At 38.1% G+C, this 64,386-nt stretch overlaps 5 protein-coding genes across 11 annotated transcripts; 3 read left to right on the forward strand and 2 right to left on the reverse strand.

Annotated features, from left to right (window-relative positions):
- Nucleotides 1–628: 628 nt before the first annotated feature.
- LOC110806208 (uncharacterized) lies at nt 629–12,535 on the reverse strand. Its single transcript, XM_022011846.2, has 3 exons — nt 12,121–12,535; nt 11,815–12,075; nt 629–996 (listed from the first exon to the last, which is right to left on the reverse strand). Exons 1-3 carry the CDS (start codon nt 12,533–12,535, stop codon nt 629–631), a joined length of 1,044 nt encoding a protein of 347 aa, XP_021867538.2.
- Nucleotides 12,536–14,296: 1,761 nt separating this feature from the next.
- On the forward strand, nt 14,297–19,787 carry LOC110806217 (metacaspase-1). Its single transcript, XM_022011862.2, has 5 exons — nt 14,297–14,872; nt 18,383–18,713; nt 18,906–19,026; nt 19,110–19,340; nt 19,455–19,787. The coding sequence occupies exons 1-5, from the start codon at nt 14,494–14,496 to the stop codon at nt 19,512–19,514; spliced, it is 1,122 nt and encodes a 373-aa protein (XP_021867554.2). The 5' UTR covers nt 14,297–14,493; the 3' UTR covers nt 19,515–19,787.
- A 607-nt stretch (nt 19,788–20,394) lies between these two features.
- Nucleotides 20,395–28,819, forward strand: LOC110806211 (eukaryotic translation initiation factor 4G). 6 transcript variants are annotated; one of them, XM_022011853.2, is made up of 11 exons: nt 20,395–20,660; nt 20,851–21,040; nt 21,869–22,002; nt 22,110–22,256; nt 22,414–22,481; nt 22,665–22,721; nt 23,405–24,550; nt 24,635–24,902; nt 24,990–27,357; nt 27,952–28,149; nt 28,238–28,819. In XM_022011853.2, exons 2-11 carry the CDS (start codon nt 20,877–20,879, stop codon nt 28,569–28,571), a joined length of 4,884 nt encoding a protein of 1,627 aa, XP_021867545.1. In that variant the 5' UTR covers nt 20,395–20,660; nt 20,851–20,876; the 3' UTR covers nt 28,572–28,819. The 6 variants fall into 6 exon arrangements, with proteins under 6 accessions (XP_021867545.1, XP_021867546.1, XP_056693278.1 ...); XM_022011854.2 differs by having other exon boundaries at nt 23,405–24,359; nt 24,471–24,550; nt 24,635–27,357; XM_056837300.1 differs by having other exon boundaries at nt 23,405–24,359; nt 24,471–24,550; nt 24,668–27,357.
- A 4,737-nt stretch (nt 28,820–33,556) lies between these two features.
- LOC110806205 (probable serine/threonine-protein kinase PBL19) lies at nt 33,557–35,985 on the forward strand. The gene is made up of 4 exons (XM_022011841.2): nt 33,557–34,420; nt 34,862–35,122; nt 35,246–35,368; nt 35,452–35,985. Exons 1-4 carry the CDS (start codon nt 34,058–34,060, stop codon nt 35,983–35,985), a joined length of 1,281 nt encoding a protein of 426 aa, XP_021867533.1. The 5' UTR covers nt 33,557–34,057.
- Nucleotides 35,943–40,307, reverse strand: LOC110806206 (tyrosine--tRNA ligase 1, cytoplasmic). Of its 2 annotated transcripts, XM_056837301.1 has the most exons (11): nt 40,072–40,307; nt 39,829–39,976; nt 38,602–38,891; nt 38,410–38,506; nt 37,505–37,610; nt 37,322–37,404; nt 36,978–37,123; nt 36,777–36,882; nt 36,579–36,638; nt 36,371–36,430; nt 35,943–36,087 (listed from the first exon to the last, which is right to left on the reverse strand). In XM_056837301.1, the coding sequence occupies exons 1-10, from the start codon at nt 40,173–40,175 to the stop codon at nt 36,410–36,412; spliced, it is 1,161 nt and encodes a 386-aa protein (XP_056693279.1). In that variant the 5' UTR covers nt 40,176–40,307; the 3' UTR covers nt 35,943–36,087; nt 36,371–36,409. The 2 variants fall into 2 exon arrangements, with proteins under 2 accessions (XP_056693279.1, XP_021867535.1); XM_022011843.2 differs by lacking the exon at nt 35,943–36,087 and having other exon boundaries at nt 36,228–36,430.
- Nucleotides 40,308–64,386: the final 24,079 nt, after the last annotated feature.

A 64,386-nucleotide genomic window follows, 5' to 3' on the forward strand; every position in this document is an offset into this window, starting at 1 on the left:
TTAAAGCGTATTGCATACTCGTAGGTGTCACCCTCGGGTGACTGGCAGATGATGTCAGCACCGCATCCATTTTGCGTGGAGGAGCCATCCAAAAAGACTGTCCACATGGTCTTTCTTTCCTAGGAGAAAATGGGTCTTGTCATTTCCACAATGAAATCAGCAAGCGCTTGCCCCTTAATAGCCTTCCTATGCTCATAGGAGATATCAAATGCATACATTAAGCTCAATAGCCCGATTTAACATCCGGCTGGCTGCCTCTAGCTTTGTGAATGGTAGTTTCGACGGCCGATCACTATAGACCACCAGTCTGTGAGCTAAAAATATGGACGCAACTTCTTGCTTGCCAAAAATAAGGCCAAACCAAACTTCTCTACCGTGGTATATCTTAACTCAGCATCTGCAAGGCATGACTAACAAAGTAGACGGGCATCTGAACTCCCTCTCTTTCTGCGAGGAGGACGACACTCAACGAGTGTTCTGATACTATCAGGTATATGTACAAGACTTCTCCTTGTAGAGGGCTGACGAGTCGGGGTAAGGTATGAAGATAATCCTTCAATCTTAAAAAGGTTTCCTCTACTTTAGCCGTCCACTCAAACTTAGACATCTTCTTGATTGTGCTAAAAAATTAATGGCATTTATCTCCGGCCCTGGATAGGAATCTGCCTAATGCCGCCAGACAACCCGTTAGCCGCTGGACTTCTTTGACAGTTTTTGGCGAGCTCATGTTCATCACCGCCTGTATTTTATCTGGGTTTGTCTCTATCCCCTGTTCATCAATCAAGAAACCGAGAAACTTCCCTGAAGTTACTCCGAAAACGCATTTCTTAGGGTTCAGCCTCATTTTGCAAGAACGAAGTGTTTCAAATGTTTCTTTCAAGTCGGTCAGATGTGCCGCTCTCTCTTTACTTTTTACAATCATCTCGTCAATGTAAGCCTCAATGTTTCGACCAAGTTGCTTGCAGAAAACAGTGTTAATTAGCCGCTGAAATGTGGCTGGTGTTAGGTTATGATACATATGACAAAACATAAATCATGCAGAAAAACCTTAATGCCAGGAAACATATTATTTACACATAATCATTTAGCATAATTTAGGAGCATACACTTTGTAGCGTGCCTTCCCTAGCTGCGCCCGAACCGAACAAGAACAAGCCTTTAGGACTCCAAATGTCGTCCCTCCGTAGATAATCCACAGTACGTCTGGATCCGCCTCAAGTTAGACCAACTAGAATCGCCCTTAAGGTTACTAGGAAATTCGGTTAAGTGTTTGCAAGTGTTTGGCTTATTTTTCTTTCAAAACTTACCCTTAGAATACTTCAATCCCATGTACATAAATTATGACCCTAGGCCTTTATTTATAGAGGTTTGGAAAGGGAATTGGAATCCTAGTAGGATACGATTTAATTAAACTTAGAATCCTACAAGGACTCTAATTAATTAAATAATCCTTTTAGGAATAGGAATTTAATCATACACCAAATCCTAATAGATTTAGGAATTGTGCATGGACACAAACACACGCACGCACGGCAGCCACGAGGGCCAAACGCACGCAGCCCACGCTACGCAGCCACGCCTTGGCGCGCTGGGCTTGCCTTGCGGTGGGCCTGGCGCTGCCATGGGCTGTGCGTGTTGGCGTGCGTCTTGCTTGCTGGGCGATGGCCCGGCTTCGTGCTGGGCCTTCGTCCGGCAGGCCTCGTCCGACGCTAATTCGTACGATACGCTTCCGATTAAATTCTCGGTTCCGGAATTCATTTCCGATACGAACAATATTTAATATTTCCGATTCCGGAATTAATTTCCGTTTCGAACAAATATTTAATATTTCCGTTTCGGGAATTATTTTCCGATTCCGATAATATTTCCGATTCTGACAATATTTCCGTTTCCGGCAATATTTCCGATTCCGGCAATATTTCCATTTCCGATAATATTTTCCGATACGTACCATGTTTCCGTTTCCGGCAACATCTACGACTTGGATAATATTTATATTTCCGATACGATCCATATTTCCGTTTCCGGCAATATCATCGTTTCCGGAGTATTCACTTGCTTGTGACGATCTCAGCTCCCACTGAAACCAAGATCCGTCGATTCCGAATATCCATAGATAGAGTATTTAATGCCAATAAATACTTGATCCGTTTACGTACTATTTGTGTGACCCTACGGGTTCAGTCAAGAGTAAGCTGTGGATTAATATCATTAATTCCACTTGAACTGAAGCGGCCTCTAGCTAGGCATTCAGCTCACTTGATCTTACTGAATTATTAACTTGTTAATTAATACTGAACCGCATTTATTAGACTTAATATTATATGCATACTTGGATCAAGGGCACTATTTCCTTCAGTCTCCCACTTGTCCTTAGGGACAAGTGTGCATTTTCCTAATTCCTTTGTCGCTCGATGCTTGCTCTTGAACATAAGGTAAGAGTTGTCATCCTTATTATGTCCAGAGGTATTTCTCGGTTTCAGAGTTCAACTGATCAAATAAATAGATAATCATAGCCTATGATTCATCCGAGCACGGCCATGCATTTCACAGTTTCTAGCTCTCCGAGTGGCCTTGTACAACTTTTAAGCATCTCATCCCGATTTATGGGAGGACAATCCCAATCTTGCGATCTTGAGATTAGACTTCGTTTGATAGGTGATTACCTGAGCGTTGCCTTTATAGCCTCCTTTTACGGTGCGACGGTTGGTCAATGTCAAAGTAACCAGTTCTCAAACAAGTAATCTCAAATCACTCAGGTATTGAGGATTTAGTGTCTAATAATTTTAATGAAATTTACTTATGACATATTTTCATCTCTTACAGTAAAGTTTCATAGGTCTGTCCGATACTAGTCTTCCCAAAGTAAGTATCTATGCAAATGATTATGACATTGCCATGCCCACATAGTTCAAGAAACAGAACTACTAGTCATCTTGCATTCTAGTCGTCTAATGTTTTCTATGCGTCCATTTTTATAGAAAACTCCGACCAGGGACCATTTTCAACTTTTGACATTCAAGTTCACTTGATAGACATTTCTTAGTCACAGGACTGGTCCTGACAGTCTATCTTGAATATATCGTCAAATTGAAGGGACTCATCATTTAATACTAAACCAAGATTAAATGGAATATGAAAATACATTTCATATATGATAAATGTTCAACCCCAATGTTTTACAACCATGGGCCTCAAACCCATCTTTAAAACAGTTCATGGAATTTCAAAGCTATGCTTGATTTCCAGTGTTACAATGTGAGTTTTGTTTCTCACTTGTTGCATAGGTTTAGTTATCATGCTTTGCCAATCTTAATATCCTTTTCATCGAATAATATTCGAGATAGGATGATAAGATATTTTGAGTTTGTTTATTATGTGATCTAGTCTTTCTTACTTCGATAGTGGTTCTACGCATTTTGCAATGAAGAACCATCAAGTTAGCAGACATGTGATCCACCCAAGTTCAATGAAGAACTCATTAATATAAACAACTCTGTTTCATTGCTTCTTAGGCAATAAGTACTTTTACTTCAATTGTTTAGGTTGCTAGTGATGCTTTGTTTAGATTTACTTATCCAAGCAATTCACAGATATGTGGAAGACTTTCCAGCTGTATCTTAGAACATAAAAATTAATATTTTAATTTCCCACGCAACAACTCATGGTCTCCAATCCATGTTGCCATTTCAAACACGATGCATATAGCTCGTTCTTGCCAATGGTTAACTCAAAAGGGATCTTTCTTGATCCTTTGCCAGTGTTTATGCGTGTAGCATCAATATCTAGCATATCTTTATTTCCTTGAATCAAGAACTAATCCTATGTACCTTTTCAAGTACCATAAGTTTTTCTTGATCTCAATTTAGTTGATCTTTACTTAGACCAATAGAGATTGGTATGTGTTCGTCATGCCTAAAGCTTTACGATACGTTTTTGGCGATCCTCATATTATATCATACATGATAAATTCTTTTCCAGAATAATTCCCAATTGAATTCCATTCATGTAACTTTAGTTCATTCAATTTCAGTAGATACTGAATCCAACTAAATTCTTTGACATATAATATAGGTTAAGAATCTCATTTAGACTCTTTGATGTTTAACTTAGTAAATGCTTATACATAGTTCAAACATTCTTTACTTAGATTTATTCATATGGGTCGAATATCTCCAATGGAGTCTTTCGTGTTTGATTTTAGTAAATGCCATTACTTAATCCAAAACAATATCATAAGATCTTTGTAAATAGATCTTAATACCCAGTATGTACTAAGTTTCGCCTTGGTCCATCATTGATGAATAATTTCAAATCTAAGTCATTAGTATTTGAATGTTATTTCACAATAGAGAGATATTTGTGTGATACACATAGGACCAATTAAGTTTTACGTACTCCCACTAAACTTCTTATATATCTATAAGAATCATGTACATTTTATGAAACTAAAATACTTATTAGCTTCACTAAAATACAATTCCAATTCCCAATTTCTTGCTTAAATCTGTACTTAGATTTCATAAGCTAGCATTCATTTCAAGCATTATTTGGATCCACAAATCCTATGACATGTCATGTACATAGTTTCTTCCAACATTTTATTGAGGAATACGTTTTGTCATCCAATTGCCATATGTACCAATATGCAATCATTGCTTGAATTATAGACTTAAGCATTACGATTTTGCATGAGGTTTCAACACAATCCACACCGTGAATTTGCTTGTAACCTTTAGCAACTAATCTAGCTTTGTGTGTGAACACAATTTCATGTTTGATAGTTTTTATCCTTAAAACAAACTTGCAACCAATAGGTGTGAAACTATTCTTGCAAATCAACAAAATTTCAATTTTGTCATCAAAACATTGAGTATATTTTATGGCCTCTAACCATTTAAAACATTTGAGTCTATATATGGCCTCTAACCATTTTAGGGAATCTGGGTTTCGTCTTAGCTTTCTTACAGGTCACAAACTCATTAATAGTTTGACTGCAAGTTGTAGGTTTCTTCACTATCTAATAGAAGAATCGCATAGCTTCAGTGACTAGAACTCCATGTTTCTTCACTATCTAATAGAAGAATCTCATAGTTTCAGTGACTTGAACTCTATGCCTACTTGGGTATAGAACATCGAACAATAGAATATCAATAGCCACTTGAAAGTCCTTTGAATATTCTGTTCTCCTTGAAGCACTTGTAAAGTCTTCTAAGAGATGTCTATTCTTTAAAGTCACTTCTAAAGTCCTCAAAGAATAAGTGTTCGGATTTTCTAAAGAACTTCGAAAAGCTTCGGAATCTCCGTTTTATGTTTGTTGTTCGCCTCGAAGACTTTTGAGGTCTATTTTCTCCCACTTGTCATTTTGGAAACGAATCTCCAAAAGGACATTATTTCGAGCAAACAAACATTATGTTCTCAAAATTTTGTGGTAGAAACAATACCCTTGTGTCTCATTTGAATAAATCACAATGAAACATATATCTATATTTGGGCCTTAGTTTGTTGAATAACAAACACTAAGCTCCCACTGAGTTTAGCAACTCTCTAGATATATATTATCGAAAAGATATTCTGAAATTACTTTTCTATAGCTTTGACGAATTTGGTTTAGTTTGGTGGTAGTTGAGAATTTTGTTTTATAAATTATAGGAAAAGTCTTTATGATCCATCATTGATCGAATCAAGTACTAATCGACTTCGATCATTCCAACTTAGTTATGCCATATCTTTTTTTTGAAATAAAATTAATTCATTAATAAAAAGTCATACGACATCTACAAAAGAAATCTGAATCTATCAAATACATAACAAATCGAATCAAATAAAACTCGTATGGAGCTAGATTGTGAATTTTACTACACACAATCATTGATGATCATTCTTGGTATAAGTAATCAACAACATGATCTAACCTAGATCTTTATGATTTCTTGCCAAGTGGATTTTATACTTCTGAATCTTTGAACTAGCCAAACAGATTCAAATTTATATCACTTTGAGTAAATAAACCTATATTCACTCAAATCCATGTGAAATAATAAAGTCATAAAATCTTTCTTTAGCTTTGAACTCTATTGTCTAGGCGTTCTAACAATAGTTCATATCGTTTGTTACTTTCAACAAGTAAGACTAGCTTGTCTTAAATTGATCTAGAAATCAATCAACTTTCAAAAGTCCATCGAAATAGAGCTTATGAATGTTAACTTGTTGATATGGTCTAAGCAACAACGCCAAAGACTAGTGGAACTCAAATCAAGGGGTTGATTTGAACCTAGTAAAGTTCTTATTGTTAAAGAGTTGTTTGTTTTAATCAAGCATATTGACTCAAACCGTAAATGACCATTTCATTCAAATAAACAAACAAACAAGCATTGTTTTCGTTCTTCTGAATGTGAGTCTTTCTGTGTCTGAAGCAGAAATTTAGGTATGCTGATTATGGAACAAAATAGCCATTAAGTTCCAGCCTTTGAAAGGACTTAAAACAAACTAGATGACCCTACAACTAATGTAGCATTGCCATGCTTCATTTCCCACTTGTAGGCCATTAGTGTAGCCTAGCTTCCATTGTTTGAGTTATTACCGAAGTAAGAACCTCAAGCGGTATATGATACCAAGGAAGTTTGATTGCTAGGTCACTTCTCTTTAAACATAAACTTATAGGTAGAAACGGAATTGTAAGTTCCTTTCATTTGTTCCTTTGAATTCCTATTTCTTGTACCCTTTCTAATAGCCTTAAGAATTGAATTCTCTAGTGTTGACTTTTATACTTTGTTTAGACATGTCCAATGTCACTCCAACAAGGTTCTTACCATTTGATTTATGTTGAATATTAAGTTTCAACTAGATGATCTTACCAGAAGCTTCTAAAGTTCTCTAAGCATCGATCTATTCGAATGTGTAGGGACTAGACTCATTCGAGAATCAAATGGACAAAGATATTAGGTTGTTAACCATTGGTAAAGCTGAGCGTTTTAAACTCAATGCTTTATGATCTCAAAACTACAGTGCATTTTGAATTCACAAGCACCAATTGGTTTGCCATTTGATTTTGATATTCGAAAACAAATATAAAAGTCGATATAAGAAACGTACATTTTAAATTGCTCACTTTCTCTCATTTCCGTGAATCGTTCTTGGATTCACTACCAATCGAGGAAATTTACTGTTACCTTTCTAAAAGGATTTATTGCAGTGCAAGATATTTAATTATAAACAATAATTAAAACATACATTGAAGCATGCAAAGTCTAAACATTTATCATGAGTAATAACTTGAAAATTAAAGCAATCATGCAATTTGAACAAGTTATTGGCATTTTATTCGAATTTATTGTTCCGGCAGGTGTGAATAAAATGATTCCAAGACCCTAAAACCATTGAAGAATTAAGCACATTATGTATTTTGACTTAATTCTAAAACATTTTAGGTAAGCAAAAGCCTTTTGCTAATAGTCTAGAAACTACTCTTGGTTGATAGGTACGTCTAAGAACTTATTAGGTAAACCTATCGATTTTGCCACGACATAAAAGGACTCCTTACTTATATCGTTGATTTTCACCAAAACTAACATGTACTCACAATTATTTGTGTACCTTACCCCTTTAGTATCGACAAGTAACACCTCGCTATGGCGGAAAACTATTACTAAGATCGATGTAAAGGATATCCAAGTAAGTGTTATTTTGGCGTGGCACCTTTTAACTCAATTTTTACGTTTGGAACTTAAGGCTCTTACTATGTTGGTTAGATTTTAAGTGAACTAAAATCCTTAATCATGCAACATAATCAAGCTTTGATCTCATGCATATTTAAGACATATTTAAAAGCAATAAATAACTTAAAACATGCATAAGATAAATGTGATCTAGTATGGCCCGGCTTCATCTTGAAGCTTCAACTTCAAGGTCCGTCTTGAAAATCTCCGTGGGAGGCGCCATTTTCTTCAAATAGGATAAGCTATAATTGAACTAATTACAACTATTTGATGGTACGCATACCATATTTGAATTGAAAAACAATTTTGGTACTTTAGACCAATTACATTCAAATTAATGGTACGCAGACCATATTTTCTATCCTATTTGGGTCATACTAGTCACTTCATAACCTGCAAAACAGTACATATACAATATATACCATTCACCCATTCATTATCATGAATGGCCCACATAGCTGGTTAGTAAAACACGTTATGCATCACATAAATATTTGCAGCAATTAATTAAGGGCACCAATAATCTACCAATTATTCAGTCCTTATTAATTCTAATCAAGTTGTTTAACCTTAAGGGATTTGTAGACCTAATCAAGAGTTTATGACTAAAATTGCTCCCACTTAAACCAATAACTTTATATGCTTTACTAATTTTAAACATAAAAAATGTATTTCCAGTCTAACCGGAAACATACAAGTTTAATTAAAATTTAAAGCTCATATAAAATTATAATTGAATCCATTTATTTAATTTATTTTCAGTTGAATTAAATAAATTTAAATTAATTCAAGGATTTAATTTTAGAAAAATAATTAGTATAAATTAACATTTATAATAATTATAATATTCAAAATTAAACTCCAAGAAAACAATTTAAATTATCAATTTTAAAGTTAATTAAAATTATTTCCGAACTGAAAATTCAAAATTAAAATCAAAACGTACCAATCGTCGCAAGACGAGGCACTTGGGCTTGCGCCCAAGCCCCATCAAGCCACGAGGCAGCGCGCCACGCTCGATCGATCGTTGCACAAGGCACACACAGCCACACGCCACAGGCAGCCACACGCCACACGCACACGGAGCCATTGCTGGCCACGCTGCGCGCAGCCTTGTGCTGTGTCGCGTGTTGCTGCGCAGGCTAGCGCGCGCCGAGCGAGGGATCGCTCCCTGCTTGCGCGTTCTGCTTGCTTGCTGGGCGAGCCAGGCGCGCTGTGGCGCGGCAGCATCGCTGCCCACACGCGTCTTGCTCGTCGCTCGTGCCTTGCATCGTCGCCCTCGCCCATCGCATAGCACACACGGCACACACGCACAGGCTCCCTTGCCTCGTGCGCGCGCCATGCGCTATGTTGCTCGCTGCATTCGTATCGCACGGGCGACGAGCTCCCTTGCTCGTCGTCGCGTGCCCGCACTATACAACACCCTTTAAGGGTAACACGTAGCTTCCATTGCTTTGTGCGTGCAACATTCATGAGCGTTTTTTTATAAAAATTTAAAATTTTTAATTCAAAATTAATGACAAATTAATAAAACATATTAATTTCATAATTTTTAGGGCGAAAAATCGAAAATTTATTAATGAATTAATTTCCGATTAACATGGATTCAAATCTAGGTCATAAAAATTAAAAATTTAACATAAATTAACAATTTTTATGGTGGATTTTAATCATAGATACCTAATTAAACTATTAATTAATTATGAAAATCAAATTAATTCTAAATTATTCGAATTTCAACAAATTAATCATAATTACAAATTAGGTTGTATAATTAACAAGGCTAGGCATTCAAACTTGTTAAACATATACTGTAGGTCAATCAAAAATTCAAGATTTATCAACAAGAATCGCAAATATTTAATTTAACATCTTAAATTTATAAACTTTTGCGTTCGAAAAACTAAAACCTTCGAAAAGTCATAGTTAGGCTTCGAATTTGGGAATTCTGGGTTCGGCCGAAAAAAATTACTTTTGTCAAAAATTTAGAATGCCTTTTACATGCGGAATTGACACAAAATCACTCGATTTGGATGAGTAACGAAGAAACTGCCGAAAAACTGCGTACATATAATTAAATAAACGCAATTTGCAATTAATTAACAATTACGAATATTAATCACCCCTTTTAATTCCTTGAAAATTTGTGAAATTTAACCATGTTTATGCAATTTAGATTATGAAAATAATAAGAGGCTCGTGATACCACTGTTAGGTTATGATACATATCACAAAACATAAATCACCGGAAAAACCTTAATGCCAGGAAACATATTATTTACACATAATCATTTAGCATAATTTAGGAGCATACACTTTGTAGCGTGCCTTCCCTAGCTGCGCCCGAACCGAACAAGAACAAGCCTTTAGGACTCCAAATGTCGTCCCTCCGTAGATAGTCCACAGTACGTCCGGATCCGCCTCAAGTTAGACCAACTAGAATCGCCCTTAAGGTTACTAGGAAATTCGGTTAAGTGTTTGCAAGTGTTTGGCTTATTTTTCTTTCAAAACTTACCCTTAGAATACTTCAATCCCATGTACATAAATTAAGACCCTAGGCCTTTATTTATAGAGGTTTGGAAAGGGAATTGGAATCCTAGTAGGATACGATTTAATTAAACTTAGAATCCTACAAGGACTCTAATTAATTAAATAATCCTTTTAGGAATAGGAATTTAATCATACACCAAATCCTAATAGATTTAGGAATTGTGCATGGACACAAACACACACACGCACGGCAGCCACGAGGGCCGCCCATGCGCGTGCGTTTGGCCCACGCTACGCAGCCTACGCTACGCAGCCACGCCTTGGCGCGCTGGGCTTGCCTTGCGGTGGGCCTGGCGCTGCCATGGGCTGTGCGTGTTGGCGTGCGTCTTGCTTGCTGGGCGATGGCCCGACTTCGTGCAGGGCCTTCGTCCGGCAGGCCTCGTCCGACGCTAATTCGTACGATACGCTTCCGATTAAATTCCCGGTTCCGGAATTCATTTCCGATACGAACAATATTTAATATTTCCGATTCCGGAATTAATTTCCGTTTCGAATAAATATTTAATATTTCCGTTTCCGGAATTATTTTCCGATTCCGATAATATTTCCGATTCTGACAATATTTCCGTTTCCGGCAATATTTCCGATTCCGGCAATATTTCCATTTCCGATAATATTTTCCGATACGTATCATGTTTCCGTTTCCGGCAACATCTACGACTTGGATAATATTTATATTTCCGATACGATCCATATTTCCGTTTCCGGCAATATCATCGTTTCCGGAGTATTCACTTGCTTGTGACGATCTCAGCTCCCACTGAAACCAAGATCCGTCGATTCCGAATATCCATAGATAAAGTATTTAATGCCATTAAATACTTGATCCATTTACGTACTATTTGTGTGACCCTACGAGTTCAGTCAAGAGTAAGCTGTGGATTAATATCATTAATTCCACTTGAACTGAAGCGACCTCTAGCTAGGCATTCAGCTCACTTGATCTTACTGAATTATTAACTTGTTAATTAATACTGAACCGCATTTATTAGACTTAATATTATATGCATACTTGGACCAAGGGCACTATTTCCTCCAGCTGGTGCGTTGTTTAATTTGAACGGCACCACCTTGTAGCAATACAATCCTTGTTCAGTGACAAACGAAGTTTTCTCTTGATCCTCGGGCCAAAGCGGTATCTGATGAAAACCAAAGTATGCATCCATAAAACTCATCATAGCCTGCCCTGCCGTGGAGTCAACAAGACGATCAATTTTGGGGAGCGAAAAACTCTCCTTGGGACATGCCTTGTTCAAATCCGTGTAATCGACGTACAATTTCCAAGTGTCATTGGGTTTAGGGACGAGGACTATATTTGTTACCCAATCTTTTTGTAGAACTGCTTACCTGAACCTCCCACATTCTTGCTAGTCTAGTTCTTCAAAAAACCCTTTATGGCAAGACCATCTAAGGCTCGCTTCAAACTCTTACACTCTTTCGTATCATGGCCGATGTCACTGTGGAAATGGCAATATAATTTGGAATCCCGACTTTCGGACGACGATTTCATCCGAAAGGGACGATCTATTTCAAATTTCGAACCGACGTCCATCAGAATGGGATATTAAGTCAGTGTTATATTCAAAACGTTCTCGATCATAGGTCCTTCCCCTCTTTTTCCCTGCAGCCGTTGGAACCCTAGTAGGTTCCTTCGAAATGGCCCACGTTCCATTTGGCCGGGAACCCTTCTTTTCAAATTTATCTTTTTTCTCTTCTGGCTCGGCGTTATCACTTCCTCGGGGGTCTTTTGGGACGCTACAAATTTCAGTTGCATGAATGAACGCCTTATCCTCATCCAACACTTCATCTATAGTTCATACACTCTCATTCACTAAATCGAACTTGAAGGAACCCTTTTTCAGCCCACGAATGAAGTTGTCGAATGCTACACCATCAGGCAGGTCCGGGATTTGCCCTGATTCCAAATTAAATTGCTTCACGTAACTTCTTAATGACTCGTATTTCCATTGCTGAATCCGACTCAAGTGCATACTTGTCTTCTTCTCTTCTTTGTAAGCCATGAACCGAGTGGAAAACAACATCTCAAGCTCGAAAAAAGAACTAATCGTCCCTGCCGGAAGCCTCTCGAGCCATTTTGACGCTACCCCTTTTAGTGTTCCTGGAAAATACTTGCACCAGGTAGACTCATTTGTCCCCTGAACATACATGTGGTGCCAATAGGCTAGCAGATGCATGTCTCGATCAGTGGTTCCATGGTAAGCATCAATAGAAGGCGGCTTGATCTTAGGCTCCTTAGGTGCTCTCATGATACTGTCAGCGAAAGGCGTGGAATGGCCGAGGGCCATGTGGGGAAACCCCTTCCTGAATATGATGCACATGATCCTGATGTTGTGAATGTATCACCCAACGCCGAAATAAATCAGGACGCCAAGTCTGCAAACTTGGACCCTCAGTTCGCGGCCGAGCCTAGCTCTGATGGGTGTATTCCTGGTGACAAAAGGACTGATCTTGCATGACCGGGGTAGACCCGATGTCAGAGAGTTCAGATTCATTATCCAGCACCGGCTCTGGCTGGGACGGCTCCTGCGGCATTCCTTGTCGTGATGTTTCACCAAGTTGTCGAACGGGCAATCTGCGCGGCAGACGAACTGGGACCGGGACGACTCTATTCCAAGGTAATCGCCGCCTGGCCTCTTCTTCAGCCTGCCTGGAATTATCATCAGCTCTCCAGATATTCAGAGGGCGCAAAGAATATGACGGTATGGTATCTATCGCCTGCTCTCTAGTGTTGATACTTGTATTGAGAATTAGCATACTTTTCCGCACCTCGGCATTAACTGTCTTGCCTATCTCATCTTGGAAGCCCGCTTAGGTATGATGTAGGGTCCCTACCGAGACGAGTAGATCTGGATTCTCGTCTAGCACTATTTCCGCCCCGGGGTCTGAATGTCTGCCATGTGGTGGTTGGTTTGCTTGCTCGTCTTCGTCACTGGACACCTCCACGTCAGGGGGTTGCCGAGGAGTATGTCTTGCTGCAAATGTTCGAGCGGCCTCAGCCGTGACCCTCTGGATGGGCGTCTGCTGATTCTAAGACGACATCTCCCTTGTTGGGGGAGGACGTTCCTCTCGAACCGAATGCACAACTTCGTTCTCAGGTCATTGATCTTCCATGTTACCGTACCTCCCCACAAACGGCGCCAAATATTGTGGGATTTTTCCAATCTGCTGATGACACGGAGGTTTTCGGTCTGACATAACATGATCTCTGCTCCGACCTGCAAAACAAGAATATTTCTCCGATGCCTAAGTAAGTAAGATTATTTAGAGAGAGAAGGTAGAGCATAAAACATTTGGTCGTTGTTGTGTAATTGAATGTCCTTGTCCCTTGGATTTGGATCTTTATATAATACTAGGTTATTGAAGGAAAGTCCTAGAAACCCTTCAATATGATTGGTTGACCCCTGAGGTGGTGACATGTGTCACTTGCTTTGTGCAGCCATTCTGATTGAAGACATAAATGGGCCTTTACTCTTTTAGGTCTTTGTGCGAAATGGAAAAATTGGACAGACTTCTTTCACATATGCTGTCATTGATTGATTTATCCCAAGTTCAGTCGTATGGTCAGGATTTAGACACCTGACATTATCTTAAGCATATGAGACGTGTAACGTCGCATAGTAGACAGTGGTCTACGTAGGATAGGCCACTGGACACAAACCAGATCACGTGCCACCCTTCAATTAGTACAAATAACATGGTATTTTTACATATAATAATTTCGCTTTTTAAATACTAGATATAGGCAGGACGCTTGTTTTTTTTTTTTTTGGTTCTACTACGAGGAGTTCCCACTGCCTTTGGCGAGTGGACTAATCTCCCGCGGGAGTTTGCATGGGTACCTCGATGGGCAGCATCCCTCCCAGTTGAGATTTTTTCCATTCCCAAAGCTCGAACCCAAGACCTTGGTTAAGGAGCAAGAGGCCCTTAACCACTCATGCCAACCTCAATTGGTTATAGACAGGACGCTTGTCATATAACACTCGTACGAAGATCGTATAGGTTAGAATATCGTGTTGAAAGAAATTAGACGCGGCAAAGTTGCATCAAAACTCAAAAGTTAGCTCAATATCCTCCAACATTCGCCCTTCCTTGCTAACGTAGTCAACTACCTCTCTTGTCTCCTCCCAGATTAATTAATTCACACCCAAAAATTAAAGTTAAAATTTAACCATCATCAAATTCCAATACTATCCCTATACGCACCATGATGATGCTGGTCAACTGCTCCGGTTGCCGGACCCCACTCCAGCTACCACCCGGTGCCCGATCCATCCGTTGCGCTGTTTGCCAAGCCATAACCCACATCGCCGACCCACGCGCTGTCGTTCCTTCTCCATCTCATCACGCTGGGCCACCTGCTACTTCTCCACACTCCCACGCGCCTCCTCCTCCTTCGCCATATTCTCAGGCACCCCTTGTCTCTTCCCCGTCCGTTCACGGTCGTAAAAGGGCTGTTATTTGTGGGATTTCTTACAAATTCTCCAGGCACGAGCTTAAAGGTTGTATCAATGATGCTAAGTGTATGCGATATTTGCTCATTAATAAGTTTCAATTCCCCTCTGAATCCATCATCATGCTTACTGGTATTTTCTCAATCCCAATTTTATTTATTTATTTTCATTTATTTTTTGTATTTTTCTTGATCTGGGGTTTGATTGAATGATTTGTTTGATCAATTTTGAGGTGATATTGAATGTGAATTTCAGATAAACAAGGAGTTTTCTGCATTATGAACTAACCACAAAATCACGACCTCAATTTTGTACAAATGGATCAAATTTGGTGGCATTGTTTTTTTTTTTGTTTTTTTTTTCTTATGTCATAAAGCAAAAACGATGAAAGATTATATTTTGCTTCTTTTGTTGGGAGTGTTGCTCGGATTTCAGATTCGGTTGTGAGATGGAATTAGGTTTGGTTGGTCTGAGTTAGAAATTTGGAATGTTTATCATGGATTATAGCATATGATCCGAGTGTCGAAAGTGAAGAGAAGTCCTAACAAGAATCGATTCGAATATAGGAATCGCATTGGAGTTAATCGTCTACTATTTGCAATGTCAAATACACAAAGACCAGATGTACAAAAGGTGTTTATGCAAGTAAGAATCGCGGGTTTGATAGCTGGAAGTAGTGTTAGTTGTATTAGTATGATGTTCACTTAGTATGGCCAAATGTAAGTAAGGACTGTTTGGGACTTGGTGCCATTTATGACTCAGTAAGTCTATGATGAAATTTTGACGATCTTTTGGAGTTGTTAGGAACTAGGAAGCCAGGGATCCTTCACTCCATAATTTTAAAGACTTTTCACATACTACTTCTTGAAGATTTCCTCTTTATCTTACACCTTGGTAAGTAGTAACCAATATTGCGTCTAGTATATGCTTTCTGAAGTGCTTCCATGAAAGCGCTACTTAATTTTTTTTATCACATGTGCTACCCCAGAGTCCATCTCTAGAAGTCTTTCTCATACTTATCCCTTGTTAGTTTGGAAGGTCTCATAGGTGTTTGTTATAGGTTTAAAACGGATTGATCAAGGTCTGTTTACAGCCCAATTGCTTTTGTAATATAGATGCCTATTATGGACATTGAGGAGCTTGAGAGCTAGGATCGTCATCTCCTTTGAAGACTTTATACCAGTTTCTCGATGGAGTTTAGGGGTGCCCTTTGCCTAGAGAAATTAATACAGTGCCTTGCATGTAATTTATGGGGCTTCGTAGAAAAGGCTTCCTTGATATTTCCGTTAAGTATCACAAACAAGTCCGTAGAGGTCTCCTGATGCATAGGTTTCAAAATAGTCTAGTCTCTTTTGCAATCCTTGACTCACATTTGGAAGCTGCTTGTTGGTTGGGGACTCGGGAAACCTTTGCTTCCATGATTTTTCAAGATATTCCACTGCCCTTGGGCATATTTTAACTTCAGACCTTCAGTTATTTATTTATGAAACTTATGTGGTCTTTCACTGTTGTAAGTCAGTGGGGGTGAGTGAGCTAAAGCGAGCTTTGTGCCGAGCTTCTGATTTTCGGGTGCTTTGGTAAATTAAATGGGGTATGTTCTATGCGGAGCTTCTCTAGGAGATGTATTGAATTATACTAACCTGTGACAGAGTTTATGGTCTGGTAATGCTCTCAACCTCTCATTTTGATTGGTAGATTTTTGGGGTATTGTTTCTTAGGGAAAGGACTTCTTTCCAGTGCAGAATTAAATTGTCTGTCATTAGAGCACTCTTGGTCTTCCAACATATATGGCCAACTCTTTAGCTCCATATGCTTAATTTGGACCGCAGTATGTAATTATTATTCCTAGAATATTTCTAAGGGGCTGATATAGTTTAAGCTTTATGGACTTATGGTTACTCTGCAAATATTTCTATATCTTCCAACATTTTTAAAAAATAATACGTGACCATGATCATTCAATTTATACTACTATTTCAGTGACTGCTTATAGATGGAAGGTATCTAATTTCTCCCTCATTTTTGGAATAGCTGTCCCGAGGTTTCCCTTTCTCAGTTTTGTTCCCTTATGACAAGATTATTTTTCCTGTCTTTGGTATATGTCATGAACTTCAAGTCTTCGGCGCTAGAGGTCTTGTCTACATTAACCTAATTGGAAAGCCTTTTAGTCTTTAATGCTATTGTTTCATTAAATTGGGTATCCTGAGAGGTGGAAGTGAATGTGGCAAATCAGCCCCATAAGGCCATTAAGTTAAGTGTCATGTGCGAATCAACCCTTTAACTTTCAAATGTAGCAAATTAAACCCACAACTGTTTTACAATGTGCAATAAACTTCCTATTGTCATTTTCCGACCAAACTCCACCGGAAATTATAATTTTTCACCGGAAAACTAATATTGTATTGCTGGTTTACTGTATATGAAAGACTTTTGGTACTTTTTTCACGAAACTTTCTCATAAGTCAGAACCTTAATGGCTTTCTCTCTCGGTCTCTCAAGTAGTCAGGTCTTCATGTTCTACCTACTTTCATCCCTTCCCATCTCAATAGAACAGTCAGCATATGACTTAGTTACGTTACTCCTAGAAATCTTCAATACAACGAGATTCCATATATTAGGCTATAGTTAATTTACTCCTAATCGTATATGGCAGGGTAAACTTTTTAAGCAACACAAAATAATTTAGTGGCGGGGAATCGAAAATGGCAGAAGCAAAGGTCATTATCAAATACATTGTTTATGCGGCTTGTGCCATATTTTCCCTCCCTGTTTGTGTTTCAGTTTCTTCACGGATAAATATTAATCTCTAATGAAACATTTGTATTTAGATGGATAAGGATTTAATGACTGTAATCTTGTTTTTTTTATTCGTATAGTTTTGTTTTCCGGTAACAATTATAATTTCCGGCGCAAATTGATCGGAAAATGACAATTAAGAGTTAAGTACACGTTGTTCAATAGTTGTGGGGTTGATTTGCACATGACACTGAAGTTATGGGGCTGATTGCCACTTTACAAAGTAGATTAACAGTTCATATGATGAAAGTTGTCAAGTTAAATTGGCTTCACATTTTCCTAGAAGTTTGCTTTTCTTGATTCTTGCCTAATAGTCATATCAGACATAGAAGGGATAAAAAGAATTTCTTTATCATGTCAAATACTCAAATGTACGATAAATAATTGAAATCCCTTTAATTTTAAAAATTGAAGTTGAATATCTTCAGTTGGCAGAGTGGGAGAATTAGCTAGATTGAAATAATTTTCACGTGGATATGGGTGTGACTGTGTGAATGAGACCTCTCGTGTACTATCTGAGACACATTCTGCAACTTTGCATTCTTTATCACAACTGTGGCAGAATCCACAAAAGTATTCCATGAGTACAGTATCCGATGTGGCGATGTGCGTTGTTCTTGTGGACTTAGTGTGTACGGAGAGTCAAACTAAATGCTCTTAAGTGCAATATTTAACTGAAAGTAGCATTACGGAAGTTAAGTGAAATTGCTTAAAAATTTAAGAGAGGTTTCGTGTGAAGATAATCTTAAATGATAGGAAATATTAAGTTGTTTATGCATTATAGTGTTGCCTCTATTGTGCCTGTGAATATTGATATTTTTGGTTTGATGAACAATGGGAATGCAGAAGAAGAAACTGATCCATACAAGTCTCCTACGAAACACAATATTAGGATGGCATTGTTTTGGCTTGTAAATGGGTGTCAACCTGGAGACTCTCTGGTATTTCACTATTCTGGGCATGGTTCACGACAGAGGAATTATAACGGGGATGAAGCGGATGGATATGATGAAACTCTATGCCCCTTGGACTTTGAAACACAGGGAATGATTGTTGATGATGAAATAAATACAGCTATTGTCAGACCTCTTCCTCGTGGAGTGAAGCTTCATGCAATAATAGATGCATGTCATAGTGGCACTGTACTGGATTTACCATTTCTTTGCAGAATGAACAGGTTAGTTTTTCCAGAGAAGCTAGTGTTTTTCTTGGTGATGCTACTTGCATGTTCTTCAATAAAAATTATACAGTTGATGGATAAGTCCATTGTGTAGTCTTGTTCTCAAGCAACTTTCTAGACTCCTTCCCAGTTCCTAGTATAAGAAGTCACATGTAATGAAATATAATATTATTTAATAATATGATGTAGGAGCGGGCAATATGTTTGGGAGGATCATCGTCCGCGATCAGGCGTATGGAAAGGATCGAATGGTGGAGAAGTTATATCGATTAGTGGTTGTGATGATGACCAAACCTCAGCGGATACAGCTGTAAGATCCAGTGTGTTGCATTTTCATAATGATAATAAATAAAAAAAGAAGGTAATTCTGAAAACGGGGTTTTGTTTGGTCAGGCATTGTCACAGATAACTTCGACCGGGGCAATGACTTACTGTTTTATCCAAGCCATTGAGCGTGGACAAGCAAGCACTTATGGAAGCATGTTAAATTCAATGAGGTCAGCGATACGTAATGTTGGTAATGGCTCTGGAGGAGGAGGAGGTGGTGGTGGAGGTGGTGTTGTTACATCTCTTCTGACCATGCTAGTCTCCGGAGGAAGTGTTAGTGGTGGGGGGCTCAGTCAGGTTACATTTCTTATTTTCCTACCTATATAATATATTTTTGATGATGAATCTTTACTTTCCAGTTTCCCTCCTTGGTTGTATGTCTAACTTATCTTGTTTTTGTATGGTAAACAGGAACCGCAACTGACTGCTTGCGAGCCATTTGACGTGTATATGAAACCCTTTTCTCTATGATTCACATACATTTTAGATTTTACCCATCAGAAAGAATGTCTCGTTCTCATAGATGACCTGTTTTGATTCTGATTTGTTGTAAATGATTAATGCAGAATAATAGATGGTTTTATGCCGAGTAACAATATCATCATTCTTTTCTTTTAACAAGTAGTCCGTACTCCCTTTTGGAGTATGCAGTATTGCAGTGTGTAAATATGGACCTGACAAATCGGGAATTTGTAGATTTTAATTACAGTATTTGGTTTGAAATATCAAGTATTTCTTTCTATATATGAGCATGAGCAACCCCTAAAGTTAAAGTGAGTGCATCAAGTACAGGCGAATGACACTCGTGCTGTGCATGCCGCAGACATGGTGAATGTTCTCTATATACGGAGTAGTACACTATAAGTTTTCTAGAGGCAATGAAGCCCATATATAATATATTGTTATGCATGATTTCTGATGCACATAGATAGTCGACTCAACTGTCTTTCTCTTGCTACTCAGTCCTCTGCTAATTTGTGATAACTGATAACCCATAAGTACATGAAGGAATTTAATTATTTCTTTACTAAAATCTTACCTAACCCCATCAAAAACTAATCCATTCAAGTACAATCCAGACTAGTATTTTATCATTTTTTTTCATAAAATAAACAATAAAATATTAAGTCAAATATTAAATAATGGAGTATTTTTTTATGAAAATGCAAATGCAAATGCAAATGATGATCGTGTTGGGAACACTAGAACAAATGTTTAATACTTTGTACCACTCATTTCCCCAATTACGTAATAATTATATTTTTAAGTTATTCATTTCACAAAATATTAATTTATTAACTACTCCGTAATGAATTGTATAACGATATAATGCACCTCAAGTTAAGACCTCTGGTAAAATAAGTTGGGCCAATTCCTCAAAACTTTGCTTCTTCTTCTTGTAGATCTCCTAAACTTTTGGCTGTTGACTCTCTCAATTATGTCTGTTTAGTTTTTCCCTATTTTCTCTCTCCAGCAAAACACCCTCCAAATTCCACAACATCACATTTCTAACAAACCAAACTAACCAACAAACAAACCATCTCTCTGTCTTCCCGCCAATCTCTGCTCTTTCTCACAATACTCTCTCTCTCTCTCCTCACTTCTTCACTCTCTAAGGTAATAATCCCTATCTAAATTACTTATAATTCACAAAACTTAAATAAAGTTGGTTTATTTATCAATCATAATGTTTAATTTTTGATTTTATGGTGCAATTGAAGAAAAAGTTAAAATCTTTTTCTGGGTTTTTTCTTCAGTTTTAGATTGATTGAAATTGATTTCTTGTGTTGATCGGGAAAAATGATAGGAGAGTCAGAAATTCAGACAATATATATGTCCCAAAATCAAATAAGGGTTGAAAAGAAGGAGAAGCAGTACAGAAAAACAGGGGGTGGTGGAAGATTAAACAACACCTCGTCTGATCACCTTCAACGCTCACTTTCCGCCACGGGCAGACCTGCCTCCCCCGTCCCTCCTCTCTCTCGTAACAATCGCAGGTTTCTACCCCTTTAATTCTTTATTGTTATTTATAATTGTTAATTATTTTTTTAATTTCTTGTGTTATTTTTTATTTAATTTTATTCTTTATGATTAGGGTTTGTGTTATGACTGAGTATTGTTTTTATTACAGTGTGCAATCGGAGGTGTTTTGATTATTTGGCACTATTTATTTTTGCTTCAAACTAATTATGTGTCACGTGATCGAACACTAAACCTCATCTATTAAAAGTTTCAATTCCTACCATCTTAGCTAGCTACATATATAAATGTAAAATACAACAAAAAAATTATACATTTTTACAAAAAGTAAAACGTCCAGCAACGTCCGGGCCACACACTAGTGTAACATTAAATCTGGGCGGAGCAAAAATTTTAAACATACAGTTAAAAGAGTATTAAACCATTTTTTGAAATATTAAATTCCTAGGAACACTTTGTTTAGTGGTCCATTAATGTGGTGCAACTGTTGTATTGGAAATTTTCCGGGGTTGATGACTTGATGTTGGATCTTTTAGAGGTGGTAACAATTGTAAAAATCAGTGAGTTAGTGGTTCTTGGACCTTTTTTCTTATTCTTTTGTTGGTGGGTAAGGGTGTTTAGGATTGTGTAGTGGGGTAGAAGGGTTGCTGACTTGCTGTTCTTTTGCCTGTTGTTGTTTTTTCAACACTAGGTTGTTGCTTGTAATTTGTGTACTTTCGAACCTTCCGTTCCTAGAGTAGGATCCACACTTGGCACCCTTGTCGGTATGCGGTTTGTTGATTACATGGAGGATTTCATTTTGATCGATTTCCTCTCTTTCTTGTGTTGCTTTTTTTATGGTTTAGTTTGAAGAAGTCAAACAATGGACAAGGTGGGAAACCAGGGGGAAAGTTTGGACCTGTATCACCAGACCCTATTCCTGCTGCTGCCGGTTTTCATTGCGTCGAGAATGGCAATCATGTGCAGTCTACATTACATGGTAGTCTTCATTTTCTTTGTTTTTCATTTGTTTTCAACTAGTATTCTGTTGTCAATTACAATTACAGTATGTGTTTTAAATTATTAGAACAACCCATTGTTTTTTAGCAGTATCTTCTGCACCAGCTGCAGCTGTTGTTTCCAAGCCAGCAGATACATCAAGTCAGAAGAGCAGTCAACCCATTCCAAAAGCTCCATCTTCTCAATTGTCCACCATGATTTCAGACTCAACCTTGCCTTCAACTCCTTCAAAAGGTATTACCTTTTTCCTTCGAATTGTATCAAATCACATAGGTGGTTTCAGTTTGTCAAGACTCAAGAGGGATCAGGGTAGGCAACCTGAACTTTTGTACAAGGGTTATAACAAGAAATTGGACTTCTCCCTATTTATTAGTCATTCGTCTCTTTTCAGGAGAAGCGGGTAAGGGATTTTCTCTTCAATTTGGATCCATAAGTCCTGGCGTTATGAATGGCATGCAGGTATATTTCTGCTTAACCGGGGACAAGGAAAGATTTTTGAAATTTCGCATTAAAAAGCCTCGTTTTTAATATCTTTTGTCACTGCAAGTCTGCAATAGAATATATATGTACTTTAGTTTCTTTTTAGAACTTAAAGCCAATGTTTTTGGTGCATCTAATAGTTTCTATTTATGTTTCCTGTAGGTGCCAGCACGAACCAGCTCAGCTCCACCAAATTTGGACGTCCAAAAGCGTGATCAGGTCTGTTATCCTTATCTTTCCTCGAGCCAGTATCTTGCTCTTGTCCCCCTTCATGGCTTCATGTCATAGTGATTAGTATCTTACCACTAACCCCAAGAAAATGCATAGTTGTATCATAAGATGGCCAATTCAGAAAGCCAAGTTGTGACACAAGTGGCAAAATGACTATAGTGCCTTGCATTAGCTAGCTAGCTAGTTAGGGGATTGATTTATTGTGTACTGAATAATTATTTGTTTATAGATGAACACTCATGTCTAGTCTAATGTCTAATTTTGAGTTTCCCTTGACTGAGTTGACTCAATCAAGTGTCTTAGACTACTTTTCTTCTTATGTTGGTACAATTGCAAGTCAGGCAATGCCTTTCTAGTTAAGGGGCAACAGAAAACCCCCTTAAATTAAGGTAAGGTTGCTACATACGTTAGACCTCCCTACTTTGCCTTTGGCTTTGTGACTTTTAAGAGCCATTCGTGTAAGATATAGAAATATGGCATGTTATAAATAATGTTTAATCGTTATGGTGGTGGAGAAAGAGGTGAGCTGATTTTCCAAGTTGTGTTGTTTGGTTTGATGACAATGATCATGGTTTGAAGGCAACAACTGCCACAAGCTTAAAACCTCTCATGCTCTGTGATTGAATTTATTAACCTGTACTGATGGCTCTTTGTATTTGTTGGCCATGCAGGTTCAGCCTGCTGCTGCAAGGGCCCCACCTGCTATTCCAGTATCATATTCTCCTAAGCACCAAGTGCCTGAAATGAGTCATACTGCTTCAAAGATCACAAAAGACTTACAAGTGAGTCAAGCAACATCTGTACCTTCTCCAGTTGAACCAACACAGACTCAGAAGCCTGCTGTTATTCCAATGCCAGGGAAGTCGATGCCCTTGCCTTATCAACAACAACAACAACAAATTCAGCCTCAAGGCACACCAAATATTTCACTTCAAATGCAAATGCAGATGCCTCTTCATATAAGAAATCCGCCTCAAGTTCAGCAGCAGGTCTTTGTGCCTGGTCTTCAACACAATCATATGCAGAATCAGGGAATCGTCCACCAAGGCCAGAACTTTGGGTTCAACCCTCAATTCGGACCCCAGCTGCCTCATCAGACAGCAAATTTAGGAATGAATTTGTCACCTCAATTTAAGCTGCAGCACCCTGTAAACGTTGGAAGTACTCGGAAAGTAGTGAAGATTACTCATCCAGAGACACACGAGGAACTGAGACTAGGAAATAGGGATGGCGGCTCACCTAGATCAAGACCACCACATATGGGGCCTCCACAATCTCAACCTGTGCGTTCTTATACATCAATGCACTCTGGTGGCTACTATTCTAATTCCTACACTACAGGTCCTCCCATTTTTCCAGCACCAAATTCTCTTTCTCTGTCAACCACTCAATTAACTGCTAACTCTCAGGGTCCTAGGTTCAACTATCCCATTACCCAGGCTCCCCCAACTATGCCATTTATGAATCAATCTGCTTCTAATTCTTTACCCAACGGGAAGGCTGCGCATGGGATTTTGGAGCCGCCCTTAGATTTGGCTCGGAATGTTCGCAATGCTTTACCTTCTGTACATTCAACTTCACCAGCAACAAATATTAAAGCAGCTGTTGACTCTGCAGCAGAGAAGGGTACAGACTCCTATGCCATTGAAAATGTCAACTCACACAAGCTAGTCTTGAAAAGAGATATTGAAGTCAATGCAAATGATTCTTCTTGTGTCTATGCTCCAACCAATACAGATGTCATTAAGAAGGAAGATGTAGTCAAGTTGGACTCCACGAGGGATGTACAGAAGGAACATTTACAATCATCTCCAAAGGTCATTTTTCTTGGTAGTGTGTTTTTTTGAAGTAGTTTGGGGTGGGATTACTCAATGGGAATTGATTGTGTATTTTATTTGCAGGTTGATGTATCGGCTGACTCAAATGTATTTCAGGTCCATGGCGATTCTGCTGCTCCAGGATGTGCAGAAGCTGCAAAATCTAATATTTCATTAGGGCGTGAAAACGATGTCTCTCTGTTGAAGGAGTCTCATGTGAGTACTGGTTCAGGATCAACTGATCTTGGTGTTGAAAAGGTTGCAAGTAAGGATCAAGATGCTACACAAAACGGTCACCTTTTGCAAGATGCAGAGCAACAAGGGGAAAAGGAAGTTGAAGGGATGGAACCAGGTAGTGCTTTGAAGTCTATGGATTTTGTTAAGACTGAACAATGTGATGAATTTAAGAAATTTGATCATGAGGCACATGGTTTTGAAGCTTCTCAGGGGCAGTCTGAATCTTCCGCTTCTGGAACTGAAGGTGAAAAGGCAGCCTTGCAAACTTCTCCAACAGATAATGTGTTGAAATCTATGTCAGATAAAGCGGTAGCTCCTGCTTCTGCAAATTTAAGTGAGGAGGTGGAAATTATAGAGAAAGAAAGGTCAAGTTCCTCTTCATGTAAGACAAAGAATAGTAGGGGAAAGAAGAAGCGGAAAGAAATGCTTCAGAAAGCAGATTCTGTTGGGACAAATTCTGATCTGTACATGGCCTATAAGGGTCCAGAGGATAAAAAAGAAACTGTTACTGCTGGAGAAGGTGCCTCTAGGATTAGTTTGAAGATTCCTTCTCAGGGTGTACTGGAAAGTAGTGCGAGGAAGAAGGATGAACAAAATAAACTGGAGTTTGAAGATTGGGAAGATGCTATTGATGTGTCTGCAACAAAGTTGGAATCCTCAGTTAAAGGCTCACATCATGATGAAGGAGCCTTGGTGAAAAAGTATTCCAGGGATTTTCTCCTCACAATTTCAGAGCAGTGTACTGATCTTCCGGAGCTGTGTCAGATTATGCCTGACATTGCTGATATATTATTTTGTTTCAATGCCAATGTTCCTCGTAGTGATCGCGACTATTCTAGTTCAGGAAGAAGTATTGATAGGGCTTCTGGAGCTGCCCGAAATGATCGGCGTGTTAATGGGATGGTGGATGCTGGTAGGTGGAATAAACAAGGTCCTCATTCATTAGGTAGGGATCCAGGATTAGATCTTGCTTATGGTGGCAATATGATTGGATATCAGTCAGGCCCAGGGATGAACTATGGCGTTCTCAGAAATCCGCGTGGACATGGACCCGTTCAGCATGCTGGTGGGATCCTGTGTGGGCCGATGGGTTTCCAGAGAAATAACCAAGATGCAGACCGTTGGCAACGAGCTACAAGTTTTGACAAAGGCTTGATGCCGGCTCCTGCACAGGTGATGCATAGAGCTGACAATAAGTATGAAGTGGGTAAAGTTAGTGATGAAGAACAGGCAAAACAGCGGAGGTTGAAGGCTATTCTAAATAAGCTTACCCCACAGAATTTTGAGAAACTGTTTGAGCAAGTTAAACAAGTTAATATTGACAACGCGGTAACTCTAACTGGAGTCATATCTCAGATTTTTGACAAGGCTCTAACAGAACCAACATTCTGTGAAATGTATGCCAATTTCTGCTCTCATCTGGCTTCGGAATTGCCAGACCTGAGTGTGTATAATGAGAAGATCACCTTCAAGAGGCTGCTTCTTAACAAGTGTCAGGAAGAATTTGAGAGGGGAGAACGCGAGGAAGAAGAAGCTAACAAGGATGACGGTGAGAGTGAGATCAAACAAACTGAGGAAGAGAGAGAAAGGAAGAGGTTAAAAGCACGTAGACTTATGCTGGGTAACATTAGATTGATCGGAGAGTTGTACAAGAAGAGGATGTTGACAGAGAGAATAATGCATGAGTGCATTAAGAAGTTGTTGGGCCAATATCAAAATGCTGATGAAGAAAATATAGAAGCATTGTGCAAGTTGATGAGCACAATTGGTGAGATGATTGATCATCCGAGAGCTAAGGAGCATATGGATGCATATTTTGAAATAATGGGACAGTTATCTAACAACATGAAGCATTCTTCAAGAGTGAGGTTCATGTTGAAGGATGCGATTGATCTTAGAAAAAACAAATGGCAACAAAGAATGAAAGTAGAAGGGCCTAAAAAGATTGAGGAAGTTCACAGGGATGCTGCTCAAGAAAGGCTTGGACAAGCTGGTGGTAGGCTAAGTCGTGGGAATTCTGGAATGAGGAGGGGTCAACCCCAATCCCAACCTGTAGAATATGGTCATAGTCATAGAGGGGGGCCCATGTTACCTTGTCCAGTTGGTCATAGAGGTTTTGGTAGTCAGGTGGTTGGTGGATATGGTGGACATGATGAAAGGGTTAGCTTTGAGAGTAGGAGCCTATCAGTGGGTTTGCACCAACCCCAACCCCAACCCCAACCACAACGTGATGAGCCTATTACACTTGGACCTCAAGGTGGTCTTGCAAGGGGTATGTCATGTAGAGGACACACATCTATCTCAATTTCCCCTTCAACTGATACTAATACAAGTATTGTTAGTGGTGGTTTCACTAATGCATCAGATCGTGGATATTATTACGCAAGGAAAGATCAGTTTACGAGGCAGATGCCAGTTTCTTATGATACAAGTTTGGACAAGTCTGTACCGACTTCGTCACCTGTGGCACAGGCAGTTGCAGCTCCAGCTGAAAGCATTGCCTCACAGAAGGTGTGGCCTGAAGAACGCTTGAGAGACATGTCTGTGGTAACAATTAAGGAGTATTATAGGTAACAAATTTATTCTTTGTTTTATCCTTCTAACCTACAAATTACTGAAACCTTTACCTATTGTTCAAATATTCAAAGGTTAGACATAGATGCATAGATGACAAAAGATAATTAGCCAACAAAATGCAGGATGGGGGCAGTCAGGACTGGGAATCAATAAGTTGGAAGACTGTGTGTCTTACTTTCAACTTGAAAATTTTCAAAAACTAGCTGTCTTTTGTTCAATTATGTTTAGTTTATTTGCTTCATTATCCTAGCTAATTTCTGTCTTTTATGTATGAGATTATGATCTAGGATAATAATTAAGGAGCTTATTTACCATAAACATTACCCGACTTGCATTATGCATTTCATTAGATTGAAGCAGATAATAAGGAGCTTATTTATTAAACCATATACACAACCCGATTTGCAATTATGCACTTTACTAGATTGAAGCATGACCTTTTACGTGTTATGTATGTGAGACATTTTTCTGATCAAGTAGAATTGGTTGCTTTCTGTTTGAAATAGAACTTGCTGTTTTTGAAATTCTCAATATATAATGGGAGTATTTATGGTGTTTGATCTGATAAAAATGTACTTGTTTTCCAGTGCAAACGATGAGAAGGAAGTTGCGTTGTGCATCAAAGACTTGAATGCTCCAAAATTGTACCCCAGTGTTATATCTATTTGGGTTACTGATGCTTTTGAGAGGAAAGACTTGGAGCGTGATATGTTGGCAAAGCTGCTCATCAGCCTCACAAAGCCGCCTAGGGATAGCATGTTTAGTCCACAGCAGCTTATTGAAGGGTAAGAGTGAGTTACTTTGAAGATTTCTTTTTTGTTAAGATGGAAAGTTTCTTATAATTAATCTGAATGTTAATAATCTTTTTGGCAGTTTCGATTCTGTATTAAGAAACTTGGAGGATACTGTGACTGATGCCCCAAAAGCACCAGAGTTTCTGGGACAGATATTCGGTAAGGTCATCTTAGAAAACGTGTTGTCCTTAAAAGAGGTGGGTAGGTTGATACACAAAGGTGGTGAGGAACCAGGCCGTCTTGTTGAAATTGGTTTGGGAGGCGACATTCTAGGGAGCGTACTGGATACCATTAAGTCTACCAAAGGAGAATCAATGTTGAATGAGATTCGAACAACCTCCACTCTTCTACTCCAGGATTTCCGACCTCCACCTCCCCTCAAATCTAAGAAACTAGAGATGTTTATTACATAAAGGGATGATGATGATGATGATGATGTAGTTAATGATGCATTCTCACTTAACTGTGAGCTTCTGTTTCTCTGACATTCATAGCTAGCAACTGAAATCAAATCATTATTTTTTTGCACCTAACTAATTATGTGCAGTGCAGGTTGACATACAGATTTTTTCTTGATGGAAAACTATATAGTAATTTGCAATCTATTTAGTTAGTGAGTTGTGATTCTGGGAATCTAATACAGAAGGAGCTAAATTAGTCATGTTTCTGGTGTTATTTTTGCAGAGATTGGCAGTGAACATTAATTAATTAATTAAGTCAGAAATTAGTGTATACAACATATATAGTATTACTCCTAATTATATTGCAGATCTGAGTTGAATTAGAAAGATGAGTCCATATTATATTTATTTTGTTATTTAATGGGATGAGAAGACTTCCAAACTATTTGTAAACTGTCAGGGACAAGGTGTTGTTGGTGCAGAGTGGTTATGATTAAGATGTTTGTTTACTTAGATTCCAAGTTGGAATCTCCCTTCCTGCATTAGTAAGGAGTACTCCTCTAGGATCTAGCTTAGTTTGCTTTAGGTAGGCAATCTTAAGCTATTAATCTCTAAATACCCATATTGCTTTCCATGTTTGACTTTGGCAAAAAGATTAAGAAAAAGTAAGAAATCTATTAAGCTATACTCCCTCCGTGCCCTATTTATAGTCTCGTTTTACTAAAACACAAGTTATAAGAAAAGTCGAATATAATACATGAAAAATTAGAATATACGAAGTACTCCCTCCGTTTCTTTTTGTTATTTACGTTTTCCTTTTTGGGTGTCTTAAAATGTTCTTTACATTTCCTTTTATATTATCCATAAATGATTTAATATTCTATCAAAATTTGTGTGCAATGATTATTTTAACCAATTAAATTCATCGGGTCATTTAATCTCTCACACTTTTCTATTGGGACATTAAATTTTTCTCATTTTTCCAATATCATAATTTTGATAAGAGTGAAAACATTATAAATAAACGTAATTTTACTTGTTTAGATACTCCCTCTGTCCCTTAATACTTGACCTGTTTTGACCGGACACGCTTGTTAATGCACAACTTTGACCACTAATTTCTTTAACTATATACGAAGTATTATAAATACTTATAAAAATATTAATATTTTGAAAATATATATTAAGATGAAGCCAACAATATATTATATACTAACATTCGTTTTCATACACTAGAAATAAAATAGGGTCAAAGTGAATTATGTGAACAGTGCAAAAAGTCAAAACGGGTCGAGTATTAAGGGACGGAGGGAGTAAAAAAATAGATGAATCTCAATGCACATTAATTAGTCGTTAATAAACGTGTAAAAGGTCAAATATAAATAACAAAAAGAAACGGAGGGAGTAACACATGTATGAGAAAGTGGAATATTGTACATAGGAGAAATTGTTGTTGTGTTTCAATGCATTTTTAATGAATATGTAGTACATGGAAAAATGGAGAACTTAATGACCAAAAATAGAAACAAATATAACTTTAAAAATCCCCATTTAAAAAACATGACTACAAATATGGGACGGTGGGATTATATATTTATATGTGATATAGTCATATAGAGAATAAGTCGATAACTACCAGAAAGGTAAATTCAAATACAAGTGCTCCAAGGAACAACCATTAAAAGATAAATAATAGCAAGTATAATATGGAGTATTAGCTTAGGAGTGCGACAACTTAATTGAACACCCAAAAATAATAAGTGAATAGTTTTAGTTGGATCTAACCCATCTAGGTAATTGGATTTAGAAGAGGAATATAAATGAAAACTTTGGATATGCTTTGATTTTAAAACGACCTTTACCCTTTTTTGTTTTAGTCTATTTCATACTCCCTCCGTATTTATTTAAGAGATATACTTGACCGGACACGGGTATTAAGAATAAGAATTGAATTAAATAAAATAATAAAACAAGTAGGGTTGGGTAGATATTTTAATAAGTAAACAAGTGGGGACCATGTCATTTTAGGGGTGGGAGGTGGGGTGGGTAAATTAGATGTATTATTTAATTAGATGGTGGGGTTGATAAGTTACTAAAAATGGCAAGTGTATCTCTTAAATAAATACGGCCGGAAAAGGCAAGTGTATCCCTTATATAAATACGGAGGGAGTAATGTTGTTTACAAAACGGTGCGAGTATTAAAGGACGGAGAGAGTACTACTTTAAGACTTGAAAATTATTATCTTATCATCTTTCCCTATAATATTTACAATTTTCCACTCACTTTATTTTATTCATTTTTTTTCTTACACTCACCCCTTTTTACACATTTTTCTTTTACTTAATCCATATTTTATTATATTCACGAATGTATTACTAGTAATAATCTTCCATTAAAGTATAATTTGATTGCTTAGCAATCTATGAAATCCTCCAATCTGCATACCAAAGTTGATTGTTGAGACTTGAGAGATGATCAATAACCTAAAAGTTTACAAGAAAAGCTGGATGAATATCTTGTGTTCAATGCATTATTGTTTCGAGCCATCAACATCCCATTAATCAGCAAAAATTCATGCCCCGAAACTTTGGAAGTCACTATTCATATAAGTAAAGGGATAAATGTCCAATGACTGTTTCTGTACGTATTTCGATTGAAAACCAAGATTTCTCATTATTTATTATACAACCCCTACCCCCCTTCGTTTTTCAATTATATGGGTAGTATTTCCTAATTTGGCAAGTTGAGCATTCATCAGTCATCACCATGTACAGAGAAAAAATGCTAAGGAAGATTGGCTCTTAAATTTTTCTATTTTTAGAAACTCTCTTTTTTTGTATTATACTCCATAGTTCATACGTAGTACATTTTTTTCGTAAAAGACTGTCGACTAACTGTCGTGTCACGTGTCACATCACATATATTTGGGTACATTATGTTTATTTTAGGAATAAAACATTCAACATAAAATCAAATAAGTTCATGCAATATTATAGACCCTCGTTTTTAACGATTAAGTTAAGACCATGTTAATACCTCATTTTACATAATTAGTTAGGTGATGAGCTCCAACATCCCAAGAAAAAAGCAACAAAATAATACTTGTAATAGTTTGGTCCAAAATAGAAGGAATAGGGGAGGTCCAAGAAAGCATGTATCATGATTCATGTAAGAATGAACAAGGAGAAAACATAGGCCAAATTATGGGAACTCCTCGTTTCATTGTACAAGTCCAATGATAGCGAGAGGGCGAGAGGCACATTAACAGAAGGTGGTACGAGGAACTATATGTTTAATGTTTGTTGCATAAAATAAAACCCCAATATTTTGGGATCCATTATATTTGCCAACTATGCATTATTATTTTATAAACTCTATGCAAATTCCAACGTTGTAATTGTAAATCAAATCTTCCATACATGCATATAATATTATAATATACTGTACTCCATTCTAGATTCCATCAATTTAATTGTCTTTTCAGATCCTCTTAATTATCGACTGCTTTCTTTATAGACTCCCCTTCTAGCAAGTAGCAATGCGGACCATACCCATTGGCCATAACCATACAAAGGGAGCGGCAACTTTTGTGTAAGACCGCCTTACCGGAAAGACCACTTTGATTACTTAACTAATTTATTTCATTGCTTAACTAATTAGTTTTAGTGCTTAACTAACTAGTTCAAGTGTTTAACTAAATAGTTCAAGTGTTTAACTAATTAGTTTCAGTGCTTAACTAATTGATTTCATTGCTTAACTTATATGACAACAAGGTGGTCTTTTTTGTAAGACCGCCTTATGTAAAAGTTAAACTTTTATATAAGGCAGTCTTATACAAAAGACTACCTTGGTGTCGTATAAGTTAAGCACTAAAATCAATTAGTTAAGCACTAGAACTAATTAGTTAAGCATTGAAATCAATTAGTTAAGCAATGAAACTAATTAGTTAAGCACTAAAATTAATTAGTTAAGCAATAAAACTAATTAATTAAGCAATTAAAGTGGTCTTTCCGGTAAGGCGGTCTTACACAAAAGTTTCCGTAGTCTAACTGTATTGCTTTCCTTTCTGCATCCAAAATATAATAATATCCTGAAACTTTTATTAATCTCTTAGAAACATTTTTAAAACTTGTGTTAGGTAATATACCACAAACTAGTCAAACCCGTAAATACAATTCAATGCAACACAAGTACAACTGTATAAGGACAAATTCAAATACTTCATAGTTTATTAATCTCTTAAGTCATAATCGTGGATTATGGTTCCCTTCTAGTTTCTTCTTTTTATTAGGTAGGAAACACAAAACTTTCCTCAATAGTCAATACAAATAGTTTAAGTTGTTACGAGTAAACGATAATACACTTGTGAAACGGCACAAAGCTGTTAATGTTGTCTAACATATACCAAGTAAGTGTTTTTAAGTGTCCTTATGTTATGTATATTTAGTAGCATCAAACCCTACTAAATTTATTTTGTGTTCAAACTCTCCTCCATCGAAATTATTATAATTGTCAATTTCATGACGATTTTGGTTAGGTCTAATTAAATATGATAGGCGAGCGTATGTGGCTTCAACATGGCTAATGAACGTATGTAACATTTTTCTTGTTCAACTAATTCCTTAATTATCACAGATTTTATTTACAAGTGGTGTACAATAAATATTGTACATCGGAGTAAAAAATAACTCAAGATGTTTTAAAATCCTAATATATGTAAAAAATGTCTATTTTTTAGTGATAAATTTTTTTTTTGATAAAAAATATTTCTTCAAATCACTAATAATGTACGGAGTATAAAATTACAAAAAAAATGGTTAAAGTTATCCCCTGTACTGCGTGACCTTTTGCATTAATTAATAACCTTAATTTTCAATCTAGGCTTAAGGTAGATAAGCAAGTCAAATCATAGGTTTCATTGACAAGTTTAATAAATCACCTCTTTTGACTATGACTATAAATTACACGTCAAACTAACTCTGAATTTCAATTCATTTCCGTGCCACCAACGGCAAACCTCCCTTTAATATTCTCTCTATCTGTTTCTCTCTCCTCCTCTCTCTTTCTTTCTCGTCAATTCCCACTCGTTTTCCCGCAAAATTCAATTTCATTTTCCAAATTACTTAATTTGGTCTTCCTTATTCTTCTTCCAGACTTCACCTAATCAATTTGATTGCCAAAAAAACTTGTGTTTTCTCCTGATTATAAACATTATTGACAAATTGTACACTCAAAATTTATGTCTTTCCAAGTTCTTACCAATAAATTTTCAACTGGGTTTCTATTCCTTTTTGGACAATTTCTAGAACAAAAAGCTGGCAAACAGTCAGCTGCTAAACCCAATTTGGTGAGTTTTTAAATTAAAAACTTTAAACCCTTTTTGTGCAGCTAACTACATTTGAAACTTCTTTAATGGGGTTACGCGGTTGATTGAACAAACCCATCGTTAGCTTTGGTATTAGCATACAAGGTGTTTGACGAAATCCCTAGAGAAAAAATGAAGTGCTTTTATTATTTCAAAGAGAAAAGTCGTTCCAGGGGACATAAATCAGCCCCTGAATTGCGAAACCCATTTAGCAAATCAGATAACTCTGCCCCTGATTCTGGTGGTGGACTGATCAAATCAACTGGGTCCGAGGTTTATCGTCGTGGGATTTTGGATTTATATGAAGAGAAGGCTCCTAATTTAAGGGTTTTTTCATTATCCGAGCTTAGGATTGCTACCAATGATTTTAATAGGAAGCTGAAGATTGGTGAGGGTGGTTTTGGTTCTGTTTATCAAGGAAAGATTAAGGTTGTTGATGGACAAGGTGAGCCTACATTGGTTGCTATAAAGAAGCTTAATAAGGATGGCTTTCAGGTATGATTCTGATTCTGTAAGCCTTTTGTTTCTTGCTGTTTACATTTTTATAGTAGTTATTAGCCAACATAAGCTCAAGAATTTAGATTAATTGTTAAATGTAGTCCAGAGATATTGTTTCACGTTATAAAAAGTTTCAGGTAATCAAGTTCAGATAAGTTTAGGTAATCAAGTTAAGATAAGGGCTCAAAAGTTGAAGACATAGCTAAGAAATAAGGGAAAATAAGTTCAAGTTTAGATCATTCAGGAGGAGTTTGAGGGGTTTGTAGGTCAGCAAAAAAACATAAGTTATGACCCCTGTACCAACTAGAAGAAGCTTTCTGTTGAGCTAGTCTCAAGTATGTTTCTTCATAAAAGCTTGTAGCAGGTGCAGTATACGTATACCAAGCACATATTTTCTATACAGGTTTTATATATAGTCTCTTGTTTTTTGCCTTGTAGGGTCATAAACAATGGTTGGCAGAAGTTCAGTTTCTTGGTGTTGTGGAACACCCTAATCTGGTGAAACTGATTGGGTATTGTGGTGTAGATGGAGAAAGAGGGATACAGAGATTGCTGGTGTATGAGTACATGCCAAACAGTAGTTTGGAAGATCATCTTTTCAAGAAGACACACCCAGTACTTCCTTGGGAAAAAAGAATGCAGATAATTATTGGAGCTGCTCAAGGATTGGCTTATTTACATGAAGAACTAGAAGTACAGGTGTGGCATGATCATTGATCGATGATGTAGCATATTCTGTCTTCTTAAGACAAACTTATTATACAATATTCAAAATTAGGGTTTAGATACTAACTGTTCCTATATTGGCTGTTTGTTATGCAGGTGATATTTCGTGATTTCAAGAGTTCAAATGTACTGCTGGATGAGAATTTCCAGGCAAAGTTGTCAGATTTTGGGCTTGCTAGGGAAGGTCCAACCCCTGGAAGTAGTCATGTTTCAACAGCTGTAAGTGTGGAAGATTAAATGTTATTCAAGTGCTTGTTGTTTGTGGAAAGAATAAAAGAATAATAGTTTTACATATAATATAGGTGGTTGGCACACATGGGTATGCTGCTCCAGATTACATAGAAACAGGACATCTGACATCAAAGAGCGACGTATGGAGTTTCGGTGTTGTATTGTATGAGATACTAACTGGAAGACGATCGTTAGAAAGAAGCCTTCCGAAAGCGGAACAACAACTATTGAACTGGGTGAAACAATATCCAGTTGATGGTAGAAAGTTCAGCTCAATAATAGATCAACGTCTGGAGGAGCAGTATTCTCTAAGTGCAGCTAGGAAAATAGCAAAAGTAGCAGATAGGTGTTTAATGAAGAGTTACAAGGAAAGGCCAAAAATGAGTGAAGTGGTAGACAAGTTGAAGCAAATAATGAAGACAACAACAGATGAAGATGAAGGACGTAATAGCAGTAGCAGTCCTAGTGAGAAAGAAGAAGACAAACAAATAGGAGTTTCAGAATCTGCAAGAAGACGATTTGCTCATCTTGCCAAGCTTGGTGAGCAGGTGGAAGGCGTTGGTAAGAGAAGATTTATGATCATGCAGAGAGCTAAGGTTTCATGATTACAGACTGCTTTCTCGCTTACAAGTTTAGGAAGAAAAAAAAACATGTTTTCGTTATTATGTCTCATGTCTGTCTGTATGAGCTTTGTAAATCCAGTTCAGTTGTTTAAGGAAAGCCCTCTTGCGAAAGATTAACGAAAACATACTGTAACATCTCGATCAACTGGACATTTCATATACTGCAGTTTGCCCAGGGGCGATTTTTGGATCTCGGAAAGGAATTTCAAATACAACATAACCAATTGTCTAAACATGTAATCTTCCATAATCAATGAATTCCGTATACATAACTCAATTCGCTAAATTCATGCAAATGTTACAAACAAACAAACAAAAAATAAAGCTGCAAACAGAGGTTTCTAATTGTTATTTTGGCTATATTCCTTTGAATGGTGGATATTGATGATGGTGGCTTGGTGGTTGACTACCTGGTAACCTTGTATGACTGGAAAAAGAATTAAGAAAACAAAAATGTCAGGAACCCCAAATTTCAAATTTTATAACTGGGATAAAGCACCAAAATCTTCAAATTTGATCCCAAATCACAAAGGGAAACATTGAAACCGACAAATCGAAGACGAGGGAGTACAAACCTTGATCCTCTTCAAAAGCATTTTCGCATTGGCATCATTGGTGAAGTGATCTCGGACCGGCTGCCAGATAATGACAATAAAAATCATTAATTTATTTGTTTGAACAAGTTAAAACTAATTTGGTGTTAACTTATAAATTGGAGTAAATAACAGATGCATTTTCTGCAAAATAGTGTACAAAGGGCATTCAAATTTTACCTGCAAAATCTTATTCAGTGCCATTGTTAAAGCAGGTTTCACATCCCCAGGATGCAAAGCCTCTGCTTCATAATCAGCTGCTAATTCTTCAAATGTCTTGTAGGTCCTGAAAAACACAGTAGAATAACAAGGGTAAATCAACATACAGTATGTATGTAACCAAGTATTCAGAATAGAGATCCTCGGGTAGTTAGGGCTTACTTAGGTCCACCATATTCAATTTTGCGTTCCACAGTAAATTCCTTGAACCATGGCAATACAATGTACTTCACATATTCCAGACATGGATTTTTGTCAACTATCTTTGGTGGACAGTAAGCTTTCTTAATCTTTGCATTAATGTCAGCCTGAGGAAAATAAATAAGACGATAAATTTTAAGTACAAAGCTCATCGATCTATCTCAGTTCACTAAAGAATTGGACCTTTGCTATTTTGTTAGTTTTTTTTGTAACATGATGGATAATTAATGAAAAAAAAGCTCCTTACGTTTTATCAAATAAAAAAATGGTGAGATATTAAATCAAAGATCTCTTTTGTATCTTACCTCTGTATCATCCATGTAAATTGCAGATGACTCGATTGACTTTGACATCTTTTCTTGCCCCTCTTTCAAACCCGAAAGCATATCTGTGAAACACCATCAAACAAGCTAACGAGTCAACACAAAACCAACCAATGATGACAGACACTGATACAAACAACAAGAATACAGAGGACAAATACATACGGTGTGACAAAATGACTGGCTTGTGCTTTCTTTTGATATCATCACAGTACTCCCGAGCAAGCACATTGACCTTGCGCTGGTCCATACCAAGCTGGCAAATGTCCGCCTATTTAAAAAATGTACTCAGGTGTCAGAATAGAGAAATATGTTAAGGAACTAACATAACCATTCATTTCAACCGAATGTATGTCATGAAAGATAATGCTCACCAAACCAAAAAACGAAAAGAAAAATAGGTAATATATTGATTATAAATGTCAACATGAATTTAACTAAAAGCCTAGTACCTAAAATATTACAGATCTGCAAGACTTTACTGATAGTACCCATGACACAAATATACAAGTCAGCTAAACCAAAATCACCACCTAAATAAAAATAGCTAGCATGGATATGAATGCTTACAAAATACATAACCCAAGCAACAACCCACCAAAGTACCGAAAGGAAGCCACATGAGTTGAACAGCCTGAACATATGACAAGGGATGGTATCTCCATTAGAATTGCAAGCTAAACCTATTATTGATCACTCTGAATTTGAAAGTAACAATTACAAAAAAAAAACATTTAACATATACGATATGATCAGATCCCACAAGTATCACTTCACGTGTCCACAATTTCTCGCAACATACTCTAATTGTCTTCCCTTCTATTTGCATGTGTGACTGAGTGTGTGCCTGGGCAGAGTATTTTTAATACACCAATTCTTTTTGGCGGACAACAAGGAACACATAAGTACAACCTCAAGAGGCCCATTAACTCAACTCCGGTATTCCCAATTCCCATAATTCCGAAATGAGCAAAATTGATTTGACAATTTTAAAGAGTACCCTTAACAAATACGAAGTACAAGTGTAAGATAAAAATGAGTGAATAATCTAAACATAAAAAATATGGTACCTTCAAGAAAAAGATATCTGCACACTGCATGCAGGCATAAAAGATCTGAGCACCATCTAAATCATCTGGGTCTTCACGACCCATAATTTGACAACACCTGAAGCAAAAATACCATGGGCCATTAATATAGCTTAACCGACATAGGGAACTGAATCAAACTAATAAAAATTTGTGGAAAAACCCTCCACTCACCTCTGAAGCCTTGGCAGTTTGTTCTTCGAAGCTATATCCAACACAAGAGGCCAGTACTCATGCGCACGTTCATTGATTTCTTTTTCGGTCCACAAAAACTCGACTCTTCCAGAATCAATATCCATTCCAGCAGCCTTCCAGATTTCAATAAAGTACTTACCCACCTCTTGAATCTTCTTCATATCACCTCCCATTTTCTTATTCAATTTGGCAAACAAATCTGCAATCCATATCTTTACTCTACAACCAGCAGATACTAACTTGTTCACATTGATTACCTTCATAATCCCCTGAACATGTAGCAGGACACCAATTCCAACATTAGCATAATAAACCAGATTCGGTAGCTTGCAAGCCCAATTATGTTAAAACAATAAAACGCTAATCCATTACGTTTATCAATAAGTTATACCTCATAAATCAATTGATGGATCGAAACGAAAACAATAGACTAAAGGACCTTATGGCCTGTATGGGAATTAGGAAGTAGATTTAACCGCCCTCTAAAACACACTTAGAAACAAGAATTTCAAATTACAGATAAGCACATGTCATTATATGTTCTTTTGTTCTCTTTCTACCAAGCTAATCTTTTTCTAGTTCATCCCTTTCCTCTGTTGTCCTTCCCTGTCTTCTATTTTAGGCCAGAGCAAAAATACACATGCTGTTTGAAATATATAAAAAGTCTCCACAAGTTATCACAAGTAGCAAAATAATGGAGGGTTAGACTTGATGATGCGCATCTTGTTAAACTCCCAAGAATAAAATTCAGATTTGAGTCAATCAAGTTTTAAATGATATTGTTATTTTCTATTTCCATTTTCTCAAAAGCAATATAATTTAATTCCACGGAATTACAAAAATTACAGTAGGATTGAAATTTCCAGAATTCAAAATACTTGTATTTCCCAAACATCAAATTTGGAATTGAATTTCTGGATTATAAAGCCCATCATTTCAAATGAGTTAATGGTTTCCAAAAACTACCTTGGCTAATTTGCAATGTTCTTATCAATCAATAAAGAATTAAAGACAATAGACTACATGTTCTTATGAATCCTCGACACTCCTGGCATCTCACTAAGACTCGGCTGATCATAAAAAGCCAAGTCTAACATTTGTACCCATGCCTGATTAAAGCTATTCACTACATGTTGAGAAGATTGAGTTTATCACTACAACTAAAATTCACAAGGCATAATTGCCGATCAAACACTTCATAATTACCTGGGCAACATGCATTCGTCCAGATGGTTCAAACCCATCATAACAAATAGGCTCAGCTTTGTTTTTAAGAAGTTGCAGAAGCTCCGATTCTTGAATGCACTCCTCCCCAATACTTCTTATGATCTCATAACGTTCTTCGACTGACATCCTGTAATTAATTGAACAAATTACATACTAACATTAAATTGAATTTCAGATGCATACGATTAGGATTTAAGAGAGAGATGAGTAGAGGTGTTTTACCCGGAGGAGGAGAGAGAAGAAGAGGACTCAGGGGCGGCATCGCTGATGGAGAGAGACTGAATGTCTTCCGCAGGACATTGTTTCTTTGCTTCGTCGTCCTCCATTTCAAAAGATTGTGCGAGGGGAGAGTGGGGTGGAGGCTTCGAAAGATAGAACAAGGTTGGATTAGGGTTTTCAGTATTATCAATCTTTGTAGTTTTTTTTTTCTTTTTTTTATGGTAGGAACAGAAACGAGCAACGCAGCTAGAGTGCTGCTCTAGCACAAGAAGCTAGATAGTGAGCTCTAGCAAGAGCTGTCAAATGTGTCGTGCCGAGTCGGGTCGTATTCGTATTCGTGTCGAATATAAACGAGATGGAAAACCTCAATATTAATACGACCCGTTTAATAAATGTGTCATGCCGTGTTGCCCGTTTAACTAATTGTGTCGGAGGCTCTTGACACTAACCCATTTTTTTCATGTTCGTTTCATGTCGTGTTTGTTCAATAAAGTTGGTTCTATTATTTAGGTTTATCACCAAATACATTGAATTATTGGTTGTTTTTTCTTAGGCTGTTTAAGTCGTGTCAGTTTCATTTTGAGAATTTCAACACTAACCCAACCCATTTAATTAAACGTGTTGTGTCGTGTTGACCCGTTTAATTAAACGGGTCGTAAACCCTTGACACTAACCCGCTTTTTTCGTGTCTGGATTACGTCGTGTTATAGTGTCCTGTCAGATTTTGCCAGCTCTAACCCTAGCCATAACACTCCTAGGAACCTTAGAACAACAAAATAATTTAAATTTTTAACCAGAGTATGGATATCCTTCGTGAGAACCGCGATTTCTAACTTTGCTTTGTCCAGATGCTTTAAGGAATTGACAACTTCCAAAACAGTCAGTTTGCACCTGAATCCTATTGTCTACCAACGCTCCTTCTTGGCTCGCTTTCTAGACTGCCATCATTTTTGTGTAGACCGGTGAGATTGCTCTTATAGTTTCTAGGCCTTCACTTGTCTGCCCCGCTAATCTACAGATGAACCAACCAAATCCCGCATGAACATCATCAAACATCTTTGTCGTTGGTCCCATTTCCTTCCAAGCACCATCCGTAGTAATTGTTGTTGGAGTGTCACCCTCTGCAGAACATATGCTCCAGAAATCATTACTTTTTTCTCGCACCTCGTGTTGAACATGATTTACGCTCGGCCGGCTACTGATTACACTGAATATATGCTCTTGAATGAGAGAGCCAATTCGTCGGGGGCTAAAGAGGCTCCCCCTGAACACTATTTCATTCTGGATGCTCCACATAATGCTCAAAAACACCTCCTCCTCACCAATTGGGCTTCTCTTTCATAAGAGATTAAGGAAGTTCTTGGTCCAAGACCCAATTTCGGACATAGGGCACCAATTCGTATGCCAAACACTGATCCCACCCATATTCTTCTACTCATCTCGCAATCCCACAGCAAATGGCCCAAAGTTTTCGGCTCTTGATTGTAGAACACACAGGTCGTGTCAATGGCCACCCCTCGTCTTTAGAGACCAGCCTTAGTGGGTAGCGCATTCCACATTACTTTCCACCCAAAGAGCTTATATTTTTGCATCACCTTCATTTTCCATAATTTTTTCCAGAACAGCTCCTCCTTTTTCTCTTTGTCAGGGTTACAGAGGAATCTACAATCCTATTTGACTGTAAATATTCCAGAGTCATGCCACCCCAAATTTGAGTGTCCTCGTGTTGATCCTTGCTCAAGTGCGTAGAAAGGATATTGCGAGCGATAGATGATGAAAATAAGTTTCATATTGATATGTGTGTTTTATATAGTGTTTCACCCCCGTCCCTTAGTACTTTTTTGTGTAAAATGAGCTCTTAGAAGCCATTTTTAGTACTAATATGTGTTATTTAGTGTTCCTTGAGTTTCAGGTTCAATTATGAGAAATTGGTCTTTTTAGACCCGTTTCGTGTTGATTTAGGCTACTACACGAGCCCGAGGAAGTTCGGGACCTTTATCGTCGACTTTCGGGAGCCTTAGATGCTTATGGTTGAGCCCCGAGAGTTAGACTCGGTGATATGGGCGAAGGATATTGAGGATTGCAAATCGCCCTGTGAGCTGAGGGCGAAATGCGACCATCGGGCGGAATTAAAAGGGAATTGGAGCCATCTACACGCGCCCGATCGGGCGCAGTTCGCCCGGTCCGGATCGGGCGCCCATCAGAAGCAGATTTCAACATTACGCAAACCGCCCGATCGGGCGGAATTTGGCCCGATCGGGCCGACTATCGAGCACTTCGCCCAATCGGGGGAAGCGTCGCCCGACCGGGCGACGCCAACCTCTGCAGCTTTTTCGCGTGGTTTCTTTTCCATTTTTAATGTTATTTTTGGGCAAACTATATAAGCTAGCCTTTATTATTTTGTAGGAAATCTATTCTAATACTTAGTTTATTTCTAGTTTTTTCTCTAATTGTTCAAATACTTAGTTTTTAATTCCAAGTAAAAATTCAAGCTTTATTATTTATTTGTTCTTCAATTCGGTATTGCTTCTTACTTTAATTTACTTTATTGCTTTAATCATGTTTTCCATTATGTTAATTGCTTTGTTATTTATTATCATGAGTGAGTAGTTTAATTTCTAGGGTTTAAGGGGATCTGTGAAAGCATGATTGGGATTATTTGTGGACACGATTAATTGATTGATTGATCATAATTTCTATAGCTTATTATTATTGCTCGTCAATTCTGTTCGGCCGGACTATTTTGATTTGAGTTTGATTAACCTTAGATTATGAGCCGAGAGGTATAAATCTGATGTTTTTGGTCTGTGGCTATTAGATAGGAATTATTTCTAGTACATAGCGAGAGCCTGCTAGTTGTTTTATCCTAAGGAATTCATAAGATTCGAGAGATGCATGTTTTCCTAGTTATGATTGTTAGTTGATTGTTATTGTCCGTTGTCCAATCCTGGTCTGCATTTATGGTGAACCGCTGCCCTAGATTCCTTTAATATTGTTATTTTCCGATTTGATTACTTGCTTTAGTTTGACATACAAATCAACCCAACTCTTGTTACCAGTAGTGTAACACCCCGACAATTCTCTCTTTTCTAAAATAACTTTTTAACATAAAACGTAGAGAATTATCAAGGCATTATCGCCCGTGTGAAAACGTAACGGCTTATTCAGAATTTTGCAGCGGAAAACATAAAACTAACTTTTAGGTTCATAAATAATCGATTACATATTAAGTCTAAAAACCAATTAACGGAAATAAGGAAATACGAATAGTACGACAAATTTCAAATCCAAATTAACAAACCAAATCACTTAACCAAACAAATCTAAATACAAGTTCTCTAATCCCGATCCCAATGATGCATCATCTTCAAACCTGTAGATGGGCAACGCTTATTGATCCTTAGAGACTGCTCACCAAAAATGGGTCATCACAGGATCAATAAGGCATAGCCATGATCAACACACACAAACAAAGCACGTAATCAGCAAAGCTGAGTACTACATACTAAAAGCAATAATAATCCTAACATGATACTAATAAACGAACCATCCTAACATGATACTAATGAACATAAATAAGGGCAGACAAACATGATAATTTGACGACCATACTTGACTAGACTAGGCTAGACTTATAACAATAATATTATTTTAGTTGAAATAGACAATGGACCGAGTTTTCTAGCTAGAGGCTTCACTAAGGAAGACGAGGTACGGGCGTGACTCCGTAACCTCAGTGACCTGCGATATCGAGGAACGTTTGAATAAAAATAGGACACGGTGATCAATCCGTTCCGAATAAAGGCCATGGGCTACCACCATGAACCCCAACTCCTGTTTGTCCGTCACTTTAGACGTGCACAATCTAAAGCTATTGCTACTCAGTTTCACTTTACATGATTTACAAGTTGACAACCTGTTATGACTCAACAATCACATAAGGCATACAATCCACATTTATTCACAACTGTTTTTATCTTGGAATTAAGTAAGTGATCACAAAGGTATCAAACAAGACTCATTCCAATTAAATTCAACCTTTCCTTTAATACTGATCAACCCCCCTATATGGGTATAAGGTTTCAACTTACTAAACAAGGTCCACGACCCTCATAAAGTAGTGAAAAACTAAAAGGGAACAATGAATAATCAATCTTAATCAATATATATAAAATAATCTAGTGTTCCCAATCAAACATGTTTGCATCAATCATCTACTAACATGTTATAATCCTTGTAAGGAAATACATATGTTCAACATGTCCATCCAACAATATTAAACATGAAATTCCGACCAAAAGAGAGAATACAGGGGGTGCTCCCAATCAAACAGAGTCTCTTAAACACTTTCAAAAGTCGCCTACGCAGAAATTTCCGCCTAAAACAACCAATGAAGGTTCCCATCAATTTCTTATCATTCGCAACCATGATAAAGCATTCCAAATACGTCCTAAACATATTTAGAACATTCTCCAATATCGAAACTTAACCAATTAACCTCTAAGCATAATAATAATTATATTAAGGATCCCAAATCTTAAACTCCAATAAACTTTCCTTTTTAAATTTCCAGCAATCTAAAATAATTTAAAGCTTACTCAAAATATATTGGACATCTTTAGAATCATAAAAAATAATAACTTTAATAATATATAATCGTTCTATTATGATTTAAAGCCATTAAAACCTCAAAAGTCACACTTTACTACTTAAAGGCACAAATTTAACCAATATAATATAATCTGAAAATTAGTAACTTTATTATATAATTCGTATAATCTGAAATCTATAATTTAAATCATAAAAACTATAACTTTAATTCAAGAAAACATAATTCGAATTAATAAAACATGATCAAACCCTAACTTATATTTTAATCAACCAAAACTGAAAATAATTAATTTATAATATCAACACCAAATCTGAAAATCATATTCAAACCATAAAGATTATAAATTTAATTCAAGAACATAAATCAAATTATTAAAACATAATTAAACATTAATTAGTTTTAAGGGTTTAGAAATAACCAAAAGAGAGAATACAGGGGGTGCTGCCGGCGGCAGGGCGGCGCGGCAGGTGGTTGGTCGTCGGTACTGGGCGACGCGGCTGGTGTCTCTAGGGTGGTCGCACAACGGTGGTGGTGTTGTGTACTCCTATGGTGGTAGCCAGCGACGAAGAGGAGGGGATAATTGATGGCTGGCAGTGCCGCAGCGACGCTGCAGGTGAGCGGCGCCGGGTGGAGGGAACCACGAAGGTGGCTGGCGGTGCTTGGTGGTTGGCGTGGCTGCGCAACAACAGAAAAGGGTGAGGAAGAGAGAAAGAAAACGAAGGAGAAGAAAGAAGAAACAGAAGGGAGAGGAGAGTTACCGGCGGCGGTGGTAGAAGCCGGTGACTTGCAGATGTACGGCGGCGGCGGCTGGGCAGTGGCAACGGAAGTAGTGAAGAGTGAGGGAAGAGTTCCTTGTTCACGTGAATATTGAAGAAGGGCTTGGCTTTGTGTTTTACACTTTTACGTGAAATAAGAGTAGAGAAGGGAGGAAGAGTTGCTTTGGGTTTTTATGGTTTGGGCTTTGCACAATGGACTAGAATTAGGATTTTGGTGTTTTTTATGATTCGAATCCAAAACTGAATAGGATCGTTTTCTAAATTCAATCGATTTTCGTGATTCAAATTCTTTTCAACTTAAAATTCTAAAATTATTTTTGATTTCGTAAATCGTTGAAAATATTAAAAATGTAATAAATAAATATACGTTAATTATATATTTATTTCTAAAATTCATAAAATCTTATTTAAATGTATTAAATATACGTTAAAATTATATAAATAAAATGTATAAAATTACGGGGGATTACAAGTAGTCTAGATTAGTAATTTAATAGTAGAAAGAACGCATGTTTCCCTGTGGATTCGATCCTGACTTCCCTTGCTACCTAGCTAGTGATATTAGGTTTATCTTTGATTAGGTGATTGTAGACACCTACTTTTGTCCCCATTCCCGAAAGGGAAAGGTTCGATGATGAAAACATAAATCTCCACTTGACAACGCATCTCCTATAAAAAAACGAATCTCAATTCCCCTTTTCATTTCACCCGAAACCTGCTATTTATAGAAACCTGCTAAAAATAGTAACTGCCGTAAAGGGTAGCTTCTAAAAGTGGCAAGTCATAAAAGATAGAAACCTGTCAGAATTAGGTGTTGCATTCCGACATAAATCCTAAATGAGATAGAAAACTGCGAGAATCCTATTCCTAATATGATTCGGAAATAAGAGTTACGTATTAATTAAAATCCTAACGAGCCTAGAGTTCGTAACGGGCCCAGACGCATTCCGTCATGAAATTGATATGCATTAAAAGACTCGATTAAGTCTCAAACTCTATGGATTTCAGGAATCCGAATCTGACTAAGAAAACAGCCCAGACCCTATTTTCAACGCCTGGCTCTGGGCGCCGAAATCTTCGGCGCCCAGGCCTGGGCGCTGAAAATACCTGGGTACGTGTTTTTTCCTAATTCTTTGTGGATTAGAACTCTGCAATTCTATCTTTCCACGAACTCTTCCCTATAAATACAGCCCCAAATTCGACGTGAAAGGAACACACACAACACACAATTATATTCTGAGTATTGACTCCAACCCTTAGCCTAAGCCTCACGCTGCGAAACTGTTCACGCGTTCTGTCGTAATCGATCCATAAATCGAACAGAACGTATCCTGTCCCATAATTGAGATTCGTTAAATAAAAAGGAGAAATAGAAAAGTCAAAGTGGTTAGTTTTCTGAGAACCGTGACGCACCTCTCAAGGGTGCGTCGTAATGTGTCCCTTCTCGATGATTTAATTGCTTTCCTCGCCCTTTTTATGAACTGTTAAACTAACTAAATCTGATTATTCTATCACGCCTAACAAATATAATATTTTCGGGAAATTGGATTATCATGCTAGGTCCCTTAATGCAATCTAAATCAGATAATCGCGATCGAACTAGTATTATATGTTGCATGTTGCTAAAATCAACTCAGATTAGTTTAATAGTTAACGCATGTCCCTTCAATTATTTATGCTGAGCTAGTAAGGATATCCTGCCTCTGGAGTTATCGACGAGCGAAGTACTCCTCTCGGTAGTTATAGTCCCCCGAACCCTCAATCTCTACCTTGCGGGTGTATGTTGAGAGATCCCCACACCAGGGATCACAAGGGAACCTACGGCCGTCGTGGTCAAACATAATTGCACTCCCTTTATGTCACGATAACCGGGTTTTGTCAGTTTTTCTCATTGTCGTTAAAAACTGAATGGCGACTCCTATATTACTAGTCAATTGGGTGTAAACTCACAGGAAATCCAGTTACACTTGGTTGAATAAAAAGAATCGTCACACCCACGAGGGACGAGGTCACGCATTAGCCTCGTTCTTTTTCGACCCCCTCACAGTGGCGACTCTGCTGGGGATAGTGAAGGAAATACTCGTGCTTGTAGGTAATCAAAATAGCCGAAGGGTGAAACGATCCTACCCCGCGTTTATTTCCCCATCAAGTTGGGACGACCTGAAAATCAGCATATTAATGTGAACGGGCAGAACCGCATGACGAATCTCGGCTCCCTCGGGAGTTGGGACTAAGGATACCTTTTTCCGCCAATAGGGGGTGCATACGTCGCGCATGTTGCCCACTCGGTACTTGTGTAGGTAGTACACCTATCCCGAACCCAATCGCTCGCTCATTAGGTCCCTCCCGCCTGCATGCCCCCTTGGCTTGCACTTGCGGGTTGGCCTCTTGGGAGAAATTCGTCTGTTGAAGACACTACCTCGACCGGGGCATGTGTTGGATCTACGATAGAAGCGGTACCAAGCTAGGCGCAAATAAACTACCCATAGAAGCCTATCATAAACTACGTGACATACTTAATTTTCAAATCCATGTTTGTGATGTAGTTATGTGTAGCGAAATATGTGATTGTGTGTGACAAACTATCCTAGAAAACCAACGACCTTAAAAATTTCCCAAACATTCATAGACTAATTTGCCAAAGAGTTATACCGAAACACGTGTTCCGCAAACCCGAATGATCGCCACAAAAATAAGTGACGCTCGGGACGGCCTGTAACGAATCCCACAAACGCTGCTACGTGTAAAGGACGTTATTAGGCAAGCACGCAAATTGAAGTCGCATAAACAGAAGACAGAAAACGAGAACCAGTCAGGGACGCATTTTCAACGCCCCTGGCTGGGCGCCAGAATTTCTCACGCCCCTCGCTGGGCGCAGAAGTTGCTGCTTGGCCTTCTGGTCAGGCGCAGCAGCCTTGGTGCCCGCGCGAAAGGAAAATACGTAGCGCAAAAAATGTTCATAAAAAGAATTTCTACGAGGGCGTAAGAAAAGCACTCGATTTCAAAAGCGACTCGTGAAAAAATTAATAACTCTTTGTGTCATTGTTTGGCCTCCTACGACGGCAATGCTCGGCACCAACACCGAACATGCTAATAACTATGAATGTCACACGGGAAAGTGTTTCGAACATCCAAAGAATGACCAAAAAAAAAAAAAAAACCAAAAAGTGTACCGACAAAAGAAAGAGTGAAAAACCAATTTAGAGAGTCGAAGTCTAGACTAAGTAATGCTTGAAACTTTGGGAACCTAAACTTTAGCTTATCTTATGCCTAGGACTGGTCCTGCCACTTGGTGCCGATCAGGTAATCAACGGTTAGTGCGTCTCGAAGATACTTCGCCAACATCAGGTTTAGTTACTCCAAGCTCCGTCAGTCATCCCTCATTTCAAGGATCTCCGCTTCCCCAACCTCGATTCGCACCTTCAAACATGTCCATCGAAGATTTGCAAGAGCAGATGGCTCAAATGACCCGACTCATGGGCCAACTGAAAATGGAAAATGAAGCTTTAGCGGCTGCGCAAGCCAAAAATGACCTCGATAACGAGAAGAGGATTGAAAAAATTGTCCTACAGCAAACCATGGGGAGCAAATACTTCTCCCTCGATCCTGAACCTTTTCCTGGCAAACTACCAGAAAAGTTCAGTTCATCTGACTTACCAAAGTTCAAGGCCACGGACAACCCCCGTGATCATCTACTGAGCTTTGTGAATACCATGAACTTGAAAGGCGTGGACAAGTCCATGTATTTACCTGCCTTTCCTTTGTCCTTGGAACCTGTGCCGCTCAAATGGTAATATCACTAGGACCCTAAGCTCTTCCCCACTTGGGAAGACTTTGTCAATGTCTTCATCAAGCAATACTCGTCGAACAAGGATTTCCAAGTCACCATGCGCGAGCTGGAAGTTCTCTTCCAAAAGAAAAATGAGGGTTTCACGACCTACTTTGCTAGATGGAGGGACCAGGCGGCCCAGCTAATCAATAGGCCTCCCGAAACAGAATTGGTCCAAAAATTCATTGACAACCTGGACCCGGCTTACAGACAACACCTTAGGTACCTGGGACTTGACACTTTCAAAAGAGTTTATGATGTAGGAATAAAGATCGAGGACGACCTCGCCAAAACCATACAAAGAAAACCCACATATAAAAACAACACCTATAATCGGGGTAACACATCCCAAGCCCAAGAAGTCCATGCTGTAGAAGAGACTCCCGCCCGAAGAAGCCATGGAAGATGGGTCCGAGACCGAAAGTTTGCCCCACTCGGGTCGACTTTGGTACAAGCCTTTGAAAGACTAACCAATCAAGGAAAGTTGAGACCTAAAGGCCCCACCCGTGACCCTCCTGTCAAAAGCAAATATTGGGTCGAAGGTACTTACTGCAAAATCCATCAAGGAAATGGGCATGACACTGAAAACTGCTGGAATCTAAAACATACGATCCAGGACATGATAGAGGATGAAGTGATACCTCTCCCTAACGTTGGCAAACCCAACAACAACAAGAGCCCACTCGGCTCTTGTCACATCTCTCTCGACCAACCAGAGAATTTCGACCCCACGGTGTATATTACACCTCAAGGTGCACCACTCGTTGTGGTCCCTATGGATCGAATCGAGAGAGAAGTGTGCAGTGTGTGGAATGATGATGCTGAAGATATTTACCTATCTCAAGTGTCGGGCCAGGACCTCTTCACTGAAACTTGGCCCGGGTATGCTCTCATTGACACCACCCTTCAGGAGCCCGAGGTCGACAACCTCACCCGATCCGGAAGAATATACCAACCGGATATTCACCCACCTCCTATGGACGACATCCCGGTTAGGCAAACTCCTGAGAATGGACGGCACGCCACCGTCGCAGAAGTCATTGAAAATCCTCTCCTGAAACAACTAAAAAGAACCAAGGCCGAGATTACCATCTGGGATCTCATGTGTACTTCAAAGGAACATCGCGAAAAGCTTATTCGCTCACTTGACCTCATCTCAGTACCTACAGATATCACACCTGACTCATTGGTTAGCCATGTCACGAGAGATCCTGGAGAAAAGGCCATAGTTTTCACTGACAAAGACTTGCCCAAAGAGGGGGGTGCTCACAGTAAAGCCCTTTATCTAGTGGTTGGATGCAAAGGACAAAACATCCCTCTAGCGCTCGTAGATAACGGTTCGGCGGTTAATGTATGCCCATTGCGAACCGCCCATTGCTTGGGGCTAGGAAACGATGACTTCCAAACCTCCACGCAAGGGGTACGAGCTTATGATAACTCCCGAAGGCCTGTATTGGGAAAAATCAACCTTACCATACAAACCGGGCCTGTGGCACGCACCACGGAGTTTCAAATAATCGACATCAAGCCCACTTTCAACCTCCTCTTGGGGCGACCTTGGCTCCATGACTTAGGAGGTGTGGCTTCTACCTTGCACCAAATGGTTAAACTTAACCATAACGGGGTAATACTAGAAATCCGCGCCCCTCCCCTCGACGTCAGTTGTACTATGGTTGGAACGGCCGAAACTGCAGACGACCTTTATGGGTTTCAAATGGAAGAAGCAATCCAGTTCATCGAAGATTATGATCTAGCATTCCTAGACCCGCATGAATCCTGAGTCATCCCTAGAATGCTGTTAGCTCAAGGTTATTTCCCAGGAACCCCATTGGGCATAAGGAAGAAGGAATACACATTCCATCCTTTTCCCGACAAATCTACTCCCTTTGGCTTAGGCTATGAACCAACAGAGGAAGATATTGCTGACCGCCTGTCTAGGCTACGCCTTAACAAAGCCAAACAAACTACCCTCCTTCCCCCGTATCAAAGGACCCTTAACGGGATGTTCGTTCGGGAAGGAGAAGAACACCCATGGTGTGATTTCCCTGAACCCTTCGTTCAAGATGGCTTGCTAAAACCCGGATTTGAAATTTTCCATGACTGCCACACCTTGGATGAGGCACCCCACCTCACCAAGACTAAAACAGCTGAAATATTGGACAACCAGGCTCTATGGACATTGTTTAACGAATCGAGGCCTATGGAGAACGAGACTGTAATGACTACCCTAGCTTTACAAGATGAAGGTTTCGATCCAACCCGGTTAATCTCTCCTGCATCAACACTAGAAGAGGTCGAGAACGGATGGGTGAAGACATATCAGTGGGTCAATGCAAAAGGAATTGAATTCAAGATGAGTACCGGTGAAGGACCGAAGTTTTATGAGACTAAACCCAGGCTTGACCCACATAGAGCACCATTAGTAAAAAGCGCCTAGTAGTTCTTTAGATTGATAAAAAAAAAATAGAGACTTTAGATGGTCCTAAGGCCCCTTAGAATATGGGTCAGTTTTATTTCAGTGTGTTTTCCTTACTTTCCGAATCAATAAAGGCGTAATATTTCTCCTAAAAATTTTATTCTAACACTAAATAAACACCAAATGTACTTGCAAAATACAAAAATAAAGAGGCAGCCCACTCCAGGCCAAACAAACAAAGCCCACTCGGTTTTGAAATAGTGCCATGGGAACCAATTCCCAAAACCCACAAAATAAACCACACTATCCCATTCATATCCCCAAAACCTAAAAAGCCAAACCAGTGTCATCATAAGAGTCAATCCATGCAACCCAGAATCAAAGGAAATCAAAATCCAAAACAATGCAAATGTTACCAAAAAACAGATTCATAAAACATAGATTCCATCATACCCTTCACTAACAACACGCACTTCAACCCACCTCAAAAGCCTACACAAAGATCTTCATAACTTCCGCACCCTAACCCCATTTTCAAAACTGTTTCGAGTCACGAATAAAAAAAATTGATCCGGACAAAAACGCATTTCACGCTAACAGTCAAAAAAGCCTCCAAAGTAGCCTCAAAATTGGCTTTAAATACGAGCAAAATATCAAGGCACAAAAAAGAAATAAATGCAAGAACATGTGAAGCAAAGCGTCAAAAATTGACCGCCCAAGTCATTTTCAGCGCCCGGGGCTGGGCGCCGAAATTTCTGACGCCCCAGCCTGGGCGTTGAAACTCTCTGCCTGACAAAAATTTTCTTTTCAGAAGTGCTCGTCATTTTATCCGCACACAACGGAAAAATAACGAACACTTGGGGGGTACAGTACGTATCCACGTATCCAAATAGGCTTACCAACCAAGAATATAGCCATACAAATTAGTCGAATTTCGAATTTCATATTTTACGCGACTTATGGCAAAAAAAAAAAACGGCAGATGAAAATAATGATAATACTTCACTCATTTGACCGATTAAGGAATATGTTTCCACCTTAGGGCATATCTACCGAAATCCGGCATACTAGAACTTATTCTAAAGCTAGAACTACGCGCGACCTGATTCTGACAAGATACGTAGGCAATCCTTACCAAGGATTCGGTCCAATAAAAAAAAACAAATATTCTTTGTGAAAAAAGCGTTAGACATATAAAATACATAAAAAAGAGGAGAAACAAAAATAAATGAAAATGAAAAATAAAAATACGCCTTTATTGAGAAATAATAAGAAGGAAAACAAAGTGCTAGGAATAAAAACAAACACAACTGAAATAAATAAAGGGCACCTACACCTTAGCAAGAACTACACTACTCTAGTTCTTCCGGATCATCAAATAAAGTCTTGTAGAGGGCAATGTTCGCAGGATCCACCCCCACAGTCTTCTGCGCTGCCCCAATATCAATCTCCATAAGAACCGGCTCCGGAACGCTAACTTCCAAATATGCCAAGGCTTCAGAAACATTCTCAGTTATAGCCCGCTCAGCCTCAAGGGCACAGACAATGGTGGGAGAAAGATTATTATCAACCAGACTAGCCGCTGTTTCTACAGGCGGCTGAGCCTTCCTAATCCATACATTGTTCCGGCGACGATCTCCGCGAGAGCCTGCATTTCTTTTAACAACAGCAGGCCCCTTCATGTTAGGCATCTTTTTAGGCCTGAAACTGGAATCCTAGTAGGATACGATTTAATTAAACTTAGAATCCTACAAGGACTCTATTTAATTAAATAATCCTAATAGGAATAGGAATTTAATCATACATCAAATCCTAATAGTTTTAGGAATTATGCATGGACACATACACACACACGAGCATGACCCGCAAGCATGCAGGCCATGCCCGCGCACAGCCCACACGCCCACGAAGCCCATGCGAGTTACCGCAGCCCACGAGGCTGCCATGGCCTAAGCTGCGCGCTGGGCTTGCCTTGCGGTAGGCCTGCCGCAGCCTTGGGCTGTGTTGTGGCGCGCCATTGCTTGCTGGGTGATGGCCTGGCTTCGTGCTGGGCCTTCGTCCGGCAGGCCTCGTCCGATGCTTATTCGTACGATACGCTTCCGATAAAATTCCCGGTTTTCGGAATTCATTTCCGATACGAACAATATTTAATATTTCCGATTCCGGAATTAATTTCCGTTTCGAACAAATATTTAATATTTCCGTTTCCGGAATTATTTTCCGATTCCGATAATATTTCCGATTCTGACAATATTTCCGTTTCCGGCAATATTTCCGATTCCGGCAATATTTCTATTTCCGATAATATTTTCCGATACGTACCATGTTTCCGTTTCCGGCAACATCTACGACTTGGATAATATTTATATTTCCGATTGAAGGAAATAATGCCCTTGGTCCAAGTATGCATTCTATGTTAAGTCTAATAAATGCGGTTCAGTATTAATTAACAAGTTAATAATTCAGTGAGATCAAGTGAGCTGAATGCCTAGCTAGAGGCCGCTTCAGTTCAAGTGGAATTAATGATATTAATCCACAGCTTACTCTTGACTGAACCCGTAGGGTCACACAAATAGTACGTAAACGGATCAAGTATTTAATGACATTAAATACTCCATCTATGAATATTCGGAACCGACGGATCTTGGTTTCAGTGGGAGCTAAGATCGTCACAGGCAAGAAATGAATACTCCGGAAACGATGATATTGCCGGAAACAGAAATATGGATCGTATCGGAAATATAAATATTATCCAAGTCGTAGATGTTGCCGGAAACGGAAACATGGTACGTATCGGAAAATATTATCGGAAATGGAAATATTGCCAGAATCGGAAATATTGCCGGAAACGGAAATATTGTCAGAATCGGAAATATTACCGGAATCGGAAAATAATTCCGGAAACGGAAATATTAAATATTTGTTCGAAACGGAAATTAATTCCGGAATCGGAAATATTAAATATTGTTCGTATCGGAAATGAATTCCGGAATCGGAAAATTTAATCGGAAGCGCATCGTACGAATAAGCATCGGACGAGGCCTGCCGGACGAGGCCCAGCACGAAGCCAGGCCATCGCCCAGCAAGCCAAGCGCGCCGCACAAACAGCCACGCCAGGCCCAGCGCAAGGCCAGGCCCAGCAGGCTGCGCAGCGCGCACAGCGCGCACAGCACGCGCAGCGCGCAGCGCGCGCGGGCGCTGCGTGGGCTGCTGCTCGCGCGCACGCATTGGGCCCATCGTGGCTGCCGTGCGTGTGTGTGCAAGTGTTTGTGTTCGTGCACGTTTCCTAAAACATGCAGAGTTCGGTTAATGATTAAATTCCTAATTCTATTTGATAAATTAATTAAATTAGAGTTCTTGTAGGATTCTAGGTTTAATTAATTTGTATCTGAATAGGATTTCGATTCCCTTTCCATACCCCTATAAATATGAGGCTAGGGCTCACAATTTATAACGAGTTTAAAAGTATTCAAAAAGTGAGTTTTTGAGAGAAAACTAAAACACACATCTTGCTCATAAAAGTGCCGAAATTTTCTAGTACCTTAAGGGCGATTCTAGTTGGTCAATCTTAAGGCGGATCCGGACGTGCTGTGGACTATCTACGGAGGGACGACAGTTGGAGTCCTAAAGACTTGTTCTTGTTCGGTTCGGGCGCAGCTAGGGAGGGCACGCAACAAAGAGTATGCATCTAAATTATGCTATATGATTATGTGTAAATAATATGTTGTCCTGGGTTAATGGTTGTTTCCGCATGATCTATGTAATGTCATATGTATCATAACCTAACAATGGTCTAACACTAGAGAATTCAATTCTTAAGACTATAAGAAAGGGTACAAGAAATAGGAAAACAAAGGAACATATGAAAGGAATTTACGATTCCGTTTCTACCTATAAATTTATGTTTAAAGAGAAGTGACCTAGCAATCAAACTTCCTTGGTATCATATACCGCTTGAGGTTCTTACTTCGGTTATAACTCAAACAATGGAAGCTAGGATACACTAATGACCTACAAGTGGGAAATGAAGCATGGCAATGCTACATTAGTTGTAGGGTCATCTAAGTTTGTTTTAAGTCCTTTCAAAGGCTGGAACTTAATGGCTATTTTGTTCCATAATCAGCATACCTAAATTTCTGCTTCAAACACAGAAAGACTCACATTCAAGAAAAACAAAAACAATGTTTGTTTGTTTATTTGAATGAAATGGTCAATTACAGGTTGAGTCAATATGCTTGATTAAAACAAACAACTCTTTAGAGAACTTTACTAGGTTCAAATCAACCCCTTGATTTGAGTTCCACTAATCTTTGGCATTGTTGCTTAGACCATATCAACAAGTTAACATTCAAAAGCTCTATTTTGATGGACTTTTGAAAGTTCATTGATTTCTAGATCAATTTAAGACGACTAGTCTTACTTGTTGAAAGTAACAAAAGATATGAACTATTGTTAGAACGCCTAGACAATAGAGTTCAAAGCTAAAGAAAGATTTTATGACTTTATTATTTCACATGGATTTGAGTGAATATAGGTTTGTTTACTCAAATGTGATATAAGTTGAATCTGTTTGGCTAGTTCAAAAATTCAGAAGTATAAATCCCACTTGGCAAGAAATCATAAAGATCTAGGTTAGATCATGTTGATGATTACTTGAGACCAAATATGATCATCAATGATTGTGTGTTGTAATTTCACAATCTAGGTCCATAAGATATGGCATATCGAAGTTGGAATAATCGAAGTCAATTAGTACTTGATTCGATCAATGATGAATCATAAAGATTTTTCCTATAATTTCTAAAACAAAATGCTCAACTGCCACCAAACTAAACCAAATTCGTCAAAGCAATTGAAAAGTAATTTCTGGATATCTTTTCAATTATATATATCTAAAGAGTTGCTAAACTCAGTGGGAGCTTAGTGTTTGTTATTCAACAAACTAAGGCCCAAGTCTAGATATATGTTTCATTGTGATTTATTCAAATGAGACACAAGGGTATTGTTTCTACCACGAATTTTTGAGAACATAATGTTTGTTTGCTCGAAATAATGTCCTTTTGGAGATTCGTTTCCAAAATGACAAGTGGGAGAAAATAGACCTCGAAAGTCTTCGAGGCGAACAACAAACATAAACGGACATTCCGGAGGCTTTTCGAAGTGCTTCAGAAAATCCGAACTCATTCTTTAAGGACTTTAGAAGTGGCTTTAAAGAATAGACATCTCTTAGAAGACTTTACAAGTGCTTCAAGGAGAACAGAATATTCAAAGGACTTTCAAGTGGCTATTGATATTCTATTGTTTGATGTTCTATACCCAAGTAGGCATAGAATTCAAGTCACTGAAACTATGAGATTCTTCTATTAGATAGTGAAGAAACATAGAGATCAGGTCAATGAAACTATGAGATTCTTCTATTAAATAGTGAAGAAACCTACAACTTGCAGTCAAACTATTATCATGTAGATTAATGAGTTTGTGACTTGTAAGAAAGCTATGACGAAACCCAGATTCCCTAAAATGGTTAGAGGCCATATATAGACTCAAATGTTTTAAATGGTTAGAGGCCATAAAACATACTCAATGTTTTGATGACAAAATTGAAATTTTGTTGATTTGCAAGAATAGTTACACACCTATTGGTTGCAAGTTTGTTTTAAAGATAAAAACCATCAAACATGGAATTGTGTTCACACACAAAGCTAGATTAGTTGCTAAAGGTTACAAGCAAATTCATGGCATGGATTGTGTTGAAACCTCATGCAAAATCGTAATGCTTAAGTCTATAATTCAAGCAATGATTGCATATTGGTACATATGGCAATTGGATGACAAAAGATATTCCTCAATCAAATGTTGGAATATAATATGTACATGGTATGTCATAGAATTTGTGGATCCAAATAAATGCTTGAAAAGGAAAGCTAGCTTATAAAATCTAAGTACAGATTTAAGCAAGCAATTGGGAATTGGAACTGTATTTTAAGTGAAGCTAATAAGCATTTTAGTTTCATAAAATATACATGATTCTTATAGATATATAAGAAGTTTAGTGGGAGTACTTAAAACTTAATTGGTCCTATGTGTATTACACACATATCTCTCTATTGTGAAATAACATTCAAATGCTAATGACTTAGATTTGAAATTATTCATCAATGATGGACCATGGCGAAACTTAGTACATATTGGGTATTAAGATCTATTTACAAAGATCTTATGATATTGTTTTAGATTAAGTAATGGCATTTACTAAATCAAACACGAAAGTCTCCATTGGAGATATTCGACCCATGTGAATAAATCTAAGTAAAGAATGTTTGAACTATGTATAAGCATTTACTAAGTTAAACATCAAAGAGTCTAAATGAGATTCTTAACCTATATTATATGTCAAAGAATTTAGCTGGATTCAGTATCTACTAAAATTGAATGAGCTAAAGTTACATGAATAGAATTCAATTGGGAATTATTCTGCAAAAGAATTTATCATGTATGATATAATATGAGGATCGCCAAAAACGTATCGTATGACTTTAGGCATGACGAACATATACCAATCTCTATTGATCTAAGTGAAGATCAACTAGATTGAGATCAAGAATACTTATGGTACTTGAAAAGGTACATAGGAATAGTTCTTGATTCAAGGAAATAAAGATATGCTAAATATTGATGCTACACGCATAAACACTGGCAAAGGATCAAGCAAGACCCTTTGGAGTTAACCATTGATAAAGACGAGCTATAGAGCATCGTGTTTTGAAATGGCAACATGGATTGGAGACCATGAGTTGTTGCGTGGGAAATTAAAATATTAATTTCTATGTTCTAAAATACAGCTGGAAAGTCTTCCACATATCTGTGAACTGCTTGGATAAGCAAATCCAAACAAAGCATCACTAGCAACCTAAACAGTTGAAGTAAAAGTACTTATTGCCTAAGAAGCAATAAAACAGGGTTGTTTAAAGTTCTTCACTGAACTTGGGTAGATCACCTATCTGCTGGCTTGATGGTTCTTCATTGAAAAATGCGTAGAACCACTCTTGAAGCAAGAAAAACGTCTGCTAACTTGATGGTTCTTCATTGCAAAATGAGTAAAACCACCATCGAAGTAAGAAAGACTAGATCACATAATAAACAAACTCGAAAAGATCTTATCATCATATCTCGAAGAACATTCGATGAAAAGGATATTAAGATTGGCAAAGCATGATAACTAAACCTATGCAACAAGTGAGAAACAACACTCACATTGTGGCACTGGAAATCAAGCATAGCTTTGAATTCCATGAACTGTTTTAAATATGGGTTTGAGGCCCATGGTTGTAAAACAATGGGGTTGAACATTTACCATATATGAAATGTATTTTCATATTCCATTTAATCTCGGTTTAGTATTAAATGATGAGTCCCTTCAAATTTGACGATATATTCAAGATAGACTGTCAGGACCAGTCCTGTGACTAAGAAATGTCTATCAAGTGAACTTGAATGTCAAAGGTTGAAAATGGTCCCTAGTCGGAGTTTCTATAAAATTGGACGCATAGAAAACGTTAGACGATTAGAATGCAAGATGACTAGTAGTTCTGTTTCTTGAACTATGTGGACATGGCAATGTTATAATCATTTGCATAGATACTTACTTTGGGAAGACTAGTATCGGACAAGACCTATGAAACTTTACTGTAAGAGATGAAAATCTGTCATGAGTAAATTTCATTAAATTATTAGACACTAAATCCTCAATACCTGAGTGATTTGAGATTACTTGTTTGAGAACTGGTTGCTTTGACGTTGACCAACCGTCGCACCGTAAAAGGAGGCTATAAAGGCAACGCTCAGGTAATCACCTATCAAACGAAGTCTAATCTCAAGATCGCAAGATTGGGATTGTCCTCCCATAAATCGGGATGAGATGCTTAAAAGTTGTACAAGGCCACTCGGAGAACTAGAAACTGTGAAATGCATGGCCGTGCTCGGATGAATCATAGGCTATGATTATCTGTTTATTTGATCAGTTGAACTCTGAAACCGAGGAACACCTCTGGACGTAGTAAGGATGACAACTCTTACCTTATGTTCAAGAGCAAGCATCGAGCGACAAAGGAATTAGGAAATGCACACTTGTCCCTAAGGACAAGTGGGAGACTGAAGGAAATAATGCCCTTGGTCCAAGTATGCATTCTATGTTAAGTCTAATAAATGCGGTTCAGTATTAATTAACAAGTTAATAATTCAGTGAGATCAAGTGAGCTGAATGCCTAGCTAGAGGCCGCTTCAGTTCAAGTGGAATTAATGATATTAATCCACAGCTTACTCTTGACTGAACCCGTAGGGTCACACAAATAGTACGTAAACGGATCAAGTATTTAATGGCATTAAATACTCCATCTATGAATATACGGAACCGACGGATCTTGGTTTCAGTGGGAGCTAAGATCGTCACAGGCAAGAAATGAATACTCCGGAAACGATGATATTGCCGGAAACGGAAATATGGATCGTATCGGAAATATAAATATTATCCAAGTCGTAGATGTTGCCAGAAATGGAAACATGGTACGTATCGGAAAATATTACCGGAAATGGAAATATTGCCAGAATCGGAAATATTGCCGGAAACGGAAATATTGTCAGAATCGGAAATATTACCGGAATCGGAAAATAATTCCGGAAACGGAAATATTAAATATTTGTTCGAAACGGAAATTAATTCCGGAATCGGAAATATTAAATATTGTTCGTATCGGAAATGAATTCCGGAATCGGAAAATTTAATCGGAAGCGCATCGTACGAATAAGCATCGGACGAGGCCTGCCGGACGAGGCCCAGCACGAAGCCAGGCCATCGCCCAGCAAGCCAAGCGCGCCGCACAAACAGCCACGCCAGGCCCAGCGCAAGGCCAGGCCCAGCAGGCTGCGCAGCGCGCACAGCGCGCACAGCACGCGCAGCGCGCAGCGCGCGCGGGCGCTGCGTGGGCTGCTGCTCGCGCGCACGCATGGGGCCCATCGTGGCTGTCGTGCGTATGTGTGCAAGTGTTTGTGTTCGTGCACGTTTCCTAAAACATGCAGAGTTCGGTTAATGATTAAATTCCTAATTCTATTTGATAAATTAATTAAATTAGAGTTCTTGTAGGATTCTAGGTTTAATTAATTTGTATCTGAATAGGATTTTGATTCCCTTTCCATACCCCTATAAATATGAGGCTAGGGCTCACAATTTATAACGAGTTTAAAAGTATTCAAAAAGTGAGTTTTTGAGAGAAAACTAAAACACACATCTTGCTCATAAAAGTGCCGAAATTTTCTAGTACCTTAAGGGCGATTCTAGTTGGTCAATCTTAAGGCGGATCCGGACGTGCTGTGGACTATCTACGGAGGGACGACACTTGGAGTCCTAAAGACTTGTTCTTGTTCGGTTCGGGCGCAGCTAGGGAGGGCACGCAACAAAGAGTATGCATCTAAATTATGCTATATGATTATGTGTAAATAATATGTTGTCCTGGGTTAATGGTTGTTTCCGCATGATCTATGTAATGTCATATGTATCATAACCTAACACCAATACGATCCATATTTCCGTTTCCGGCAATATCATCGTTTCCGGAGTATTCATTTCTTGCTTGTGACGATCTCAGCTCCCACTGAAACCAAGATCCGTCGATTCCGAATATCCATAGATAGAGTATTTAATGCCATTAAATACTTGATCCGTTTACGTACTATTTGTGTGACCCTACGGGTTCAGTCAAGAGTAAGCTGTGGATTAATATCATTAATTCCACTTGAACTGAAGCGGCCTCTAGCTAGGCATTCAGCTCACTTGATCTCACTGAATTATTAACTTGTTAATTAATACTGAACCGCACTTATTAGACTTAACATAGAATGCATACTTGGACCAAGGGCATTATTTCCTTCAGTCTCCCACTTGTCCTTAGGGGCAAGTGTGCATTTCCTAATTCCTTTGTCGCTCGATGCTTACTCTTGAACATAAGGTAAGAGTTGTCATCCTTATTATGTCCAGAGGTGTTCCTCGGTTTCAGAGTTCAACTGATCAAATAAACAGATAATCATAGCCTATGATTCATCCGAGCACGGCCATGCATTTCACAGTTTCTAGCTCTCCGAGTGGCCTTGTAAAACTTTTAAGCATCTCATCCCGATTTATGGGAGGACAATCCCAATCTTGCGATCTTGAGATTAAACTTCGTTTGATAGGTGATTACCTGAGCGTTGCCTTTATAGCCTCCTTTTACGGTGCGACGGTTGGTCAACGTCAAAGCAACCAGTTCTCAAACAAGTAATCTCAAATCACTCAGGTATTGAGGATTTAGTGTCTAATAATTTTAATGAAATTTACTTATGACAGATTTTCATCTCTTACAGTAAAGTTTCATAGGTCTTGTCCGATACTAGTCTTCCCAAAGTAAGTATCTATGCAAATGATTATGACATTGCCATGCCCACATAGTTCAAGAAACAGAACTACTAGTCATCTTGCATTCTAGTCGTCTAACGTTTTCTATGCGTCCAATTTTATAGAAAACTCCGACCAGGGACCATTCTCAACTTTTGACATTCAAGTTCACTTGATAGACATTTCTTAGTCACAGGACTGGTCCTGACAGTCTATCTTGAATATTTCGTCAAATTGAAGGGACTCATCATTTAATACTAAACCAAGATTAAATGGAATATGAAAATACATTTCATATATGATAAATGTTCAACCCCAATGTTTTACAAACATGGGCCTTAAACCCATCTCTAAAACAGTTCATGGAATTTCAAAGCTATGTTTGATTTCCAGTGCTACAATGTGAGTGTTGCTTCTCACTTGTTGCATAGGTTTAGTTATCATGCTTTTCCAATCTTAATATCCTTTTCATCGAATGATTTTCGAGATATGATGATAAGATCTTTTGAGTTTGTTTATTATGTGATCTAGTCTTTCTTACTTAAATAGTGGTTCTACGCATTTTGCAATGAAGAACCATCAAGTTAGCAAACATTTGATCCACCCAAGTTCAATGAAGAACTCTTTAATATAAACAACTCTATTTTATTGCTTCTTAGGCAATAAGTACTTTTACTTCAACTGTATAGGTTGCTAGTGATGCTTTGTTTTGATTTACTTATCCAAGCAGTTCACAGATATGCGGAAGACTTTCCAACTATATCTTAGAACTTAGAAATTTAATTTCCCACGCAACAACTCATGGTCTCCAATCCATGTTGCCATTTCAAATCACGATGCTCTATGGCTCGTCTTTGTCAATGGTTAACTCCATAGGGTCTTGCTTGATCCTTTGCCAGTGTCTATGCGTGTAGCATCAATATTTAGCACATCTTTATTTCCTTGAATCAAGAACTATTCCTATGTACCCTTTTAAGTACCATAAGTATTCTTGATCTCAATCTAGTTGATCTTTACTTAGATCAATAGAGATTGGTATATGTTCGTCATGCCTAAAGTCATACGATACATTTTTGGCGATCCTCATATTATATCATACATGATAAATTATTTTGCAGAATAATTCTCAATTGAATTGTATTCATGTAACTTTAGCTCATTCAATTTCAGTAGATACTGAATCCAGCTAAATTCTTTGACATATAATATAGGTTAAGAATCTCACTTAGATCCTTTGATGTTTTAACTTAGTAAATGCTTATACATAGTTCAAACATTCTTTTACTTAGATCTATTCACATGGGTCGAATATCTCCAATGGAGTATTTCGTGTTTGATTTAGTAAATGCCATTACTTAATCCAAAATAATATTATAAGATCTTTGTAAATAGATCTTAGTACCCAGTATGTACTAAGTTTCGCCTTGGTCCATCATTGATGAATAATCTCAAATCTAAGTCATTAGCATTTGAATGTTATTTCACAATAGAGAGATATGTGTGTGATACACATAGGACCAAATAAGTTTTTATGTACTCCCACTAAACTTCTTATACATCTATAAGAATCATGTATATTTTATGAAACTAAAATACTTATTAGCTTCACTAAAATACATTTCTAATTCCCAATTGCTTGCTTAAATCTGTACTTAGATTTTATAAACTAGCTTTTCTTTTCAAGCATTTATTTGGATCCACAAATCCTATGACATACCATGTACATAGTTTCTTCCAACATTTGACTGAGGAAGATGTTTTGTCATCCAATTGCCATATGTACCAATATGCAATCATTGCTTGAATTATAGACTTAAGCATTACGATTTTGCATGAGGTTTCAACACAATCCACATCGTGAATTTGCTTGTAACCTTTAGCAACTAATCTAGCTTTGTGTGTGAACACAATTTCATGTTTGATGGTTTTTATCCTTAAAACAAACTTTGCAACCAATAGGTGTGAAACTATTCTTGCAAATCAACAAAATTTCAATTTTGTCATCAAAACATTGAGTATCTTTTATGGCCTCTAACCATTTAAAACATTTGAGTCTATATATGGCCTCTAACCATTTTAGGGAATCTGGGTTTCGTCATAGCTTTCTTACAAGTCACAAACTCATTAATCTACATGATAATAGTTTGACTGCAAGTTGTAGGTTTCTTCACTATCTAATAGAAGAATTGCATAGCTTCAGTGACCTAAACTCCATGTTTCTTCACTATCTAATAGAAGAATCTCATAGTTTCAGTGACTTGA

This window comes from Spinacia oleracea, chromosome 2 (genome assembly GCF_020520425.1).
Source record: "Spinacia oleracea cultivar Varoflay chromosome 2, BTI_SOV_V1, whole genome shotgun sequence".
NCBI lineage: Eukaryota > Viridiplantae > Streptophyta > Magnoliopsida > Caryophyllales > Amaranthaceae > Spinacia > Spinacia oleracea.

Excerpts from the sequence above, each read along its gene's own strand:
- LOC110806217 (XM_022011862.2), top strand. The coding sequence starts at position 14,494 with ATGATGATGCTGGTCAACTGCTCCGGTTGCCGGACCCCACTCCAGCTA. Across the intron at positions 19,027-19,109 it reads AAACCTCAGCGGATACAGCT|GCATTGTCACAGATAACTTC; the intron begins GTAAGATCCAGT and ends TTGTTTGGTCAG. Across the intron at positions 19,341-19,454 it reads GTGGTGGGGGGCTCAGTCAG|GAACCGCAACTGACTGCTTG; the intron begins GTTACATTTCTT and ends TATGGTAAACAG.
- LOC110806206 (XM_056837301.1), bottom strand. The coding sequence starts at position 40,175 with ATGGAGGACGACGAAGCAAAGAAACAATGTCCTGCGGAAGACATTCAG. Across the intron at positions 39,977-40,071 it reads TCTTCTCTCTCCTCCTCCGG|GATGTCAGTCGAAGAACGTT; the intron begins GTAAAACACCTC and ends AATTAATTACAG. Across the intron at positions 36,883-36,977 it reads ATTGAATATGGTGGACCTAA|GACCTACAAGACATTTGAAG; the intron begins GTAAGCCCTAAC and ends TGTGTTTTTCAG.
- LOC110806211 (XM_022011850.2), top strand. The coding sequence starts at position 20,877 with ATGTCCCAAAATCAAATAAGGGTTGAAAAGAAGGAGAAGCAGTACAGA. Across the intron at positions 22,003-22,109 it reads TGTGCAGTCTACATTACATG|CAGTATCTTCTGCACCAGCT; the intron begins GTAGTCTTCATT and ends ATTGTTTTTTAG. Across the intron at positions 22,257-22,413 it reads GCCTTCAACTCCTTCAAAAG|GAGAAGCGGGTAAGGGATTT; the intron begins GTATTACCTTTT and ends GTCTCTTTTCAG.
- LOC110806205 (XM_022011841.2), top strand. The coding sequence starts at position 34,058 with ATGAAGTGCTTTTATTATTTCAAAGAGAAAAGTCGTTCCAGGGGACAT. Across the intron at positions 34,421-34,861 it reads TTAATAAGGATGGCTTTCAG|GGTCATAAACAATGGTTGGC; the intron begins GTATGATTCTGA and ends TTTGCCTTGTAG. Across the intron at positions 35,369-35,451 it reads GTAGTCATGTTTCAACAGCT|GTGGTTGGCACACATGGGTA; the intron begins GTAAGTGTGGAA and ends CATATAATATAG.
- LOC110806208 (XM_022011846.2), bottom strand. The coding sequence starts at position 12,535 with ATGAGAGCACCTAAGGAGCCTAAGATCAAGCCGCCTTCTATTGATGCT. Across the intron at positions 12,076-12,120 it reads CATTCGTGGGCTGAAAAAGG|ATGAAGTGTTGGATGAGGAT; the intron begins GTTCCTTCAAGT and ends TATGAACTATAG. Across the intron at positions 997-11,814 it reads AATATCCCATTCTGATGGAC|CCACATTTCAGCGGCTAATT; the intron begins GTCGGTTCGAAA and ends ACCTAACACCAG.